Source organism: Oncorhynchus tshawytscha, linkage group LG10, assembly GCF_018296145.1.
Source record: "Oncorhynchus tshawytscha isolate Ot180627B linkage group LG10, Otsh_v2.0, whole genome shotgun sequence".
In the NCBI taxonomy this organism is placed as follows: Eukaryota; Metazoa; Chordata; class Actinopteri; order Salmoniformes; family Salmonidae; genus Oncorhynchus; species Oncorhynchus tshawytscha.
Genome location: NC_056438.1, coordinates 62,517,799 through 62,589,887, shown reverse-complemented (window position 1 = coordinate 62,589,887; position 72,089 = coordinate 62,517,799). Strand labels below are relative to the sequence as shown.

Sequence of the window (72,089 nt, the reverse complement as noted above, 5' to 3'; positions counted from 1 at the left end):
GGATTATTGTCTTGCAGGAAGATCCACTTGCAACCAAGTGTCCTGACAGGTGTCTTGGTACTTGGTAGAGTTCATGTTGCCGTTGACTTTAACAAAGTGCACAGGACCAGTGGAAGCAAAATAGCCCCATGACATTAAAGATCTACCACCATATTTTATCATAGGTATGAGGTACTTTTTATTGATGAACAGCATTGGCACTTAGATTGGAACCGATGCTATGGTTAATGGAAAATGAAAATAAAGCTCTTTGGCTGCACGCACCAGTGGTGAGTTTGGCATTGAAAAACGGAAGCATATGCAGAAAGTACCTCATACCTACGGTAAAACATGGTGGAGCATAGGAGATGATCTGGAGACCCGCAACAAATGTAGCTACAGGATGGTAAAGCCTTTGTGTAAAAGCATGGATTCACACTATTCACTCATTGATTCACACAATCAGCTATGCCACTCAATAGCGTGAATTAGTTAACATGGTGATATGGAACATAACCCTTACAGAAAAAAAACATGATTTCTCATGTGGAATATCACATGATTTCACATTTGGGATATCACATGATTGGATCACATGATTGGAACATTTAAAATATGATCACTTTTTCACATGTAATTTCATGTTATCACATTATCTTCACATAAGATCATGTGTTTACATGTGAAATTTATGTGGTTTTTCGGCAAGGCTAGGGAATGGAAGTCCTGACCCCGAACATATTATTTTTTACAAGATTATTATAATCTAAGTGACATTGCTCATTGTTTGTGTGGTTTTGAGTGACCTTCCTATGTCTCTAATTATCCTAAAGGCTGTTTTTGACCTCAGCTGGGAGATCCTAAATAACATCTTCCCAGAAGGAGAAGTTAAAAGGCTGCCATGGGAGAAGCCAGAGGTCAGACATCACACCTACAAGTGCAAACTCAGCTTTGAAGTTTGGCCAGATCTTCACAATCAGCCTCAAGCGGATAAAGATGGACCGCATTCTGGTAAGCTTTTTACAAGTGTGTAGTCATTGTCCATAATTGCCACACATACGCACACACACATGCAGGTACGCACACGTGTAAGCATGCACGGAAGCACGCACCATGCACGCACACACAGCTGGACCTAATGTATCCTGTTGGTCTCATTCAGCATCAAGAGCTGCATGGTGAACAACTCCAGATACAGAATTGGCAGCAGGGAGAGTTGGCCATCAAGATGAGGATGGCAGACAGCCTCTTTGATTATTTGTTAGAGGACACTGTCCTGAACCAAATTGAGAAGAAAGCCAACCCAACAATCGCTTAATAGTACCCAATGAAAGTCTTCATGTTGATCATGTTTTATGGTCATTGAATGACATTGGAAATGCCAATGTCTTTCAGAGTAATGTTTTTTATTTGATTTATTTAACCTGGCAAGTCAGTTAATAACACATTCTTATTTACAATGACAGCCTTCCAGGAAACAGTGGGTTAACTGCCTTGTTCAGGGGCAGAACAACAGATGTGTACCTTGTCAGCTCCGGGATTCTTTGCTGGCCCAACAGTTTTACCACTAGGCTACCTGCTGCCCATAAAGACAGTACAGTATGGTTTAGAAGATCTGTGATAATACAGTCCTCAAATCCCACAAGGTACTGATGAACCCCATTGCTTGAGTGCATAAGTTTTCATACCCCTTGCTGTTGCACATTTAAACAAGTTCAGGAGAAAATACCCGTATTTTCATTTTTAAAAATCACAGAATTCATTGAATGGGGTCCACCTGTTTGCAAAACTATAACTTCCCCGGTCTCTGTAAGGCTCCTAAATTGGATACATTTTAGACAGGCACAGATCACGGTAGGTTAGAACAGATTTCCAAAACACTTAACACCCCTTTGAGTATGGTCATCTGTGGGTTGTGTCACCCTGACGCTGTGGAGAGCTGGCTGTCGTTCCTAACTGAGCCGCATGGATGTGTTCTACTACTAGCCAAAAGACACGCGCCATTCGGCGCCAAACAGCAGACCAATGACTGTGTATGCAGCAGACGAACGATCCGAACAACAACACACAACTTTCTTCTGGCGGCTAGCTAGATAGTTGCAAAAACAGGAGGCAAGCATCTCTCATTATGAACGGTAGGGGTGTGTTTATTGATTAACTAGCGAACTTTTAACATATTGACTGAGAAATGTCAAGTAGCAAGGGAACAGATATGTAACGTTAGCTATTTCATTCAAAATGTTGCTAGGGCTAACGTTAGTGGTTAGCTTGCTAGGTTTTGTTAGCTAGCTACATGTAGCTAACGGTCATTATAGCTAAGAGCCATCTGTGGCTATCCAACCTTACTTAAGCTACTGTAACATGGGATGGGGAGTGAAATTAAAATGTTTATACATGGGATGTAGATAGCCAACTAGCTTGATTGTTTTATACAGGGGAACTTTACCTAGCTATGTTGTCCCGGTATAGACCTTGAATCCTAGCTAACGTTAGCTGATGTCCCAGGAGCATCATACCGAAGATAAATAACGTTAGCTAGCTATTTTGACAATACTCATGTTACAATTACCATTAAGTTGGTTCGCCCTCTTGGCAGGATGCATAGGGTGTTTGCTTTTCATGCCAGCAACCCAGGTTTGCTTCCCTGCCCTGCCATTCGCTACACTGGTGTCAGAAGTGGGATGGCGACTTAAGTCACTGGAATGCAGTCCTGTAACATAGGTACTGCCTTGAAGATGTTTGCTGGTACTGTCTTGACTTCTGCGCAGAAAAAAAAAATCAAACACAGAAGAAATATCTTGCTGCATTTTGTAAAGATCTAAAATGCTTCTTATTGTAATTTCTGCTCTGCTTAAGGCAAATTTTGAAATTCAGTTGCACTTCTCCATTCAGATGAGAATTTAGGAATGGACATTCTATCAGCAGACAGCGCTCGGACTGATGTGTAGCTACGTATCTCTGGTACCTTTCTCTGTACTTTTTTTCTGTAAAATGCAAGAAAGATGAACTTCAGACAAAACAGTAGGACATGTAGCTGGCTACATTCTTTTTATGATAAACATTAGAAATATGATGGCCATGCATCATTGTTTCAAGAAATATCTTGCTTTTTCATTGTAAGCTCATTTACTTGTGTGGCTACTAGCCAAATAGCGTTGCACTTCTGTTGTCATCGGATGAAAATGAAGCTAATTTCTGCCGAATGTGTTGCACTCATGTATTTTCTGTGTAGCAAAACTATAGTTGCACGCCCCTGATCACTCTATTGAAGCAAAAAACACTTTGACTTTTAATATAAAACACAGGTGAAATGCAGATTTGTATATGGTGTGCGATTTGAAAATGCAGATATCTGAACTCTAAAACAACCTCTGAGGCTAAGCATGATGTAACAATTTTAGTACAACACATAGCTAGCTACCAACATTGTCAAAATGTTTGAGACTCTTGGTCTAATAACATGTTGGACTGACAGTTGGCAGGGACCCAGGTTTGAGGTTTGATAGGCCTACACTCCTGAATGGGTGCGTTCAGTTTGATTCAACGTTTGTTATGTTGCGTGACGAGTTGTAATGAACAACGTTTCCCCAAAACGGTCTGCACCGTTCTTCAACAGCATTTGAAGTATGTTGGCTCCTGCTTGATGGGTGTGACTAGGTGTAGCCTGATGAACATGGTTGTGACCATTTAAAAATATATATATATATTCGCCTTTATTTAACCAGGTAGGCAAGTTGAGAACAAGTTCGCATTTACAACTGCGACCTGGCCAAGATAAAGCAAATCAGTGCAACACAAACAACAACACAGAGTTATACATGGAATAAACAAACATACAGTCAATAATACAATAGAAAAAGTCTATATACAGTGTGTGCAAATGAGGTAGGATAACGGAGGTAAGGCAATAAATAGGCCATAGTGGCGAAATAATTTCAATATAGAAATGAAACACTGGAGTGATAGATGTGCAGAAGATGAGTGTACAAGTAGAGATACTGGGGTGCAAAGTAGCAAAATAAATAAAAATAGATAACAGTATTGGGATGATGTAGTTGAATGGGCTAATTACAGATGGGCTACGTACAGGTGTAGTGATCTGCCATATAAAATCACAAAATTTGTGCAGCACACCATACACACAATCGCCCTCTGTGCCACCATAATCACGCCATTCTTCAACTGGTCATTCATTACAGTACCATTTCATTTGAATTAAACGTTGAACACCGTTCTGTCATACCAACTAGGCTTGGGCGGTTTTATACCGTATACCAAGCTATTTCGAAATACAGATTGTATGATTTTCAGTAAAAAATCCAATTCAACGGGGGCACCCCCTCCACTGCTTATAACTAAGTGGCTCATGGCTCAAGCTATGCATTTGGTTTGCTAATTTGCTTGCTAAGTGGCTAGATGTCAAGATCAGGCTTCTTGGTTACAGCAGAGACATTCAATCCCCTCCTGGATCAAGATCACTGTTGCCTAAATTGTTTTGTGCTTTACTACTACTACTACTACTACTTTTTTTATTTTTTTTTATTTTTTTTTTTATACTTCCGGCGCCGACAGAGATGGCCGCCTCGCTTCGCGTTCCTAGGAAACTATGCAGTTTTTTGTTTTTTTACGTGTTATTTCTTACACTAGTACCCCAGGTCATCTTAGGTTTCTTTACATACAGCCGACAAGAACTACTGAATATAAGATCAGCGTCAACTCACCATCAATACGACCAAGAATATGTTTTTCGCGACGCGGATCCTGTATTCTGCCTTACAACCAGTGTAACCGAGTGGATCACATGCAGCGACCAAAAAAAAAAACGACTCAGAAAAAGAGGGAAACGAAGCGGTCTTCTTGTCAGACTCCGGAGACGGGCACATCGTGCACCACTCCCTAGCATTCTTCTTGCCAATGTCCAGTCTCTTGACAACAACGTTGATGAAATCCGAGCAAGGGTAGCATTCCAGAGGGACATCAGAGACTGTAACGTTCTCTGCTTCACGGAAACATGGCTAACTGGAGAGACGCAATCCGAAGCGGTGCAGCCAGCGGGTTTCTCCACGCATCGCGCCGACAGAAACAAACATCTTTCTGGTAAGAAGAGGGGCGGGGGCGTATGTCTTATGGCCAACGTGACATGGTGTGATGAAAGAAACATACAGGAACTCAAATCCTTCTGTTCACCTGATTTAGAATTCCTCACAATCAAATGTAGACCGCATTATCTACCAAGAGAATTCTCTTCGATTATAATCACAGCCGTATATATCCCCCCAAGCAAGCAGACACATCGATGGCTCTGAACGAACTTTATTTAACTCTCTGCAAACTGGAAACGATTTATCCGGAGGCTGCATTCATTGTAGCTGGGGATTTTAACAAGGCTAATCTGAAAACAAGACTCCCTAAATTTTATCAGCATATCGATTGCGCAACCAGGGGTGGAAAGACCCTGGATCATTGTTACTCTAACTTCCGCGACGCATATAAGGCCCTGCCCCGCCCCCTTTCGGGAAAGCTGACCACGACTCCATTTTGTTGATCCCTGCCTACAGACAGAAACTAAAACAAGAAGCTCCCACGCTGAGGTCTGTCCAACGCTGGTCCGACCAAGCTGACTCCACACTCCAAGACTGCTTCCATCACGTGGACTGGGAGATGTTTCGTATTGCGTCAGACAACAACATTGACGAATACGCTGATACGGTGTGCGAGTTCATTAGAACGTGCGTTGAAGATGTCGTTCCCATAGCAACGATTAAAACATTTCCTAACCAGAAACCGTGGATTGATGGCAGCATTCGTGTGAAACTGAAGGCACGAACCACTGCTTTTAATCAGGGCAAGGTGTCTGGTAACATGGCTGAATACAAACAGTGCAGCTATTCCCTCCGCAAGGCTATCAAACAAGCTAAGCGCCAGTACAGAGACAAAGTAGAATCTCAATTCAACGGCTCAGACACAAGAGGTATGTGGCAGGGTCTACAGTCAATCACGGACTACAGGAAGAAACCCAGCCCAGTCACGGACCAGGATGTCTTGCTCCCAGGCAGACTAAATAACTTTTTGCCCGCTTTGAGGACAATACAGTGCCACTGACACGGCCTGCAACGGAAACATGCAGTCTCTCCTTCACTGCAGCCGAAGTGAGTAAGACATTTAAACGTGTTAACCCTCGCAAGGCTGCAGGCCCAGACGGCATCCCCAGCCGCGCCCTCAGAGCATGCGCAGACCAGCTGGCCGGTGTGTTTACGGACATATTCAATCAATCCCTATACCAGTCTGCTGTTCCCACATGCTTCAAGAGGGCCACCATTGTTCCTGTTCCCAAGAAAGCTAAGGTAACTGAGCTAAACGACTACCGCCCCGTAGCACTCACATCCGTCATCATGAAGTGCTTTGAGAGACTAGTCAAGGACCATATCACCTCCACCCTACCTGACACCCTTGACCCACTCCAATTTGCTTACCGCCCAAATAGGTCCACAGACGATGCAATCTCAACCACACTGCACACTGCCCTAACCCATCTGGACAAGAGGAATACCTATGTGAGAATGCTGTTCATCGACTACAGCTCGGCATTCAACACCATAGTACCCTCCAAGCTCGTCATCAAGCTCGAGACCCTGGGTCTCGACCCCGCCCTGTGCAACTGGGTACTGGACTTCCTGACGGGCCGCCCCCAGGTGGTGAGGGTAGGCAACAACATCTCCTCCCCGCTGATCCTCAACACTGGGGCCCCACAAGGGTGCGTTCTGAGCCCTCTCCTGTACTCCCTGTTCACCCACGACTGCGTGGCCATGCACGCCTCCAACTCAATCATCAAGTTTGCGGACGACACAACAGTGGTAGGCTTGATTACCAACAACGACGAGACGGCCTACAGGGAGGAGGTGAGGGCCCTCGGAGTGTGGTGTCAGGAAAATAACCTCACACTCAACGTCAACAAAACTAAGGAGATGATTGTGGACTTCAGGAAACAGCAGAGGGAACACCCCCATCCACATCGATGGAACAGTAGTGGAGAGGGTAGCAAGTTTTAAGTTCCTCTGCATACACATCACAGACAAACTGAATTGGTCCACTCACACAGACAGCATCGTGAGGAAGGCGCAGCAGCGCCTCTTCAACCTCAGGAGGCTGAAGAAATTCGGCTTGTCACCAAAAGCACTCACAAACTTCTACAGATGCACAATCGAGAGCATCCTGGCGGGCTGTATCACCGCCTGGTATGGCAACTGCACCGCCCTCAACCGTAAGGCTCTCCAGAGGGTAGTGAGGTCTGCACAACGCATCACCGGGGGCAAACTACCTGCCCTCCAGGACACCTACACCACCCGATGCTACAGGAAGGCCATAAAGATCATCAAGGACATCAACCACCCGAGCCACTGCCTGTTCACCCCGCTGCCATCCAGAAGGCGAGGTCAGTACAGGTGCATCAAAGCTGGGACCGAGAGACTGAAAAACAGCTTCTATCTCAAGGCCATCAGACTGTTAAACAGCCACCACTAACATTGAGTGGCTACTGCCAACACACTGTCAATGACACTGACTCTACTCCAGCCACTTTAATCATGGGAAATGATGTAAATATATCACTAGCCACTTTAAACAATGCTACCTTATATAATGTTACTTACCCTACATTGTTCATCTCATATGCATACGTTGATACTGTACTCTATATCATCGACTGCATCCTTATGTAATACATGTATCACTAGCCACTTTAACTATGCCACTTGGTTTACATACTTATCTCATATGTATATACTGTACTCGATATCATCTACTGTATCTTGCCTATGCTGCTCTGTACCATCACTCATTCATATATCCTTATGTACATATTCTTTATCCCCTTACACTGTGTATGACAGTAGTTTTTTTTTGGAATTGTTAGTTAGATTACTTGCTCGTTATTACTGCATTGTCGGGACTAGAAGCACAAGCATTTCGCTACACTCGCATTAACATCTGCTAACCATGTGTATGTGACAAATAAAATTTGATTTGATTTGATTTGATACTACTGCTACTACTACTATAGTCTAATTAAGGTTGCCGCCGACTTAAATAAATCTTGTTCGACCGAGAGTCGTCTGTTCTTTCGGCCAATCAATTGGTCTACTGTCACGCCCTGACCGTAGAGATCTTTTTATTCTCTATGTTTGGTTGGTCAGGGTGTGACTCGGGTGGGAAACTCTATGTTCTTAATTTCTATGTTTTGGCCGGGTATGGTTCTCAATCAAGGACAGCTGTCTATCGTTGTCTCTGATAGGGAATCATACTTAGGCAGCCTGTTCTGCCACCTTAGTTTTGTGGGATGTTGTTTTTGTACAGCTCTGTTTAGCCTACCGAACGTTACGTTCGTTTTCCTTTTGTTGTTTTTAGGTGTTCATTTTTAATAAAGACAAAATGTAGGTCTACCACGCTGCACCTTGGTCCGATCATTTCGACGAGCGTAACATGTACATTTTAAAACGCCCATTTTTCCATACACCCTATGTGTATAAATTAAAATCAACTATATGCACTGCGCTTGTCTGATGCTTTAAGCGCTGAAATAATTACAACACACATGACTCAAGAGGGAGCCTGATGGCCATGCTGTGTAGGAGGGAGATGTGAAAAGTGTGCAGGAGGGCATGGGAGAAAGGAATGTGTAGTATCGGTGAAAGAAGCGGTATGTGTTGGGGGGTATGGGTGCCCATGGTGATGGGGATCAGAAATGTCTGGTGCGAGAGAGGCAGGTTAAAGTTGCCAGGGTCAGAGTTGTACAGAAGGTGTTGTGTGCAGAGACAATGAATAAAGTAGAGGAAGATGGATCAAGAGTGAGAATTCGTAGGGGAATAAGTAAACCTCCACTACCATCTGTTCTTTTGGCCAAAGTGCATTGGAAAATTGGAAAAAATGGATGATCTACGAGTAAGACTATTCTAACAACGGGACTTTAAAAACTGTAATATATTATGTTTCACCGAGTCGTGGCTGAACGACTACACAGATAATATAGAGCTGACTGGGTTTACTGTGCATCGGCAGGACAGAGAAGCTACGTCCGGTAAGACAAGGGGCGGGGGTGTGTGTCTATTCGTCAATAACAGCTGATGCGCAATGTCTAATATTAAGTCTCGAGGTATTGCTCGCCTGAGGTAGAGTACCTCATGATAAGCTGTAGACCACACTATCTACCAAGATAGTTCTCATCTATATTATTCGTAGCCGTCTATTTACCCCCACAAACCAATGCTGGCACTAAGACCGCACTCAATGAGGTGTATAAGGCCATAAGCAAACAAGAAAATGCTGATCCAGAAGCGGCGCTCCTAGTGTCCGGGAAATTTAATGCAGGCAAACCTACATCCGTTTTACCTAATTTCTACCAGCATGTCACATGTGCAACCAGAAAAAAAAAACTCTTGACCACCTTTACTCCACACACAGAGACTCATACAAAGCTCTCCCTCGCCCTCCATTTGGCAAATCTGACCATAATTATATCCTCCTGATACATGCTTATAAGCAAAAACTAAAGCAGGAAGTACCAGTGACTCGCTCAATACAGAAGTGGTCAGATGACGCGGATGCTATGCTACAGAACTGTTTTGCTAGCACATGTTCTGGGATTCATCCAATGGCATTTAGTAGGATACCACCTCAGTCACCGGCTTCATCAATAAGTGCGTCAACGATGTCGTCCCCACAGTGACCGTACATAAATATTCCAACCAGAAGCTATGGATTACAGGCAACATCCGCATCGGGCTAAAGGCTAGAGCTGCCGCCTTCAAGGACACTGACACCAATGCGGATTCTTATAAGAAATTCTGCTGCGCCCTCAAGACGAACCATCAAACAGGCAAAGCGTCAATACAGGATTAAGATTGAACACTACTACACCGGCTCTGATACTCGTCAGATGTGCCAGGGCTTGAAAACTATTACTGGCTACAAAGGGAAACCCAGGTGCGAGCTCCTCATTGACGCTAGCCTACCAGACGAGCTAAATGCCTTTTATGCTTGCTTTGAGGCAAGCAACACTGAAGCATGCATGAGAGCACCAGCTGTCCCGTATGACTGTGTGATCACGCTCTCCATAGCCGATGTGAGCAAAACCTTTAAACAGGTCAACATTCACAAGGCCGCAGTCCAGACGGATTACCAGGACTTGTATTCAAAGCATGCGCGGACCAACTGGCAAGTGTCTGACTGAGTCTGTAATACCTACATGTTTCAAGTAGACCACCATAGTCCCTGTGCCCAAGGAAGCGAAGATAACCGGCCTAAATGATTACTGCCCTGTAGCACTCATGTCGGTAGCCATGAAGTGCTTTGAAAGGCTGGTCATGGCTCACATCAACACCATCATCCCGGAAACCCTAGACCCACTCCAATTCGCATACCGCCCCAACAGATGCACAGACGACACAGTCTCAATCGCACTCCACACTGCCCTTTCCCACCTGGACAAAAGGAACACCTATGTGAGAATGCTGTTCATTGACTACAGCTCAACATTCAACACCATAGTGCCCACAAAGCTCATCACTAAGCTAAGGACTAGGGACTAAACACCTCCCTCTGCAACTGGATCCTGGATTTCCCGGCGGGCCGCCCCCAGGTGGTAAGGGTAGGCAACAACACATCTGCCACGCTGATCCTCAACACAGGGGCCGCTCAGGGGTGCATGCTTAGTCCTCTCCTGTACTCCCTATTCAACCACGACTGCATAGCCAAACACGACTCCAACACCATCATTAAGTCTGCTGATGACACAACAGTGGTAGGCCTGATCACTGACAACGATGAGACAGCCTATAAGGGAGGAGGTCAGAGACCTGGCAATGTGGTGCCAGGACAACAGGACTACCCTCTTCCTCAATGTGAACAAGACAAAGGAGCTGATCGTGGACTACTGTAAAGGCGGGACCAACAGGCCCCCATTAACATCGACGGGGCTGTAGTAGAGCGGGTCTAGAGTTTCAAGTTCCTTGGTGTCCACATCACCAACGAACACACCAAGACAGTTGTGAAGAGGGCTCAACAACGCCTTTTTCTGCCTCAGGAGAAAAGATTTGGCATGGGTCCCCAGATCCTCAAAAAGTTCTATAGCTGCTCGAACGAGAGCATCCTGACCGGTTGCAAAGGGTCAGAGAAATTCCGGTAAATTTCCATGGGAAGTTAAGCCCTGGAATTTGGGGAATTTTGCTTAAATTCATCCAAAAAGTTAGCTTATAACAGTGAACCTTTTTTTGTGGGATACACATAAGGCAATTCTAGGTCTTGTGGCATATTTTGGTTAAACTATCCCCATTTAATGGAATTGTAACCCTCTGCATGCACAGTGCATTCTTCCATCACATGTGCAGTGCACTCTTCCATCACATGTACAACTGATTCTCAAGATCTTGCACACTAATGAGATGCTATTGAGCCCACACTACTACACTGTCTGAGCTAAGGACTACATGCTTTCTGGTAAGTTTTTATTACAATACTGGGTGGGGTGAATATATTGCATATTACATACATTATTTTGTATTAACTAGTAAATAGCAGCCTACAGCAAAGTGTGTTTAAATAATTTCTAACTTGCTAACAATTTCTGCTAGTTTTTTCTACCGTGCTTGAGCCTGCTAACTGAGGAGTGTTTCCATACATGTTTCATTTTAAAACATTTATCTTACAAAGGAGTTGTTTAATCTAACTGCTTAACTATTTAACTCTATATGGATTTTTTAAATTATTTTTTAAAATTATTTTCTTTGCACATTTAAAAAAATCTTTACAGGAAAATACCACTGGCACTATCTGATGTGTGGAAACATTTCACTGTAGCTAATGTAGAATGAAAAGCTGTGTACATTTACAAATACTGTGCCAAATATGTGAAGAATGCAACAAAGATGCAGCATCATCTGGCAAAGTGCATAAAGTTCCCTCAGCGCTCACAAGATGCAACCTCTGACAAAAGTCACTCTACTTCTATTAGTGGTGAAAATGATGAATCAGACACCTTATCGATAGCAACAGCTCATGGTCCTCCTGGAATCAGAAGTTTTGACTCAATGGAGGAACGTAGTCAGAGAAATGTGGATGAATGTCTTGCTTGAGCTGTGTGTGCAACTGGTTCACCTCTGATGCTCACAGGCTATGTGTATTGGAAGAGATTTCTGAATGTTCTTCGCCCAGCATACACCCCTCCAGCCAGACATGCTTTATCTACTAATTTGCTGGATGCAGAGTTTAAGAGAGTTCAAGTGAAGGTCAAGCAAATCATAGAGAAAGCAAACTGTATTGCAATCATCTCTGATGAGTGGTCAAATGTTTGTGGGCAAGGAATAATTAACTACATCATCTCCACCCCTCAACTAGTATTCTACAAAAGCACAGACCCAAGGGACAACATACGCACCGGTCTCTACATTGCAGATGAGCTGAAGGCAGTCATCAATGACCTTGGACCACAGAAGGTATTTCCACTGGTGACAGACAATGCTGCGAACATGATGGCTGCTTGGTCTAAAGTGGAGGAGTCCTACCCTCACATCACACCCATTGGCTATGCTGCTCATACATTGAATCTGCTCCTCAAGGACATTATGGCACTGAAAACAATGGATACACTCTGCAAGAGAGCCAAGGAAATTGTTAGGTATGTAAAGGGTCATCAAGTTATAGCAGCAATCTACCTCACCAAGCAAAGTGAGAAGAATAAGAGCACCACATTGAAGCAACACCCGTTGGGGTGGTGTTGCCATCATGTATGACAGTCTCTTAGAGGGGAAGGGAGTCTCTCCAAGAAATGTCCATATCACAGTCTGCCGATATGGACAGCCTCATCAAGAGGATCCTCCTGGATTATGTATGTTGGAAGAGAGTGGTAAGCAGCCTGAAACTCCTGAAACCTACAGTATAGCAGCAGCCATTGCACAGATTGAGGGAGACAATGCCATCCTGTCTGATGTTCAGACTCTGCTTGTAGATATAAGAGCAGAAATCTGTACAGCCCTGCCCACTTCACTGTTGCTCCAAGCAGAGGAAACTGCAGTTCTGAAGTACATCAAAAAGTGTGAAGACTTCTGCCTCAAGTCCATACATGCCGCAGCGTACATGTTGGACCCCGGGTATGCTGGCAAGAGCATCCTGTCTGGTGCAGAGATCAACAAGGCCTATGGTGTCATCACTACCTTGTCTCGCCACCTTGGCCTGGATGAGGGCAAGGTTCTTGGCAGTCTGGCGAAGTACACTTCCAAGCAAGGGCTTTGGGGATGCAATATGTCAGTCGTGCCAACATACAGTGCCTTGCAAAAGTATTCATCCCCCTTGGCGTTTTTCCTATTTTGTTGCATTACAACCTGTAATTTAAATAAATTGTTATTTGGATTTCAAGTAATGGACATACACAAAATAGTCCAAATTGGTGTAGTGAAAATACTTATTTAAAAAAATTCAGGGGGAAAAAAACGGAAAACTCGGTGTGTGCATATAAATTAACCCCCTTTGCTATGAAGCCCCTAAATAAGATCTGGTGCAACCAATTACCTTCAGAAGTCACATAATTAGTTAAATAAAGTCTACCTATATGCAATCTAAGTCTCATATGATCTGTCACATGATCTCAGTATATATACACCTGTTCTGAAAGACCCCAGAGTCTGCAACGCCACTAAGAAAGGGGCACCACCAAGCAATCGGCACCACGAAGACCAAGGAGCTCTCCAAACAGGTCAGGGACAAAGTTGGGAGAAGTACAGATCAGGGTTGGGTTATAAAAAAATATCTGAAACTTTGAACATCCCACGGAGCACAATTAAATCCATTATTAAAAAATGGAAAGAATATGGCACCACAACAAGCCTGCCAAGAGAAGGCCGCCCACCAAAACTCACGGACCAGGCAAGGAGGGCATTAATCAGAGAGGCAACAAAGAGACCAAAGATAACCCTGAAGGAGCTGCAAAGCTCCACAGCGGAGATTGGAGTATCTGTCTATTGGAGTATCTGTCTATTGGACCACTTTAAGCCGTATACTCCACAGAGCTGGGCTTTACGGAAGAGTGTCCAGAAAAAAAGCCATTGCTTAAAGAAATAAATTTTTAAAAAGGCATGTGGGAGACTCCCCAAACATATAGAAGAAGGTATTCTGGTCAGATGAGACTAAAATGTTGCTTTTTGGCAAACAAGGAAACCTCTATGTCTGGCGCAAACCCAACACCTCTCATCACCCCGAGAACGCCATCCCCACAGTGAAGCATGGTGGTGGCAGCATCATGCTGTTGTGATGTTTTTCCATCTGCAGGGACTGGGAAACTGGTCAGAATTGAAGAAATGATGGATGTTGCTAAATACAGGGAAATTCTTGAGGGAAACCTGTTTCAGTCTTCCAGAGATTTGAGACTGGGGCGGAGGTTCACCTTCCAGCAGGACAATGACCCTAAGCATACTGCTAAAGCAAGACTCGGGTGGTTTAAGGGGAAACATTTCGATGTCTTGGAATGGCTTAGTCAAAGCCCATACCTCAATCCAATTGAGAATCTGTGGTATGACTTAAAGATTGCTGTACACCAGCGGAACCCATCCATTGACTTTGGGAGGGTGAATAGTTATGCACGCTCAAGTTCTGTTTTTTTTTGTCTTATTTCTTATTTGTTTCACAATAAAACATGTTTTATATCTTCAAAGTGGTAGGCATGTTGTGTAAATCAAATGATACAACCCCCCCAAAACTATTTTAATCCAGGTTGTAAGGCAACAAAATAGGAAAAATGCCAAGGGGGGGGTGAATACTTTCGCAAGCCACTGTATCTCATCAGCCACCCGGTGGAAGGGACTTCGTGGATCTGAGGCTTTTTCTCTTGTTGCCTCTGTCATCCTCCAAATCCCACCAATATCAGCTGCCTCAGAGCGCAACTTGTTCTTGTTTGGGAACACACACACATCAAAGCATGCAACAGGCTGACCAATACAAGGGTTGAAAAATATGTGGCCATCAGGGCAAATTTGAGGCTTTTTGAGCCTGACAACAAACCATCCTCAACAAGGTCGGAAAGTGACAGTGAAGATGAGGCCTCAGAGTCGGATGTTCAAGAGGTGGATATTGAGGAGGTCCAGGGAGAAGACATGGAAGCCTGAGAGGAAGACAACCAAAGCTTTAGTTTCTAGACTATCATTTTACAGATGTATGTTGATAACATTTTTGGGAGATGCGATGCATTATTGGGGATCATTAAATATTCCCTTTCTTTTGTTGTTCAGTGAAATCATCCCATGTGAAGTTAACTCATTTAATTAAAGTTTAACTAAATAGTTTTTTACATTTATATGGGAAGGATTGAATAATTTGCAATATATCTACTTATGATAAGGTAAAAGGTTTATGCTTCTGTCTCCATATGATATGGTAAATATATCCAATGCAAAAAACATTTACATTTCAATTATATTAATATAATTTGCAAATATTCACGTTAATTCCCACGGAAAGGTTCCACCTCTGAATTTTCACCAAAATGTGCAACCCTAATGGCTCGCCATCTGACCGTAAGGCGCTACAGAGGGTAGTGCGTACGGCCCCTCTGCCACTAGGGGCAAGCTTCCTGCCATCCAGGACCTTTTAACTAGTCAGTGTCAGAGGAAGACACAAAAAATTGTCACCCAAGTCATAGACTGTTCTCTCTGCTTCCGCACGGCAAGAGGTACCGGAGTGCCAAGTCTAGGACTAAAAGGCTCCCTAAGAGCTTCTAACCCCAAGCCATAAGACTGCTGAACAATTAATCAAATGGCCACCCGGACTATTTACATTGACCCCCCGCCATTCGTTTTTACACTGCTGCTATGCACTGTCTATTATCTATGCATAGTCACTTTACCCATACCTACATGTACAAATGACCTCGACTAACCTGTACCCCTGCACATTGACTCGTTATCGGTACCCCCTGTATATTGCTTCGTTATTGTTATTTATTGTTACTTTTTATTATTTTTTACTTTAGTTTATCTCGTAAATATTTTCTTAACTTTCTTGAACATCATTTTTGGTTAAGAGCTTGTAAGTAAGTATTTCACGGTAAGGTCTACACCTGTTGTATTTGACGCATGTGACTAATACAATTGGATTTGATTTGATCCTATGAGGTAACAAATGAGTAGTAGAATTTTGCAAGTACATAGTAATAGGCCTACGAATTAAATGTGCTTCGGTAAGGTTGGCTTTTTAGCATTCATTTCCATGGTTCATTTCATTTTCATTTCCATCAACTGTATCACAGGACTGGAATGCAAATCACAGAAAATAGGTGTTGTGGTGGGAGCTACATAGAAGTACTTAGGTTTACGAGATTTTACTGCAGAAAAGTTACAGGGTGTGTTGAATTGTAGTGTCCCGTCCTCCAAGCGCTTTGGCCTGGTGTAGGATCAGATAGGGTCTAAATAGTGGAATGAGGTGGTGGGTTTTTAATGAGTGTAGAGTTAGTTGGCAGTCATTTATTTTTTGTGTCCTTTTTTTGTATAACAACGTGTAGCGGATTTATACCCCAGTCCAGTTGGTGGCAGTAATGCACCATTAATATTGTATTCCAACCGCCGTTATACTCCACCGAAGAAGATTGGGTGCGATATCTCTTCACACAGAACGTCTTTGACCAAGCCATCAACAACGAATGCTTTGGGGAGAAGTGATATCAGTGACCGCTAGCTGCATGTTAGCGAGATAGAGAAGAGCTAGGAAGGGTAATATCTGAAAGGGGTAGTGAACGGGGATTTGGGCTCTTTTCATATTTGGCAGTAACATATCTCTCTATATAGATCCAAAATAACGATTGTAGCTAGCTACGACGAATACGAGGGGAACACCACTCAACAGCAGTGTAGCTAGCTAGCGTTACCACCATCTCCCGCAGTTTAAGCGACCACTGTCTTCCATACGATGGGAAACACTGCTACCGCCAAGAAAGGCAACGAGCTTGAGAGCGGTGAGTTGGGATGGTCGCTGAGCATTATCTATACTGCTAACGTTAGCTAGCCAGTTAGCATGCTAACATTTGCTAATGTAATGTTGACATTTGAAGCATTTTATGGACAACAGTTTTTTGACAATCAGGAGTGTGCTCAAGCTCACTTATCCCTGATGTTGTGCACATTGTCATTAATGACACTCACTATAAACATGTGGCGATGCAGGGTATAGTAAATGGTTTGTGAATTAATCCTAGGTAGCTAGCTAGCGACAAATGAATATGTAGCAAAATCAAAGATGGTTTAGTAACTATGTGGCTAAATTGTTACAACCTGATCCAGATGCCTATCTTGCTGCTAATGTTATAGCTAACGTTAGTAAGTTAGCTAGTGTGGGACGTTTGTAGCCCGTTCTGTTGTCATTGGCAACCTTATTCGGGGCTTGGACTCACTTTGCTAGCTACTGTTAGTTAGCAACCAACTAGTTCGCTAACGTTAACTAGAGAGTGGTAATGTGTAACAACAATGTTTCTATATAGTTATTATCGGGCAACCAAAACGCAATTCTCAAGCAAGATATTCGTTAACCTAACGGTTTACGTTACTGTGCCTACCTAACGATACCGGGGGGATTAGCTGTGAAAGGGCCTAGCCTCTATCTTATCGTTATCGTATCCAGACCGAATATGATGCTAGCTAGCTCGGTAGATAGCTAGCTAGCTATCGAGTTGTGTTGAATGCAATTTTGCTGTCAGTAGCTACCTAGGTAACGTCAATGAGAGCTAGTTTTATGTCAGCGTTAGCTAACGTTAGCCATCACCAGGCCCGTGAGACATCATCAAGCCAGAGTAATGTGCAGTGCCAGCTACTAGCAGTAACGTTGGCTTTATAGACAGTCAGCTAAAGTCTGGACCATCTGACGTGTGGTGGTCTCACGATCTTATTGAGTAGTTATGAAGGCCTGCTTTGATATTACATTTGTAGGTTCCAGAGATATGTTTGAGCTAACTTGTAATCTTACTAGTTAAACTAAATAGATTATTTGTTAGCAACCGGAAGTTCACTCCAATGCTGCAAATATAAACTGTAGATATATATTTTTAAATGACATGTTAGTTTAACCACACTAAGGATAAGTAGTTTGAATAGTTGTTTTCAATTATCAGACTGTGCCTCTACCACCACATCTTGAGATGCTGCATATATACAGCTTTCCCTCTACCCCCTTGCGCACTGCTAAACAGTGACCAAATATGGTGAAGAAATGACAAATGCCCTCTTCTCATTCATAAAACCAGGCCCGTAATACAACCTCCAAGTGACTTATCTCACAAGTCTTTTTTGTTTAGAGTCTTTGTTTAATCTTAGTGATGTGAAGGTCCACTCAGACACAGATACACACAGCACAGTTTGTCATTGACTGGAAGGGCTTGTCATCAGACCTTCGTCAGAGGATAAGCGGTATTACAAGCTTTGACGCAACTAGCACTGGGGTTGTATTAATTGGCAATGGTACACTTTGACGTACGTATGCTGATAATCAATGCACAGCATGCTGTGATAAAACTTAAAATGTTTCCCCATGAAGGCCTATACAGCCATGGAGACATTGGTTTGTGTCCAGATCTACATTTGTGTGAACTGCATGCAGCAAAGTAATCTCACGCAAGTGAGTCCAGGAAATGCCACTGACTTGTGAGTTTGCATATGCTGTTCCATCCACTTCACTTTTTGTAGACTAAACTGTATGGCCGTATTTTAACATGAAACATATTTATGGTAGGTAGTATTTAAATGCATCTGGGTTGTTTAAAAACGTTTTTACTTTATGATGCTGCTAATCTGTTCATATGAGATTTATTGAAGTGTTGGAAGAGACCGGGCAGAGGCAAAGGAACCTGGCCAGCCTCTGGTATCTTCCTGTGTTTCAGGAAGCAAGCTATGTTCTTTGATCTGATCAGTGCAACCAAAAGCCTGCACTCTGTTTTCTTGCTAGTTCTGAAATGAGCCCCAGTCTCCCAAGCTTCTAGTGTTAAACCTGTCTAAGCTGATACAGTTCCCTGAGCTGCTGCTGCTACAGATTTGTGTGGCCTGTTGCTGTTCAGAGCCAGCAACCTGGTTCCTGATAATAGCCCATGTGTGTGTTGCGCTAGCCTGCTAACCTCCTCAGCACCTTTGACTCATTGTCTTGGCTCTTGGGAGATGTCAAAACACTCCCAGTTTGGCAGGGAGGGAGGGAGTGGACACAATAACTAAGTCATGCTGAATAGACTAATTCTGACACAGAATTCTGAGGCAATGTCACAGCCTTCCATGTTTATAAACATGTTAGCCTCACATTTTCAATGGAAAACCATTACATTAGCTAACCATGTTCTAGAAATATAAGTTTATTGCTGCTCATCTAACAACTATTTTGTACTACTGTACTCAGGTGTACATTCTACTATACAATACTGGACACTTGGTGTAACAGGTCTGATCGTACTTCCTAATTCTTGCGTTGTATAATAAAGAATTTCTAGACAGATCCCAGTTGATTGTTGTTTATTCCTTTGATGATAGACAAAGGACAGCACATCAGATGTGCTTAGCTTTATGTTGATGGCTGCAGATTTTAGCATGAGTGTATTAGCAGGGAGCTAATGCTACCATTACATTTTTAGGACATACTAGCTAAATCACTCGTACAGCAATAACATGCATACAAAAGCACATCACTGGAAGCCCCCAATATCTAATGGGTTCTGTACACGTGTGTGTATAAATACATCAGGAAATGTACATAGTGAACTAACTTGTACACATTGTAAATAGAATACATTATTTCACAACGTGACTTACCTCTTGCATGAATTATCAGACTGGGAAGAATTTACGTTCGCGATCTCCTATCTGCAAGCCTAGCCAATGACACTACACCTTATTGACATCTGACTTGAACCAACCAATTATAATACATAAACATTAAATACACATTTCTGCAGTTGTAAGTGTAAACATAACTAACCCTGTTACATTAGCCTAGGTTCGATTCACATTCAGTACAGTAAACCATTACCAGCTCTGGTGCCTTGTCAAAAATGTAAACATTTACATTAGCTATGTGGTCGTATATTGCCTTCTTGAATGTCATACAGTAGACCAGGGATGATACCAGTATCACGATACTCCTTAGCATCGTGGCAAGGAAACAAAACATGAAGCAGATTTACTTCTTTAGGGAAACGACCCTAATGTTGGAAACATGCATCATTGTGTTGTCATCCAGAATCACATGTATTTATTTTCCAAGCTGTAGCACACAATATTTTACATACAGCAGGTTTTTAAAGTACCAAAGAGTTTGGTCTGCTTTGTTTTTATTTTTGCCATGTAAAAAATTATTGCGACACTGGTATGGTTCAGGCCCTACAATACAGTAGTCTACTTGTCGGTCCAGGGTAATGTAGGATATTTAGGGGTTCAACATACAGAGTATGTTGAATGTATGTATGTATGTATGTATGTATGTATGTATGTATGTGTGTGTGTGTGTGTGTATAAAAAAGAACTGCACATTGATTGAAGCATTCGGTTTACTACAGATCATACGATCCTAGTCACGTAATTCTGTCATGCATGTTGTGACTTTTTCATACTCACATGAGTCTGTTTAATAACCTTTCTTATTACAGTCTTGTGTTTTTCTGTGTCAAACTAAATCACAGGATTAGAATGACAACTTACTCTCTCTTACTGTTTCTTTCCTTCGCTGTCAACTTCTGTTGTTCTTCACTGCTTTTGGTCCATGTTTGTTGATCTGATATACTTGTTGTTAGTACATAAATCTATCTCTCTGTCTCTTTCTTCCACATCATCCCATCCATGTGGGTGATTGTTCCTGCAAATCCTTGGGTGATCTATAGAGACTTTTGGTATGCCCATTCTTCCACTAGATGCCCAAAATGACAGAAGATTATATTGTAAATTAACCCTAGCTTGGCTTGTAGTAGAGGTTCACTATATGCTTCGATCTATATTCTGCCAAAACCATTACCAAAACCTCTGTTTTTGTCATCTGCATTCTGTCATTCTGGATATCTGCTGTCTGCTATGTTTTTCCATGTATGTTGGTTTGTCCTTGCTCGTCAAAAACAATGCTGTGAGTGTCATAGCCTTTCCCTCAACAGTATTAGGCCCTAATGCACAGTCAGTGCAGAAAGAAAGTGATGCTCAAGAGCTCTTCATGCTTCACGAGGGACCAGTCTCTCCTCCTGTCTTAGTGAATTCTTACACCTCCCTCTCCATTTAAAAAAACAGAAACATGACATAGGGCTCTTGGCTTCACTTCTTACTTCGACTGCCTGTCTTGGTTGGTGTGTTGTGTATCATTAGAAACAGAACTGTTTAGTTTCCCTTTACTCCGTACATGTATTTTGTGGATGTTCAATGCAGATGGGCATTTGGTTAGTTACACCTTACCTGTCTTTGTCTCCAATAAGTTTCACTTCATACTGATTCTGTCACTATTGATCCCCAGCACCTTTCTAGAATTCCCACATAAGGTTCCATTTAAGATTTCCTTTGTACTTTGTTGCCAGCTCCATGCAAGCGAAAGTCATTAAATAGGAATCAATCATTATGCGTTGACGACAATTCCTTCCTATGGGCTAAATGTGCCTGTGTTTCTACCTTTCTTCCATACAGTGAAAGAGTTTCTAGCCAAAGCCAAAGAAGACTTCTTACGGAAATGGGAATGTCCACCACAGGTGAGATGTTTCAATGCTCTGAGGCCTTGCCTGGAGCTACAAATCCAGGGTTTGGGGATTATTTCTCATTTACTTTTTCTGCTATTCCTCACATTCTCTTGGCCTTCGCAACCGTATTGGGGGAGAAGGTCCAAGGTACTTCACCAATGTGTTTTGAAAAGGAGATGAGGAGAGTGGATGTGAAGAATATCTAAGTTTAACTGAGTAAAAAAACTTGGACGACTGCTGCAGTCGATCCATTAGGTATGCCTAATCCACTTTGTATGTTTTGTGTTACCCATTCCAGAGCACGACGGGCCTAGATGACTTTGACAGGCTAAAGACCCTGGGTACAGGCTCGTTCGGGAGAGTCATGCTGGTTAAACATAAAGGAACAGAGCAGTTCTTCGCCATGAAAATACTGGACAAGCAAAAGGTGGGTGCCCAGTGGAAAATAGCTGGCCTTCTGTAACACATTGCAGGATGGGTAACTGATGTACATTTGAGTAGACTTGGCAATTTATCACCCACTCCCCCTTTTTTTTTTGAAGAAGAAGAAGAAGAAAAAAAGGGGGGAGGCAACAATGATTTTAAACACTGTAGTTGTTAGATTGTAGCATAACATAAGTACTGTATCCTTGTGTAGTGTTAGGATTGGCGGCAGTAATATCTGCCTGGCCCCTCCAATCACTAGCACAGATATGATCTGACTTGTGAGTGTCTGGATTATTATATCATTTTCATTACTGAAATGGAATGCAATTTAAAAACGGACCCCTTCCCCAACCTCTGTACTGTTTTGTTATGCCATCACTAACAGTAAATAAATAAAAAACTATTTGTTGGTCAATACAGTTGTCTGATGATCACTTCCTTATCTATTAGGTGGTGAAACTCAAGCAAATAGAACACACGCTAAACGAGAAGAGAATATTGCAGGCTGTGTCTTTTCCCTTCCTCGTCAGACTTGACTATGCCTTCAAGGTACAGTTCACAAAACCAAAAAAGTCAGTGTTTTTCAATCTGGCCTATTTATTAGGCTATTCAATTATTAACATCTAAGTATCTGTATGGATTTGTGTCCCTCCACAGGACAACTCCAATTTGTACATGGTGATGGAGTACGTTCCAGGAGGAGAGATGTTCTCACATCTAAGACGAATCGGAAGGTTCAGGTGAGTGTCTGTCTGCTGAACTTTCTGCGCCTCAACACAAAAGAATGTTGATTACAGATTGTTTATAGATTTTCCATTTGTTGATAGAACATTTGTTTTGGATAATTTTGTAACTTATACTTTGTTTATTTCAGTGCTTATGTAGTTAATTACAACTTTAATTTTCTGCCCCTATATCATCAGTTTAACGGATTCTTCTGTCTTTTCTTCCTTCACAGTGAACCGCACGCACGGTTTTACGCAGCCCAGATAGTACTGACGTTTGAGTACCTTCATTCACTTGACCTTATCTACAGAGATCTGAAGCCTGAGAACCTTCTAATCGATCACCACGGCTACATCCAGGTATATGTGAAGTGCTTGAAGTGGATCATTTTATTTTGAGCTAATATTTCACCAGAGATGCTGGTATTCGAGCAGTAGAACATTTGAGGTGCCGGTACTGTGTACCAGTGAGCACAGACCCAACTAGAGCACTGCGGGACACATCACTCCCTGTGGACTGTACTGTAGTGGTGGGTTGTGTTTTCTCTGCTATGTTGCTTTACTGACTGTACGTGTTCTTGGTGGTCAGGTGACCGACTTTGGATTCGCCAAGAGGGTAAAAGGCAGAACCTGGACGTTGTGTGGAACTCCAGAGTACCTGGCGCCCGAGATCATCCTCAGCAAGGTGGGAGTCGTGACAGACACACAGTACATGAAATTACTCAGTTTGAAGAGATGCAACAGTTTGTTGCCCTGGATTAGATATCTGAATGTGAACTACATTGTCATTCTGCTGTGTGTAGGGCTACAACAAAGCAGTGGATTGGTGGGCCCTGGGGGTCCTTATATATGAGATGGCTGCTGGATACCCTCCCTTCTTCGCTGACCAGCCCATTCAGATCTATGAGAAGATTGTGTCTGGAAAAGTAAGAACAAGTCCATTTTACAACCTGGCCAACTTATTTCACCTGAAGTTTAACACATTTTGAACACCTGTCTTGTTCTTGTTAAGTAAGCTAAACTCAGTGGGAGTTAACTGTCAAATGAAGGTTTGTCTGGCTTTTGGCTTATGTTTGTTGTGAAAGCCTCTTCCGTCTTAAATCAGTCACTTGCTTTAGAGGGCTAACGAGGAGCAAATGTACGTTTCTCAATACATTACCATTTAGACAAACCTCAACATGTGTCCCCCTGTAGGTCCGCTTCCCATCCCACTTCAGCTCTGACCTGAAGGACCTGCTGAGGAACCTGCTGCAGGTGGACCTGACCAAACGCTACGGCAACCTGAAGAACGGTGTAAACGACATCAAGGGACACAAGTGGTTCGCCACAACGGACTGGATTGCCATCTACGAGAGGAAGGTACGTTCAAGGCTATGTTGGAAGATGAGGACAAACAATGCAAAGTTGAATTGCTCTTTTTAGCAAACAACTTTTATGAAACACTATTTTATTGATGTCCAGTAGAACTTTCTTGAGCATTGTAGGGTTGGGCGATTTTTACGATTGCACGTTTGTACATCCTTTGCCCTGAATCTTTTTGCATATTCTGCTTGTGACTTCGGTCTGCTGGTTCACATTTATTATTCGGCTTGAAAAACGAACTGCCAAACAGGCAAGGATGTTCTTTGTCCAGAAACCAAATCAGCCATAGTTTTTTTCTGATTTAGCTTAATGCAGGCTTTACTATAGTTACTAAGTGAAATCCCGTCACTTTTTTTAAAACGGACAAACGGTCGGAAGGATCCTTATGGAAGAAAAAATGCTGCAAAGGGCGAATATAACTGATATGAGTTTTTATGGATAAGAGAAACAAGCCCTACAGATTTGAAACTCATTCTGCAGCCTACACTAGATAAAGTACTCGCCCTAACACTTGTTTTGAACAATGATTTAATGAGATTGTTTGTGGCTTTTGTAATAATTTGAAATAAAAATAGTCTTTATATGGTGTAATAATGTTTTCTATTTGACTCACTAGAATAACTTCATAAAGTAGTTTGCTGAAAGGAGGCGTTACCTAGGCATCTCTACAATATCAAGTACTGGCTTTGTTTCCTCTAAGGCAAACTCCCTCACTCTTCTCCTGGTTGTGCTGCTCTGTGTTTTTAGGTGGAAGCCCCGTTCATACCAAAGTGTCGAGGCGCTGGAGACACAAGCAACTTCGACGACTATGAGGAGGAGGAGATCCGCGTCTCCGTAACGGAAAAATGCGCAAAGGAGTTTTCCGAGTTTTAGCTCGTGTGAACGTGGATATATCAGGGCTAAAACACACATGAAAAATAAGGGGATCTTTGCACTCTTCTAAAGACTTGGGGTTGGAGCAGAGACCATTGTTCAACTATTACTAAGTAGTTCCTTCATTCCACGAGGCTGAATGAGGTCGCCATGATCCTTGGGTGCCGATGATAACACCTTCACTGTCACACACACTTGCATATTAAAGCAAACACGTCACCTTAAAAAAAAAAAAAAAAAAAAAAAAAAAAAACTCTTCCCACTCTGTTTTTGAACTTTGTAGCAGTTGTTGTTGTCATGGATGTTGTGCTCCCCTTTACAGCTGTGATATTTTTCGTTTTAGGAGGAAAACCAGAAACAGAGTTACTATATGAGACAGAGGCCAATTGAATATTATAAGTCCACGCAGTGTAACTTCAAACCGATTTTGCCTGTGGCAGTATCGCACATGATTGTGTGGTTTTGTAGGGCATTGCCTCTAGTTGTCAAAAGTTTATATTCTTGGTCTGTTACAAGTCTGGGATGGTTTTCAAGAAAAACATATTCTCACCTTGGACTAGGACAATGTTTTGGCCATATTTCAGAAATAGTATTTGTCCTCTGTGTATAATGTTTGTCACTCTAAGACATTTTAAACACCCTTGAGTGTTAAGAGCATGACCAAAATACAACTAATTGGGTGACCGAGGAAGAGAGGTCCCTTCCTTTCTTTACCTTTTGCCTTAGAGAGCCAATTCCAACACCCCACAAAGTGCCCATTCTCTGGCCCATTGGTATTCTGGCCCTGTAACAGGGAAGTCATTACAGAGAATGGTTAACCCAATTACAAACAGAAATTAACAAAACAGTGATTTGTTGTTTCTGTTTGTGCCAGAGAAAGTTTAGAATTTGTAATCTCTCCTTTTAATTTACCATATTTTAATCCATGGATTAAAACTGAAGGCTTTTTGGTCCCTAAAATGTAAGATCCGCTAATAAAAAAGGATCCTTTTAAAAATGTATTTGTGGAGCTCCAAATGCGATAAATGTACTCTTTAAATTGATCAGTTCAGTGTGTATAGTGTTGTGGCTTTTGCCTCAACATTGTTAGTGGAACCAGTACACACTTCATAACAATATATTGATGCTAAAACATTTTAAAAAGCTTCTCAGAAGGGATCACAAGACAATTTTTTCCCCCATGTTTTCCCCCTATTGCTGTTCTTGACCTCTCTCCTTGTTTGTTTCATTCTTATGACAGAATGTAGAGTTGCAACTTATAGGTATGCATATTGTTTAAAATGCTTGATTTCAAGGTACATGTTTTTTTTCTCACAGACATACTGGCAAAAAAACTAAAAACAAGACTGCTCCTTTGTATCACATAATCCAGTCATTGTTCAGCTCATTACATTATACGTACAGTATATGCATTGTTTCATATGTTTTTATTTATACACATTAGAGATGCTAATAAATTTTATTTTTAAAAGTGTCAAAGTTTGGAATGTTTTTTGTAATCTTGTGGTGTACATAACGGAATACTGCTCTAGGAGTGTTCATATGTGGGTCTTATTTCTGTCAAACTTTATAAATCAGGACAACATCCAAGAGGCTACATCATGACTGAAATGTTCATGTATTTTTAAATTACTACTACATTTACCAAATATTAACTATTCTAGCTGTATTGGATCATTTACACTTATGCCCACTTAGTTAAATTAATACTGTAATTTTCCAGCAATATTAGATTTGGCATAACAATAGCAATCATTTCAAAGAGTTTGGCAATAAATGAAAGTAATTCAGAGGATATTCTGTCAATCTTTTGTTTTACTGTTTACAATTCATAAATGTTTACCTTTCCTGAATAAAATGTGTGCTTGCTTCAGCTGTGGAAGCATTTGTATGGAAGTAGATGTATTACATGTAGAATTCAAGCTGAATAGAAGCTGAAGTAGTAAGAATAGTACTGTATGTATGTGGTGGGTCTGAACTTTTGTACACTGCATTCTATGAACAATGAAATATGCCTAAAACTAGGCTGGAACATGCTTTCAATGGTGCTACCCAACTCCTGACACTAGTGTAGTTAATTAGGGGGTGCCCTGACGGACTCAAACCCTAGTCCCAACACAGATTATACCTCTTGCAACGGAAACGTTTACTGTGTAAGAGTCAAACTAAAGCAAACCGCAAATTGAACGAACCCTAATTTGTCCAAAAGAAACTCATTTTCGTTGCAAAACGTTTTCCGTTTGGATTAAACGTTGTAAAACATTCTGCAACAGAATCGGCGCAATGAATACATCCTAAATCTCATCGCCAAATCGTCTTTGGTTTTGAATCCCTAAAACCACTATTATCTACTCATGGGCAATGTCGTCGTCTACACACGTGCGTAGTTGTCGTACTCCAGTTCAAACATTCAAAGATGGCAGGCCTGGAATTATTGTCCGACCAAGGATATCGTCTAGATTGAAGAAAAGCTACTGAGTACACGCTGGTATGGGTTTATTTGCCCAAGCTGACGGGTCTGCATACATAGAACAGGATACCAAAGCGCTGGCAGTTGTGTATGGCCCTCATGAAGTACGTTTATTGCTAAACTAGCAATATGGATATATATCTAGCTAACGTTAGTTAGATAACAACAAATACTATCTCCATGACCGCGCTGTCATCAACTGGCCACCTTCAGCACAGCTGAGAGGAAGAGGGGACCGCAAGACCACAGACATGAGCCTTCACCTCAAGCAGACGTGTGAGGCAGCGGTGTTGACTAATATGTACCCACGCTCTCAAATATACATTTATGTCAAGGTATCAGCTATTTCAGATCTTAATTAATTATGAAATGGGTTGTGGTGGAATCTGCACTATTCTTAAAATGGGGAATGAAAGTGGTTGTATATCCAGTCTTTGGGATTTGGAACCAATTTTAAATTTTACTCAGTTTCATGTTCTCAGGGGAGTATTCATTAGTAGTTGAGTTTTTTTCTTCTGTTGCGAAATGTTTTGCAACGGAAACTGTTTATCGTTGACGCTAGGAACCAAACAGAAGCAAACACCAAGCTGAACAAAACGGGAAGGGACCAACCTAAATGTGTCCAATAGAAACACTCACTTTTGCAACGGAATCCGACTAATGAATGGTGTAGAGTTTTCTTCATCAAGTTGAACACTTAGACATGGGGCTTGAAAAGTCAACCTGACTTGAATTGAAACACTTCACTCTCTTCCTTCTCAGATCTTGCAGTCAGACGGTGGGAACCACAGTGCGTGTGAACGCTGCCACTCGGGCACTGATCGACGCGGGTATCCCCATGCGTGACTAACGTGTGCGCCTGCACTGCAGGCTTTGTGGACGAGACGCCGTTGGCAGACCTGTGCCATGCTGAAGAGAGTTGAGGGGGCACATCATTGGCCTTGGCATTGCTGCCCCGTGGTGGGCACATCGCCCTGCTACAGATGAACGCCCGACTCCACCAGGACCACCTAGAGACACTGATGGAGGCGGCCATGACGGCCTGTAAGGGCGTCAGCAAAGTGTTGGATGAGGTGGTGCATCTCCTGCATCTTCAGGAGGTGTCTGCACTGACCGGAGAGTGATGTGGTGTAGCTTGGACTTTGTGGTAGATTGGCCTATAGTGAATGGCCAGGGGAGGTGGAGGGAGGAGTAGATAAAGGATTAATGTTGTCTTTTTTTATTGTACACTCTTGCTCTGCTTTTGTATGAAATGCCTTTATAAACAATTACATTTAAACCCATTGATGTGTTTTGAGTAATCTATAAATGGGCCGAGATGATTTGTGGACAGAGGGAGCTATAGATGTAGGTCTACATCAGAATCTGGGATTGGATAAATCAATCAGTCAGCAAAAATAAAACAGTTTGAGTGTAGCGTCACATGGGGGTGTATTCATTAGTCGAATTCTGGTGAAAACGTCTGCCAACAGGATCTGACTAATAACTACACCCCTGAATTAGTTCTGTGAATTTATTTAGGCAATTCATTTTACAAACCAACAGGGTGAGCCAGTCACAAATCCAATGAGGTAATCTCTGTTTTTATCATTTCTTGGGTAAAGCGGAAGTTGGTCCGTCGCACAATCGTCCGATAAGAACCAAGAAAAAAGACCGGTGGAAAATCTATAGCAGTAAAGTACAGGCTAGCTACACCTGTCAAATCTTGGGCCTTTCCATTGTGCCCGAAAAGTAGGCTCTGGTTAACTACACATTTTGTAAAGGTATTGTATAAATACATTGTTTAGTTTAAAATAACTGAGTTGCGGATTTTGCACGTGCAACGTTGCTGATTCTCTGCTGCTTAGTTAGGCAACTAGCTAGCTAGCTAACATTGCTAATTGATAATAATGGACCATATTCTTTAGCACTGTTTATTTTTATTACAAAGGTTAGCAGTTAGCTAGCTAGATTAACACTATAGATGCCTACAATGCGAGGGGATGACTAAAAACTACATTCATATTGAATATTATTGACTGGGGCTTTGTTTGCAAAGGTCCAGCTGAGCCAGTCTGAGAGGTGTCAAGGCAACAACAACATGGGACTGCTGTCTGATCCAAACCGAAGGCGAGCCCTGACCAAACTTCTCACCCGTCTCAATGCACCAATCTGGTGAGTCCTTCCTGACAGAATATCAATGGTCAATGGTAGAATTGAATTCGCTGGGGAAGTGGAATGGAACAGGGCGTCCTCTTGATGCACCTTATCCACTTGAACTATTTGTATTATTTTATTTGACCTTTTATTTAACTAGGCAAGTCAGTTAAGAACAAATTCTTATTTTCAATGGCGTACTAGGAACAGTGGGTTAACTGCCTTGTTCATGGGCAGAACAACAAATTTTGCCATGTCACCTTGGGGATTTGATCCAGCAACCTTCCGGTTAATAGTCCAACGCTCTAACCACTAGGCTACCTACCGCCCCAGCCTACCTCCTAACTGTGTATGATGCAAATGCTTTCAAATGATATAATGATGTCTCCCCAGTGTTATGTGCTACCTGGCGGGTGTGGCATGGTTCATGGGCTTGGCCTTTGAGCCATTCACCCTGCGCACCTACATGTCAGAGAACGCCATGGGCTCCACCATGGTGGAGGAACGCTTCCCAGCAGGTGAGAGGGCTCTGGCCACCGGTAGGGAGTTTGCTGCTCACAAGAAGAAAGTAGGGTGAGTCAAACTAATAAGCCTTCCTCCTATAGTCATCACTAGTGCCAGGAGCTTCTCTTGTTCATGTGACCAGGAAAAACTCACCCCTAGCTATCACTAACCCCTACTTTGGGATTCAGTGCTTATCCTACCTATCACAAATGCAGCTATAATAGTGATAACCACTCCCACAATATTTCTTCTGTGTTTCAATTGTTTTCTTCTCCCTTCCTCACTTCTCCCTGTAGTGGGATGCCGGTGGATTGGCTGGTGAAGACCATGCAGTCTCGAGGGCTGGAAGTGTTCACTCAGAGCTTCACCCGCAAGCTTCCCTTCCCAGATGAAAACAAAGAGAGATATGTGCGTGTGGGCTGAGACAAAGATGTCTACATATTAAACATAAGCTCCTATTTAATCTTGGTGCGCGCACACACACTCACACACACATTCCTCCTCTGTATCGCAACACAGGCTTTAATTTCTTCTATTTCTCTCACTGATCCTTCTCACGGTTTGTCTCGGTCAGATGGTGCGGGGCACTAACGTGTATGGGATCCTGCGGGCCCCCAGAGCCCCTCGTACTGAAGCCCTGGTGCTGAGTGCCCCCTGTAGTGAGGGAAACAATAACAACCAGGCAGTGGGCCTTCTGCTGGGCCTCGCCCAGTACTTCAGGAGTAAGCATACTACTATTACTAACATTCACAAACACAGACCATTTCCAAAGGTTAAATTCTGTCAATGATTGGTCTCTTCTTAGGTCAGATCCACTGGGCTAAGGACATTATATTCCTGGTGAATGAACATGACCTGATCGGCATGCAGGCCTGGCTGGAGGGATACCACCACACCAACACCACTGGTCAGTCCTCCGTACCTGCATCTCTGTAATAATGTAACCCTGTAATGCACCAGTTTTAGAGACACCATTATAGACTGTATGTGTTATCAATGTCTCTATACCAGGGCTCTTTAATCCTGTTCCTGGAGAGCTACTGTCCTGTAGGTTTTCCCTCCATTTCTAATTTAGCACACCGGATTCTAATAATTAGCTGGTTGATAAACTGAATCAGGTTTAGTTACAGCTGTCCAGGAACAGGGTTTGAGAGCCCTGTTCTATTCCAACAAACCTGCCACCACTGTGCCTCCTGTTGGTTCCCTCAGGTGGTGACTGGTCTCCACTGCAGGGAAGAGGTGGCTCTATCCAGGCAGCTCTGTCTTTGGAGCTGAGCAGTGACGTCATCACCAGTTTGGATCTGGTTCTGGAGGGGCTCAACGGCCAGCTGCCAAACCTGGACCTGGCCAATCTCTTCTACGCCTTCTGCCAGAAGATAGGGGTCCTGTGTACCATCCAGGGCAAGGTAGGGAAGAAGTCCAAATGCCTTGAGGAATTACTTGAGTAAGTAAGTTTGAATTATTATTATTTTATTTCACCTTTATTTAACCAGGTAGGCTAGTTGAGAACAAGTTCTCATTTGCAACTGCGACCTGGCCAAGATAAAGTAAAGCCGTTTGACACATACAACAACGCAGAGTTACACATGGAATAAACAAACATACAGTCAACAATACAATAGAAAGTCTATTTACAGTATGTGCAAATGAGGTAGGACAAGGGAGGTAAGGCAATAAATTGGCCATGGTGGTGAAGTAATTACAATATAGCAATTAAACACTGGAATGGTAGATGTGCAGAAGATAAATATGCGAGTAGAGATAAAGGAGCAAGATAAAGAAATAAATACAGGATGGGGATGAGGTAGTTGGATGGGCTGTTTACAGGTGGAGTGATCTGTGAGCTGCTCTGACAGCTGGTGCTTAAAGCTAGTGAGGGAGATATGAGTCTCCAGCCTCAGTATTTTTTGCAGTTCGTTCCAGTCTTTGGCAGCAGTGAACTGGAAGGAAAGGCGGCCGAAGGAAAAATTGGCTTTGGGTGTGACCAGTGAGATATACCTGCTGGAGTGCATGCTACGGGTGGGTGCTGCTATGGTGACCAGTGAGCTGAGATAAGGCGGGGCTTTACCTAGCAGAGACTTGTAGATGACCTGGAGCCAGTGGCTTTGGCGACGAGTATGAAGCGAGGGCCAGCCAACGAGAGCATACAGGTCGCAGTGGTGGGTAGTGTATATGGGGCTTTGGTGACGAAACGGATGGCACTGTGATAGACTGCATCCAATTAGTTGACTAGAGTGTTGGAGGCTATTTTGTAAATTACATCGCTGAAGTCGAGGATCGGTAGGATGGTCAGTTTTACGAGGGTATGTTTGGCAGCATGAGTGAAGGATGCTTTTTTTTTGCGAAGTAGGAAGCCGATTCTAGATTTAATTTTGGATTGGAGATGCATATTGTGAGTCTGGAAGGAGAGTTTACAGTCTAACCAGACATCTAGGTATTTGTAATTGTCCACATTTTCTAAGTCAGAACCGTCTTAAGAACCTGGACGGGCGGGCAGGTGCGGGCAGCGATCGGTTGAAGAGCATGCATTAAGTTTTACTTGCATTTAAGAGCAGTTGGAGGCCACAGAAAGGGAGTTGTATGGCATTGAAGCTTGTCTGGAGGTATACAGAATGGTGTCGTCTGCGTAGAGATGGATCAGAGAATCACCAGCAGCAAGAGCGACGTCATTGATGTATACAGAGAAAAGAGTCGACCTGAGAATTGAACCCTGTGGCACCCCCATAGAGATTTGACAGGGGTTAGAGGTCGACCGATTTTATAATTTATCAACGCTGATTATTGGAGGACCAAAAAAAGCCGATACCGATTAATTGGCCGATTTTATTTTTATTTGTTTGTAATAATGACAATTACAACAATACTGAATGAACACTTATTTTAACTTAATATAATACATCAATAAAATCAATTTAGCCTCAAATAAATAATGAAACATGTTCAATTTGGTTTAAATAATGCAAAAACAAAGTGTTGGTGAAGAAAGTAAAAGTGCAATATGTGCCATGTAAGAAAGCTAACGTTTAAGTTCCTTGCTCAGAACATGAGAACATATGAAAGCTGGTGGTTCCTTTTTAACATGACTCTTCAATATTCCCAGGTAAGAAGTTTTAGGTTGTAGTTATTATAGGACTTATAGGACTATTTCTCTCTATACCATTTGTATTTCATTAACCTTTGACTATTGGATGTTCCAGGAACACAATGACAACAGCTACCCTCGAAGCAGCGTTACCCTTGCAGAGCGAGGGGAACAACCACTCCAGGTCTCAGAGCGAGTGACGTTTGAAAAGCTATTAGCACGCACCCCGCTAACTAGCTAGCCATTTCACATTGGTTACACGAGCCTAATCTCGGGAGTTGATAGGCTTGAAGTCATAAACAGCTGCTGGCAAATGCACGAAAGTGCTGTTTGAATTAATGCTTACGAGCCAACTGCTGCTGCCCACCATCGCTCAGTCAGACTGCTCTATCAAATCATAGACTTAGTTATAACATGATAACACACAGAAATACGAGCCTTAGGTCATTAATATGGTCAAATCCGGAAACTATCATCTCAAAAAACAAGACTTTATTCTTTCAGTGAAATACGGAACCGTTCCGTATTTTATCTAACGGGTGGCATCCATAAATCTAAATATTCCTGTTACATTGCACAACCTTCAATGATATGTCATAATTACGTGAAATTCTGGCAAATTAGGCGGCCCAAACTGTTGCATATACACTGACCCTGCGTGCAATGAATGCAAGAGAAGTGACACAATTTCACCTGGTTAATATTGCCTGCTAACCTGGATTTATTTCAGCTAAATATGCAGGATTAAAAATATATACTTCTGTGTATTGATTTTAAGAAAGGCATTGATGTTTATGGTTAGGTACACATTGGAGCAACGATACGCACCGCATCGATTATATGCAATGCCAGACACGCTAGATAAACTAGTAATATCATCAACCATGTGTAGTTAACTAGTGATTACGATTGATTGATTTTTATGAGATAAGTTTAATGCTAGCTAGCAACTTTTCATGTAACAGGCAGTCTCCTCGTGGAGTGCAATGAGAGGCAGGTGGTTAGAGCGTTGGACTGAGATTGAATTCCCCGAGCTGACAAGGTAAAAATCTGCCGTTCTGCCCCTGAACGAGGCAGCAGTTCCTTTTATTTGATTTTTTATTTCACCTTTATTTAACCAGGTAGGCTAGTTGAGAACAAGTTCTCATTTGCAACTGCGAACTGGCCAAGATAAAGCATAGCAGTGTGAACAGACAACACAGAGTTACACATGGAGTAAACAATTAACAAGTCAATAACACAGTAGAAAAAAAGGTGAGTCTATATACATTGTGTGCAAAAGGCATGAGGAGGTAGGCGAATAATTACAATTTTGCAGATTAACACTGGAGTGATAAATGATCAGATGGTCATGTACAGGTAGAGATATTGGTGTGCAAAAGAGCAGAAAAGTAAATAAATAAAAACAGTATGGGGATGAGGTAGGTAAAAATGGGTGGGCTATTTACCGATAGACTATGTACAGCTGCAGCGATCGGTTAGCTGCTCAGATAGCAGATGTTTGAAGTTGGTGAGGGAGATAAAAGTCTCCAAAGGCACTTTTAAAGAACAACCAGGCATCCTCTACTGACGGGATGAGGTCAATATCCTTCCAGTATACCCGGGCCAGGTCGATTAGAAAGGCCTGCTCGCTGAAGGGGAAAACAGCAGAGGTGTATTTGGAGGGCAAGTTGGTTAGAATGAGATCTATGAGGGTGCCCATGTTTACGGATTTGGGGTTGTACCTGGTCGATTCGTTGTTAATTTGTGTGCGATTTGACGGCATCAAGCTTAGATTGTAGGATGACCGGAGTGTTAAGCATGTCCCAGTTTAGGTCACCTAGCAGCACGAGCTCTGAAGATAGATGGGGTGCAATCAGTTCACATATGGTGTCCAGGGCACAGCTGGGGGCAGAGGGTGGTCTATAGCAATCGGTGAGAGACTTGTTTCTGGAAAGGTGGATTTTTAAAAGTAGAAGCTCAAATTGTTTGGGTATAGACCTGGATAGTAAGACAGAACTCTGCAACCTATCTCTGCAGTAGATTGCAACACCGCCCCTTTGGCAGTTCTATCTTGTCGGAAAATGTTATAGTTAGGGATGGACATGTCAGGGTTTTTGGTGGTCTTCCTAAGCCAGGATTCAGACACGGCTAGGACATCCGGGTTGGCAGAGTGTGCTAGGGCAGTGAATAAAACAAACTTAGGGAGGAGGCTTCTAATGTTAACATGCATGAAACCAAGGCTTTTACAGTTACAGAAGTCAACAAATGAGAGCACCTGGGGAGTAGGGGTGGAGCTAGGCACTGCAGGGCCTGGATTAACCTCTACATCACCAGAGGTACAGAGTAGGATAAGGGTACGGCTAAAGGCTATCAGAACTGGTCGTCTAGAACGTTCGGAACAGAGTAAAAGGAGCAGGTTTCTGGGCGCGATAGAATAGATTCAAGGCATAATGTATAGACAGAGGTATGGTAGGATGTGAGTACATTGGAGGTAAACCTAGGCGTTGAGTAATGATGAAAGAGATATTGTCTCTAGAGACATCTAAACCAGGTGATGTCACTGCATATGTGGTAGGTTAAGGCATATTGAGCAGGGCTAGAGGCTCTACAGTGAAATAAGACAATAATCACTAACCAGGACAGTAATGGACAAGGCATATTGATATTAGGGAGAGGCATGCGTAGCCGGGTGATCGTAGGAGTCCAGTGAGTGGTTGGACTGGCTGGAGACACAGCGATTCAGACAGCTAGCAGAAGGGCCTTAGAGGGACGTCTCGAAGGAGGAAAGTCTCTTTTAGCCTCCGTGTGCGGTGAAGTTATTTGATGTTGTTGCAGAAAGTACATGCTGTAAATTTGTAAAGCTTTCAAAGAGGTCTAATAATAGAACACCATAGATGTTTTGTATTGTGCATTCCTCTATGCCAGGTAAGGAGAAGCCAGTAATGGCATGATGTAATAACATGTTTAATTGCCTGATTGTCATGCTGACTGTCCTCTCTCCATCCAGCTCCAGAGGAACGACTGGGACACTACATCGGGCTACAGCCACGCGGCCCAGACCATGATGTTGATGGTGCTGAAGCAGGCCAGTGGGCGACCCTGGGGGGACCACGGCCTGTTCCTCAGATACCACATAGAGGCCGCCTCCATCAGGGGCATCAACAGCTTCAGACAGTACAAGACAGACACCACCACCATCGGCAGGTCAGCTGCTGATGATGTTCAAGCTTCAATTTAGATGATCAGAAAGCCTTCAAATGCAACTCTTGTTGTTTCTATGGAGACATTTTCACAGTGAAATTGACATGGAAATAAACCTGTGTGTGTCCCTCAGGCTCCTGGAGGGGATGTACCGGAAGCTGAACAACCTCCTGGAGCGTCTGCACCAGTCCTACTTCTTCTACCTTATGCCCTCGCTCTCTCGCTTCGTCTCCATTGGTTACTACATGCCCGCCTTCGGCCTGCTGGCTGTCATTCTGCTGTTGCGCGTATCCTTCCACCTCTGGGACAATAGGGGATTCTATTTTTATTTAACTGTTTTTTTAACCAGGTAGTCCCATTGAGGTCAGACTACCTTTTCCCAAGGGAGACCTGTCCAAGAGAGCTGGAGGGTTGAGATGCACTTGTGTGGGAATTACAGTTGAAGTCGGAAGTTTACATACACTTAGGTTGGAGTCATTAAAACTAGTTTTTCAACCACTCCACAAATTTTTTGTTAACAAACTATAGTTTTGGCAAGTCTGTTAGGACATCTACTTTGTGCATGACACAAGTCATTTTTCCAATAATTGTTTACAGACAGATTATTTCACTTATAATTCACTGTATCACAATTCCAGTGGGTCAGAAGTTAACATACACTAAGTTGACTGTGCCTTTAAACAGCTTGGAAAATTCCAGAAAATGTCATTGCTTTAGAAGGTTCTGATGGTCTAGTTGACATCATTTGAGTCAGTTGGAGGTGTACCTGTGGATGTATTTCAAGGCCTTCAAACTCAGTGCTTGACATCATGGGAAAATCAAAATAAATCAATCCCAGAACAAAAGCCAGACTACGGTTTGCAACTGCACATGGGGACAAAGATCATACTTTTTGGAGAAATGTCCTCAGGTCTGATGAAACAAAAGTAGAACTGTTTGGCCGTAAATAAATAAAAGCTGAAATAAATCATTCTCTCTACTATTATTCTGACATTTCTCATTCTTAAAATAAAGTGGTGATCCTAACTGACCTAAAATGGAATTTCTACTAGGATTAAATGTCAGGAACTGTCAACTGAGTTTAAATGTATTTGGCTAAGGTGTATGTAAAAATCTGACTTCAACTGTAAATGGACAGAAAGGATATTCATTTTGGTCCATTCTCCTATATTAGTAAATTAATTAGGTTAGTCAAAAGGCCTAATGTGGGTTAATGATATGTTTGCATAGTTAAGCTGAATGTTCAACTTCATTAAAGATGGAATCCGCAGTAGGGGAAACGGTGCTGCTATCCGCCCTAATGCCATTGTTATCGATTTGTTTTTGTTTTACGAAGCTGGGGTGAGGAGTGTTGCACAATGTGGGAAAAAAAAATGGCAGTACATTCTGCTGTTCTAGCGCACGTGCAATGATGTCCATGGGGCAAACGGACGTGGCAGTTCTGTTAAGGATTTCAGCTTTAAGTCATGATGAGATTGCTCTGAATGAGGCTGTGTATATGTCGATGATGGTTTAATACACTGGTGCATATCGGTTTTGTCCTTAATGGAAGTAACAGGCCTTAGACCTGTGGGTTCAGCTAGGTGCTTCTCCACCAGGAACAGAGGATGGGGTTGCTGGGGGAGTGCAGGTCAGTTATGGAGTAGTAAACAAGCTGTGTGTGTGTGCGCACTTCTGGTATGTATTGTGTAATTATAGTATCTACATTTTTACATCTCTAGAAGTCATCAACCTATTGGTCTATGTCAGTATAATTGACTATTTCCTCCTGTATCCCTCTGTCCTCCATCAGCCCTCCAGCCCAGGGGTCCTGTCTATCCTGACTCCAGTAGTGATCAGTCACATGACAGGGGTGGCTCTGTACACCCTCCCTATCCTCTCTCAGGAGATGGCTGTGCAACACTTCCCTGTGTCTGAGACGGAAGCTGTGGTCCTCACTGCTATAGCTATCTACACCGCAGGACTGGCCCTGCCACACAACACACACAGGTACACACACATACACACCCTCTCATCTTTCTCACATATACACACACTCAAAGAAAACACAAGATGGCTGATGCAGGTTCTCCCACACTAAATATGCATACAATATGCCAGGTTTGCCCCGTGATCACACACACACCTTGACGATACTGTGGCTGCAGTAAATTATTTTATTTCACCATGTCCCCCCCTGTAACTCGTGTCGTTTACACCTTGCGCTAACGTGCGTTTCGTGATCTGATCAATATCTAATCAAGGCAGGGCTCTACAGTGCTACCATTTTACATGCATATGTGCCTAAATATTTTGCTGTGTGCAACCTGGAATTGTAATTTAGGAGCACAAGTGCGCCTAGAAAAATGGTTGCAATGATTACTTTACTGTAAAACAGCCCCTGAGTGCAGATTCATGACTGTCATCCTTGCACCATTTCGGCAAAGAAAAACGGCTTGTTACCTCAAATATTTTTAATTGTGCTCCTAATTGTCTGTGTGCTCATATGCTTCTTGTAACAAAGGTCTGTGTAAAATGTATCTTATCCATCCACATTGTGACCAGATAATCTAGTGCCTCCCTGTATACAAATGATTTTACAGATATTCTTTCAAAATAATATTAATACATTTATTATAAATCAAATTGTGATACGTGCCAATGATTTTAGAGGTTGATATGATTTTTAAATGGCTTGACCATCCATATGTTTACACTTCATTGATATCCAGACACAATGCATGCCTGACAACCGATGGAGGTGCTCAGGAAGATCTGATCACAATCAAATGTATTTTAATCGTTTACACCTGTCTGAAAATGTGGTCAAAAAATGTGTACAAGATCAGGACAAAGGGCACATGTTAGCACCAGGTATAAATGGGTATTTTATCTCTCTCTTTCTCCCCCAGGCTTCTGCAAGGAGAGGGTACAGAGGAGGGCTGGAGAGTGTTGAAGCTGGTGGCTCTCCTCTACCTGGCTGTGTTACTGGGCTGCACTGCCCTTATCAACTTCTCCCTGGGATTCATCTTGGCTCTGTCCCTGGTACCCATTGCTGCCTTCATCACACCGCATACACCCAAGTAATACTCTCAACACTCTCACCCACCCACAACTTTCTCCCGGTGTTGGGTGATTTCTTATAGAAGTAATAATTCTCAATATGTTGTTTTCTCAGTGATGTTGCAGTGTTAGTTCCATTGTCCCTGTGTGTGAGGATAGTGTGTGTAATGGTCCCCCCCTCCCTCTTCTCCACTGTCTTGAGTGCTGTATTAATGTTTCTTCTTCCAGGGCTCTGTAATAACGACTTTACCCTCTCTCCCCAGGGCTCTATCTGCAGCCATCATGGTGCTCCTGAGCCCCGGCTGCACTCTGCTCTACTGCGTCTTCGTCTTCCAGGAGCTGCAGGAGACCCCTGTCTCCCTGCAAGATGGTTGGATGCTCTTCCTGTCTGTCATCTCCCAGGGCATCCTGGACCACGCCCTCTACGGCTCATTGGTCTATCCGCTCCTGGCTCTGCTGATCTACCCCTGTTGGTTGCTGCTCTGGAACATTCTCTTCTGGAAGTAAACAACAGGTAACTGGGGGAAGACTGGTCCCAGACCTGCCTTTATATGGGAACTATCTATCCTGAGAGGTGAAACTGCTCCTAAACCTGCCTTTATGGAATGAAGGTGTTTCCCCAAGGAGTAGGCTAACTGACTTGCCTGGAAGGAATGGGGAGTTGGCAGGGGGAGTGGTTAAGTGTATTGGGTTGGGCTTGTCTGGCAACTAAAAGGTTGTATTGGGTTCAGGGCTTGTGTGCATGGGATTGGTTTATGGTACCTGAAGGAATAAATAATGCACTGTGTTTTGGTTATGTTATTGGGCCTGAGTGAATATTCTAAGGGATGAAACTGAACAAAAGAAAATGTTAAGGAAGCAGTATCCTTAAGCCAACCTCTTGGCAACTGAAGCCCTCCAGAAAATGTCCATAATCTACTATATGAACTGTTTTTAAATGTTATATATATAAATATATATATATACACACACACACACTTTATTTGAACCATGTGTACAGACACTCATTTATAAATGCTCAAATAAAAACTTAACTCAAACTTGATCAACGTATGTTTATTCAGCTAAAACCATTTTATACAGTTATGTTTGACAAAACATAATTCTGTCACTAACACAGTTCAGACAGAGAAACTTATGACAAATAGGTGAAACGCATCAACAATAAAATCACTTTAAAACCCTGTCACTCCCACAGACTTGCCTCATAGCAACCAATCCCCCTCATCCCATCAAACCAAATGGCACCAACCATTGACCAGCAAGACCTGGGCCTGTATTAACAATGTATCTCAGAGTAGGAGTACTGATCTAGGATCAGGTCCCCCATGTCTATATAATTATGATCTAAAATACATCTGATCCTAGACCAGCACACCTACTCTGAGTTTGAATACAGGCCTTGGTTTTAAACTGCACTTTCAATACTCAAAAGTATCCCAGTTGGCCAACTTCAAAATATACCATATTCTCTCATCTGAGATATCAGGTAGAGAGAAGGGAAGCACCACCTACCCCTCTGGAATAAATATAGGACTATTCCACCCCTCCCCAATGTAAAATAAATAAATAGAAAGTCTACCACAAGGCAAAGGTTGCTGACTGACATCATGTCCAGTGGAGAGTCAAAAAGCCAGCTCCCATTGACTATACAGGTAGTTCCTTTTGTGAGCCACTGCAAGTGGAGCTCCATGTGTGCGACAGCATCCATATACCTCTAGTGTTTGTCAGTAGTGGGTTTTTACCTAAGAAGCAGTAAGTTGGTGTCAGTTGTGTGTGATCAGTCATCCAGGCTATGGTAAAGGTTGCGAGGCAGTCAACTGATCAATGCACCAATCTCCCCCTGCTCCACTCTTATTCCTTTCTCCTTTAATACAGACAGGGAATAAAGACAATATTGTAGTTTAGAATGCAGGTTCTGTGTTCTGTCTACTCTATGCAATAGATACAGTACCTGTTGTATGAGGCGGTGCTCCCGAGTCAGGTCTGGCTGTACTGCAGATCTCACAGCCTGGTCGGGAAGGATTGTTGATAAAGGTGCAGGAGGGATAAACCCATTCTGTCTGCGTGTCAGACGTAAAGAGCAGTGATATTCAGTATACTAGCTATATGAAATATTAGGTTTCTATCAGGGAAAGAGAAAGTATGTCCTCAACTATCATCTTGCGTAAAACAATTAAATGGTGTTTGAAGCCAACAGCCGACCACATAAATATGAAAACATTGGGTTTGTACCTGTGTTTTACTGGCTTTGCAGGGTTGATCAGGTTTGTTGTTCTGCAGAGTCTCCAAGTTGAGGGCCTCTCTGATCTCGCTCATACCCAGCCTGTCAGCATAATTTTATTGTATAAATACCACACAAATAGCCTAATGCCGCCTACTGTGCAACTCGCTATTCTGATAGGATGCAATTTTGGAACTTTATATATACTTTCGTATTTATAATTTGTTTTATTATTGGAGGCCTATTTATTAATCTAAACCAGTTCTTTACCCCTCTAGGGCAGGGCTCTCCAACCCTCCTGTAGGTTCTCTTTTCAACCCCAGTTGTAACTAACCTGATTCAGCTTATTAACCAGCTAATTAATAATCAGGTGCGCTAGATTAGGGTTGGAAAAAATAAAATAAGCCTTACAGCCCTGATCTAGAGTCTAAAAGAGGGTTCTACTAAGCCAACATATGGAATTGTTTGAAGATGGTCATACCAAGGATCATTTAGATATTTGATTTAGAATTTTAGGACCCCTTTAGGTATGAAATATATTTTTTCATTATTTAATGAAACATTGAATTTGGCCTTACTGCTATAAGCCCATAGAAATACATATTCATAAATGGAAAAACAGTCCCAAAGAATATCTAAAGGAAGTTTGTTTTGAAGTGTCTGCCCTATATCTGAGAGATCTAAGATCAGGAAACTATCATTTTTAATAGACAAGTATTTAAATTTTTATTTATTTATTTAACCAGGTAGGCCAGCTAAGAACAAGTTCTCATTTACAACTGCGACCTGGCCAAGATAAAGCAAAGCAGTGCAACAAAAACAACAACACAGAGTTACACATGGGATAGACAAACATACAGTCGATAACACAATATAAAAATCTGTATACAGTGTGCAAATGAAGTAAGGAGGTAAGGCAATAAATACTCCAATAGGGGCGAAGTAATGTAGCAATTTACACAATGTAGCAATTTACACTGGAGTGATATGTGCAAGTACAAATACTGGTGTGCAAAAGAGCAGAAAAACAAATATGGGGATGAGGTAGGTAGTTGGTTGGATGGGCTACTTACAGATGGGCTGTGAACAGCTGCAGAGATCGGTAAGCTGCTCTGACAGCTGACGCTTAAAGTTAGTAAGGGAGCTATAAGTCTCCAACTTCAGTGATTTTTGCAATTCGTTCCAGTCATTGGCAGCAGAGAACTGGAAGGAAAGGCGGCCAAAGAGGTGTTGTCTTTGGGGGTGACCAGTGAAATATACCTGCTGGAGCACGTGCTACGGGTGGGTGTTGCTATTGCGACCAGTGAGCTGAGATAAGGCGGAGCTTTACCTAGCAAAGACTTCGATGATCTGGAGCCAGTGGGTTTGGCGACGAATATGTAGCGAGGACCAGCCAACGAGAGCATACAGGTCGCAGTGGTGGGTAATATATGGGGCTTTGGTGACAAAACAGATGGCACTGTGATAGACTGCATCCAATTGGCTGAGTAGAATGTTGGAGGCTATTTTGTAAATGACATCGCCGAAGTCAAGGAATGGTAGGATAGTCAGTTTTACGAGGGTGTTTGGCAGCATGAGTGAAGGAGGCTGTGTTGCGAAATAGGATGCCGATTCTCGATTTAACAATGGATTGGAGATGCACTAAACTACACTGAAGAAACATATAAATGCAAGATGCAACAATTTAAGATTTTACTGAGTTACAATTCATAAGGAAATCATTCTATTTAAATGATTTAATTAGGCCCAGATCTATGGATTTCACATGACTGGGAATACAGATATGCATCTGTTGGTCACAGATACTTTTTAAAAAAGGTAGGGGGCTTGGATCAGAAGACCAGTCAGTATCTGCTGTGACCATTTACCTCATGCAGCAGGACACATCTCTTTCGCATAGAGTTGATAAGGCTGTTCATTGTGGCTTGTGGAATGTTGTCCCACTCCTCTTCAATGGCTGTGCGAAGTTGCAGGATGTTGATAGGAACTAGAACACGCTGTCGTACGCATTGATCCGGAGAATCCCAAACATGCTCAATGGGTGACACGTCTGGTGAGTAGGCAGGCAGGCCATGGAAGAACTGGGACATTTTCAGTTTCAGTGTACAGATCCTTGCGACATGGGGCTGTCATTATCATACTGAAACATGAGGTGATGGTGGTGGATAAATGGCACGACAATGGGCCTCAGGATCTCGACACGGTCTCTCTGTGCATTCAAATTGCCATCGATAAAATGCAATTATGTTTGTTGTCTGTAGCTTATGACTGCCGATACCATAATCCCACCATGGGGCACTCTGTTTGCCCACACAATGCCATACACAGTGTCTGCCCTTTGCCCGGTACAGTTGAAACAGGGATTTGTCTGTGAAGAGCACACTTCTCCAGCGTACCAGTGGCCATCGAAGGGGAGCAGTCTGGTCAAGACCCTGGTTAAGGCGATGAGCACCCCTGAGATGGTTTCTGACAGGTTGTGCAAACCCACAGTTTCATCAGCTGTCCGGGTGGTTGGTCTCAGACCATCCTGCAGCTGAAGAACCCGGATGTGGAGGTCCTGGGCTAGCGTGGTTACACGTGGTCTGTGATTGTCAGGCCGGTTGGATGTACTGCTAAATTCTCTAAAACGATGTTGGAGGTGGCTTATGGTAGAAAAATGAACATTACATTATCTGGAAACAGCTCGGGTGGACATTCCTGCAGTCAGCATGCCAATTGCACTCGCTCCTTCAAAACATCTGTGGCATTGTGTTGTGATAAAACAGCACATTTTAGAGTGGCCTTTTATTGTCCCCAGAACAAGGCGCACCTGTGTAATGATCATGCTGTTTGATCAGCTTGTTGATATGCCACTCCAGTCAGGTGGATGGATTATCTTAGCAAAGGAGAACTGCTCACTAGCAGGGATTTTAACAAATTTGTGCACAAAATTGAGAAACGTTTTTTGTGCATATGGAAAATGTCTGGTTTCTTTTATTTCAGCTCATGAAACATGGGACCAACACTTTACATGTTTTATATTTTTGTTAATTGTACTTCCATATACAGTGCATTCGGAAAGTATTCAGACCCCTTGACTTTTTCCACAGCTTTATTCTGAAAGGGATTAAATAGTTTTTCCTCATCAATCTACACACAATAACCCATAATGACAAAGCAAAAACAGGTCTTTAGAAATTTTGGCACATTTCTAAAAAATAAACTGAAATATCACATTTACATAAGTATTCAGACCCCTTACTCAGTACTTTTGTTGAAGCATCTTTTACAGTGATTAAAGTCTAGAGTCTTCTTGGGTATGGCGCTACAAGCTTGGCACAAGTATTTGAGGAGTTTTTCCAATTTTTCTCTGCAGATCCTCTCAAGCTCTGTCAGGTTGGATGGGGAGCGTCGCTGCACAGCTACAGTGCCTTGCAAAAGTATTCATCCCCCTTGGCGTTTTTCCTATTTTGTTGCGTTACAACCTGTAACTTAAATGGATTTCATGTAAATCAATTGTTTAAAAAAAAAATCAAAAATGTCTAAATAATAAAAAAGTGGTGCATGTGCGTATGTATTCACCCCCTTTGCTATGATGAAGCCCCTAAATAAGATCTGGTGCAACCAATTACCTTCAGAAGTCACATAATTAGTTAAATAAAGTCCACCTGTGTGCAATCTAAGTGTCACAAGATCTGTCACATGATCTCAGTGTATATATACACACCTGTTCTGAAAGGCCCCAGACTCTGCAACGCCACTAAGCAAGGGGCACCATGAAGACCAAGGAGCTATCCAAACAGGTCAGGGACAAAGTTGTGGAGAAGTACAGATCAGGGTTGGGTTATAAAAAAATATCTGAAACTTTGAACATCCCACGGAGCACCATTAAATCCATTATTAAAAATTGAAAGAATATGGCATCACAACAAACCTGCCAAGAGGTCCGCCCACCAAAACTTACGGACCAGGCAAGGAGGGCATTAATCAGAGGCAACAAAGAGACCAAAGATAACCCTGAAGGAGCTGCAAAGCGCCACAGCGGAGATTGGAGAATCTGTCCATAGGACCACTTTAAGCCGTACACTCCACAGAGCTGGGCTTAACGGAAGAGTGGCCAGAAAAAAAGCCATTGCTTAAAGAAAAAAATAAGCAAACGTGTTTGGTGTTCGCCAAAAGGCATGTGGGAGACTCCCCAAACATATAGAAGAAGGTACTCTGGTCAGATGAGACAAATAAAGCTTTTTGGCCATCAAGGAAACCGCTATGTCTGTCGCAAACCCAGTACCTCTCATCAGCCCGAGAACACCATCCCCACAGTGAAGCATGGTGGTGGCAGCATCATGCTGTGGGGATGTTTTTCATCTGCAGGGACTGGGAAACTGGTCAGAATTGAAGGAATGAGATCTTCCAGAGATTTGAGACTGGGAAGGAGGTTCACCTTCCAGCGGGACAATGACCCTAGCATACTGCTAAAGCAACACTCTAGTGGCTTAAGGGGAAACATTTAGGATTCCAATGTCTTGTAATGGCCTAGTCAAAGCCCAGACCTCAATCCAATTGAGAATCTGTGGTATGACTTAAAGATTGCCATACACCAGCGGAACCCATCCAACTTGAAGGAGCTGGAGCTGTTTTGCCTTGAATGTGTGAAAATCCCAGTGGCTAGATGTGTAACCAGACGGAAGCCACTCAGTAAAAGGCACCACACAGCCCGCTTGGAGTTTGCCAAAAGGCACCTAAAGGACTCTAACCATGAGAAAAAGATTGAACTCTTTGGCCTGAATACCAAGTGTCACGCTTGAAAGAAACCTGGCACCATCCCTACGGTGAAGCATAGTCATGGCAGCATCATTCTTTGATAATATTTTTCAGCGGCAGGGACTGGAAGACTAGTCAGGATCGAGGGAAAGATGAACGGAGCAAAGTACAGAGAGATCCTTGATGAAAACCTGCTCCAGAGCGCTCAGACTGAAGCGAAGGTTCACCTTCCAACAGGACAACGGCCCTAAACACACAGCAAACACAACGCAAGAGTGGCTTTCGGACAAGTCTCTGAATGTCCTTGAGTGGCCTAGCCAGAGCCCGGACTTGAACTTGATCGAACATCTCTGGAGAGACCTGAAAATACAGTGGCTTGCGAAAGTATTCACCCCCCTTAGCATGTTTCATGTTTTGTTGCCTTACAACCTGGAATTAAAATAGCGTTTTGGGGGGGTTTGTATCATTTGATTAACACAACATGCCTACCACTTTGAAGATGCAAATATTATTTGTGAAACAAACAAGAAATAAGACAAAAAAACAGAACTTGAGCGTGCATAACTATTCATCCCCCAAAGTTAATACTTTGTAGAGACACCTTTTGCAGCAATTACAGCTGCACGTCTGTTGGGGTATGTCTCTATAAGCTTGGCTCCACTATAAAAGGTCTGATTGGTGGAGTGCTGCAGAGATGGTTGTCCTTCTGGAAGGTTCTCCCATCTCCACAGACAAACTCTGGAGCTCTGTCAAGAGGACCATCTCCCCGATTGCTCAGTTTGGCTGGGTGGCCAGCTCTAGGAAGATTTTTGGTCGTTCCAAACTTCTTTCATTTAAGAATGAATGGAGGCCTTTGTGTTCTTGGGAACCTTCAATGCTGCAGAAATGTTTTGGTTCCCTTACATAATCCTGTCTCGTAGCTCTACGGACAATTCCTTCAAACTCATGAGTTGGTTTTTGCTCTGACATGCACTGTCAACTGTGGGACCTTATAAAGACAGGTGTGTTTCTTTCCAAATCATGTCCAATCAACCTGAAATGGTCCAGACAGTGTGGTGAAGAAGGCGCAACAGTGCCTCTTCTACATCAGGAGGCTGAAGAAATTCTACTTGGCCCCTAAGACCCACAATTGAGAGCATCCTGTCGGGCTGTATCTTCACCTGGTACGGCAACCGCACAAGACCACCAAGACTCTTCCTACAGCTGGCCTCCCAGTCAAACTGAGCAATCGGGGGAGAAGGGCCTTGGTCAGGGAGGTGACCAAGAACCCGATGGTCACTCTGACAGAGCTCCAGAGTGCCTCTGTGAAGATGGGATAACTTTCCAGCAGCACTGCACCAATCAGGCCTTGATGGTGGAGTGGCCAGACGGAAGCCACGCCTCAGTAAATGGCACATGACTGCCTGCTTGGTGTTTGCCAAAAGGACTCTGCCAAAACTCTCAGACCATGAGAAACAAGATTCTCTGGTCTGATGAAACCAAGATTGAACTCTTTGGCCTGCATGCCAAGCATCACGTCAGGAGGAAACCTGGAACCATCTCTACGGTGAAGCAGGGTGATGGCAGCATCATGCTGTGGGGATGTTTTTCAGCGGCAGGGACTGGAAGACCAGTCAGGATTGAGTGAAAGATGAGCAGAGCAAAGTAGAGAGAGATCCTTGATGAAAATCTGCTCCAGAGCACTCAGGACCTCAGAATGGGGCGAAGGTTCACCTTCCAGTAGGACAACGACCCTAAGCACACAGCCAAGACAACGCAAGAGAGGCTTTGGGACAAGTCTCAATGTCCTTGAGTGGTCCACAATAAATGTGAAAGAAATTATAAAACCTCTTTTTGCTTTGTCATTATGGGGTATTGTGTGTTGATTGAGGAAGAACGAAACAATTTAATCAATTTTACAGTAAGGCTGTAACGTAAAAAAATGTGTAAAAAGTCTAGGTCTGAATACATTCCGAATGCACTGTAATTTTGGTCATGAAGTGTATTTTTTAAATATTTGTATAATCCAGTAGTCTATGCATAAAATGCCCTGATGCATTTAGTGCTCAAATCTGACAGCTGAAACATAAGGTGCACAATTATTGTTTTAAGAATGTAAAAACCAAAAAAAATAGGCTATAAAGTTTTGCATATGCTACACATCGAAACACAAGGAATAGTGTTTTTGTCATAGGCTGCTTTTAAGGACATTAAATGTGGCTCATTTGGCCAATATCCCTCATTTATTGATGTACGCTGGCTGCATAGGTGGACGCCTTTTTTAAATGTACTTTTATTTCACCTTTATTTAACCAGGTAGGTTAGTTGAGAACAAGGTCTCATTTACAACTGCGACCTGGCCAAGATAAAGCAAAGCAGTTAGACACATACAACAACACAGAGTTACACATGGAATAAACAAACATACAATCAATAATACAGTAGAAAAATCTGTAAACGGCAAGTGCAAATGAGGTATGATAAGAGGGGTAAGACAATAAATAGGCCATGGTGGCAAAGTAATTACAATATAGCAATTAAACACTGGAATGGTAGTAGCCTTAATAGGTTACTCACCCATTGCATATGGATGACAGGCACATTTCTCCAATGTCTGAAATGTAAATATTTCCTAACAGAAACCGCAACCAACCATATAAATATAATCCATAGATGCCAGTTCCCATTTAAATCAGGACTGGCAGCCATTGCTAGTGTACCAATGAGTTTAACAGTCAAAGTACCAGGGTAAGAGGTTCAAAAATCATTCTATGGATTATATCTATGGCCACAATGCAACAAGCTGTTCTATATTTGGTGCGTGTGGTGCCCAAATTGTGGCCTTCCCGTGTAATAAAACTTAATCCACTGCTCTCTATTGAAGCCATTTATCCTCTGTAGCTAAATTATGCTCTCTGGTGTAGTATTTTATTTATGTCTGTTCAGACAAGAGAAATATCATTTTTATAGCCTAATTTTGGCAAAATGATTTCAATTTACTTCTTGTGGCTATTAGTATGTGCACTGCTGTGTGCGTGGGTGTGTCTGTCTCTGTGGGTGTGTGCACAAACTTACCCTGGGAGTTGTGGCTGAGCCTGGAGGGCAGGGTGCTGTAGCCCCTCCAGTCCTGGGACGTAGACCCGTTGCTGGTAGGCAGAGGTGGGGTGAGGAGGGCGTCCTGCTGGAACAGCTGGCGGGTGAGGTGGGCATGGCGGGCTGAGATCAGGTAGAGGTAGGCCATGTCCCCATCCCTCTGGACTCCATACGAGGCCAGGGACCTGGGCTCTGTGCACAAACACTGCCCTATCACCCAGCGCTGCACGCGAGGGTGGAAGCCATACTCCAGAAACACCTGATAGCAATGCAGACAGAGAAGAGAGATTTGTGAACATTTACATTTGCCAATGTAGCACAAGTACTCAAGCAAACAGAAGACCACAGAAGTTTTGATCTGACCTGCTGCTTGAGTGCTGCAACGGTCATGTGTGGGAAAACTTTCACTGTGACGCAACAGGAAGAGGAAATGTCCTCCACTGCCACAGCCAAACTGCAATACAGACATAGCACCATTAACACAACGTATCTTAATTCCCCCCTAAACCTAAATCTACTGCCTGTTACTTCTTCTCACCGTATCTCTCCTTCTGCGTAACTCTTCTCAGACAGTTGGATGGTGAGCGCCACCTTCTGGTGAGCCAGAGCAGATGCATGCTGAGCAGCAGCCTGGCTGTCGCCTGCTTCGATCGCCCGGGCAAGCTCCAGGCGCAGCTCCTCTTCAGAGAGAAAACAGGTTCAATTACTAATACTATACAAAAATGCATAAATATACTGTATGTTGCCATGCAAGTATGGTCGAAAAAGAGAGAGTGGAGGAAGCATGAGTGCACTTACCAGTGAGTGGTAAGGAGGCTGTGCTGCACTGTTCTAGAGCTACTGCTGTGGTGTGCATCTGTCGGTCATCCAGAGGATGTGGGGAACTATTTGCAGCAACTACAGTGAAAGAGAAAGAACGGTCAATTGTGAGACAGCATTCTATTGTTTTAGCCACAGTATGGGGTTCTAGGAGGAGACTCTTCTAAGACACAACAAGACAGGAATGCAGCTAAACAAGCAAACTAGAATAGAGAAAGACTGCCATGCCCTCTGACCTCTGTGTGCCTCTCTTAGGGATGACATCACCACTGTGGCCCACTGCTCCGCCTCCAGATCACAGCAGAAGTTGAAGCGGATGCAGTCGTGAGGGGGCGTTGCCAAATGATTCTCGTGAAGGCGTGGAGACTTCACCTCATACTGCACAGAGCGCAAGTCAAACTCTGCAATGAACTGTGAAAAAAAGAGTTTGGACACACCTTCTCAGGTGTGGGGTTTAATTTTACTATTTTCTACATTGTAGAATAATAGTGAAAACAAACTATGAAATAACACATGGAATCATGTAGTAACCAAAAAAGTGTAAAACAAATTAAAATATATATTTTTGATTCTTCAAAGTAGCCTGGAATGCTTTTCCAACGGTCTTGGAGTTCCCACATACAGTTGAAGTCGGAAGTTTACATACGCTTAGGTTGGAGTGATTAAAACTCGTTTTTCAACCACTCCACAAATTTCTTGCTAATAAACTATAGTTTTGGCAAGTCGGTTAGGACATCTACTTTGTGCATGACACAAGTAATGTTTCCAAAAATTGTTTACGGACAGATTATTTCACTTATGTATCACAAATCTAGTGGGTCAGAAGTTCACATACACTAAGTTGACCTTTAAACAGCTTGGAAAATTCTTGAAAATTATGTCATGGCTTTAGAAGCTTCTGATAGTGTAATTTACATACTTTGAGTCAATTGAAGGTGTACCTGTGGATGTATTTCAAGGCCTACCTTCAAACTCAGTGCCTCTTTGCTTGACATCATGGGAAAATCAAAGGAAATCAGCCAAGACCTTAGAAAAAAAAAATTGTAGACCACAAGTCTTGTTCATCCTTGGGAGCAATTTCCAAATGCCTGAAAATACCACGTTCATCTGTACAAACAATAGTACACAAGTATAAACACCATGGGACCACGCAGCCGTCATACCGCTCAGGAAGGAGACACGTTCTGCCTCCTAGAGATGAGCGTATGAGCGTACTTTGGTGCGAAAAGTGCAAATCAATCCCAGAACAACAGCAAAGGATCTTGTGAAGATGCTGGAGGAAACCGGTACAAAAGTGTCTATATCCACAGTAAAATTAGTCATATATCGACATAACCTGAAAGGCCGCTCAGCAAGGAAGAAGCCACTGCTCCAAAACCGCCATAAAAAAGCCTGACTACGGTTTGCAACTGCACATGAGGACAAAGATTGTACTTTTTGGAGAAATGTTCTCTGGTCTGATGAAACAAAAATGGAACTATTTGGCCATAATGACCATCGTTATGTTTGGAGGAAAAACGGGGGAGACTTGCAAGCCGAAGAAGACCATCCCAACCATGAAGCATGGGGGTGGCAGCATCATGCTGTGGGGGTGCTTTGCTGCAGGAGGGACTGGTGCACTTCACAAAATAGATGGCATCATGAGTAAGGGAAATTATATGGATATATTGAAGCAACATCTCAAGACATCAGTCAGGAAGTTAAAGCTTGGAAGCAAATGGGTCTTCCAAATGGACAATGACCCCAAGCATACTTCCAAAGTTGTGGCAAAATGGCTTAAGGACAACAAAGTCAAGGTATTGGAGTGGCAATTACAAAGCCCTGACCTCAATCCTATATAATATTTGTGGGCAGAACTGAAAAAGCATGTGCAAGCAAGGAAGCCTACAAACCTGACTACGTTACACCAGCTCTGTCAGGAGGAATGGGTTAAAATTCACCCAACTTATTGTGGAAGGCTACCTGAAACGTTTGACCCAAGTTAAATCATTTAAAGGCAATGATACCAAATACTAATTGAGTGTATGTAAACTTCTGACCTACTGGAAATGTGATGAAATCAATAAAAGCTGAAATAAATAATTCTCTCTACTATTATTCTGACATTTCACATTCTTAAAATAAAGTGGTGATCCTAACTGACCTAAGACAGGGAATTTTTACTAGGATTAAATGTCATGAATTGTGAAAAACAGTTTAAATGTATTTCGCTAAGGTGTATGTAAACTTCAGACTTCAACTGTATGCTGAGCACTTGTTAGCTGCTTTCCCTTCACTCTGTTGAAGTCGGGTGATTGTGGAGGCCAGGTCATCTGATGCAGCACTCCATCCACTCTCCTTTTTGGTCACATAGCCTGGAGGTGTGTTGGGTCATTGTCCTGTTGGAAAACAAATGATAGTCCCACTAAGCGCAAACGTGATGGGATGGCATATCGCTGCAGAATGCTGTGGTAGCCATGCTGGTTAAGTACAGTGGGGCAAAAAAGTATTTAGTCAGCCACCAATTGTGCAAGTTCTCCCAATTAAAAAGAGGAGAGGCCTGTAATTTTCATCATAGGTACACTTCAACTATGACAGACAAAATTAGGGGAAAAAATCCAGAAAATCACATTGTAGGATTTTTTTATGAATTTATTTGCAAATTATGGTGGAAAATAAGTATTTGGTCAATAACAAAAGTTTATCTCAATACTTTGTTATATACCCTTTGTTGGCAATGACAGAGGTCAAACGTTTTCTGTAAGTCTTCACAAGGTTTTCACACACTGTTGCTGGTATTTTGGCCCATTCCTCCATGCAGATCTCCTCTAGAGCAGTGATGTTTTGGGGCTGTTGCTGGGCAACACGGACTTTCAACTCCCTCCAAAGATTTTCTATGGGGTTGAGATCTGGAGACTGGCTAGGCCACTCCAGGAGCTTGAAATGCTTCTTACGAAGCCACTCCTTCGTTGCCCGGGCGGTGCGTTTGGGATCATTGTCGTGCTAAAAGACCCAGCCACGTTTCATCTTCAATGCCCTTGCTGATGGAAGGAGGTTTTCACTCAAAATCTCACGATACATGGCCCCATTCATTCTTTCCTTTACACGGATCAGTCGTCCTGGTCCCTTTGCAGAAAAACAGCCCCAAAGCATGATGTTTCCACCCCCATGCTTCACAGTAGGTATGGTGTTCTTTGGATGCAACTCAGCATTCTTTGTCCTCCAAACACAACGAGTTGAGTTTTTACCAAAAGGTTCTGTTTTGGTTTCATCTGACCATATGACATTCTCCCAATCTTCTTCTGGATCATCCAAATGCTCTCTAGCAAACTTCAGACGGGCCTGGACATGTACTGGCTTAAGCAGGGGGACACGTCTGGCACTGCAGGATTTGAGTCTCTGGCGGCGTAGTGTGTTACTGATGGTAGACTTTGTTACTTTGGTCCCAGCTCTCTGCAGGTCATTCACTAGGTCCCCCTGTGTAGTTCTGGGATTTTTGCTCACCTTTCTTGTGATCATTTTGACCCCACGGGGTGAGATCTTGCGTGGAGCCCCAGATCGAGGGAGATTATCAGTGGTCTTGTATGTTTTCCATTTCCTAATAATTGCTCCTACCGTTGATTTCTTCAAACCAAGCTGCTTACCTATTGCAGATTCAGTCTTCCCAGCCTGGTGCAGGTCTACAATTTTGTTTCTGGTGTCCTTTGACAGCTCTTTGGTCTTGGCCATACTGGAGTTTGGAGTGTGACTGCTTGAGGTTGTGGACAGCTGTCTTTTATACTGATAACAAGTTCAAACAGGTGCCATTAATACAGGTAACGAGTGGAGGACAGAGGAGCCTCTTAAAGAAGAAGTTACAGGTCTGTGAGAGCCAGAAATCTTGCTTGTTTTGTAGGTAACCAAATACTTATTTTCCACCATAATTTGCAAATAAATTCATTAAAAATCCTACAATGTGATTTTCTGGATTTTTTTTCTAATTTTGTCTGTCACTAGTTGAAGTGTACCTATGGTGAAAATCACAGGCCTCATCTTTTTAAGTGGGAGAACTTGCACAATTGGTGGCTGACTAAATACTTTTTTGCCCCACTGTATACCTTGAATTCTAAATAAATCACTGACAGTGTCATGAGCAAAGCACCCCCACGTCATCACACCACCTCCTCCATGCATCACCGTGGGAACCACACATGAAGAGATCACCCGTTCACCTACTCTGTGTCTCACAAATACACAGCGGTTACAACCAACAATCTCAAATTTGGATTCATCAGACCAAAAGGACAGATTTCCATGGTCTAATGTCCATTTCTCATGTTTCTTGGCCCAAGCAAGTCTCTTCTTCTTCTTATTGGTGTTCTTTAGTAGTGGTTTCTTTGCAGCAATTGGACCATGAAGGCCTGATTCACGCAGACTCCTCTGAACAGTTGATGTTGAGATGTGTCCATTACTTGAAGCATTTATTTGGGCTGCAATTTCTGAGGCTGGTAACTCTAATGAACTTATCTGCAGCAGAGGTAACTCTGGGTCTTCCTTTCCTGTTCTGCTCCTCATGAGAGCCAGTTTCTTCACAGCGCTTGATGGTTTTTGCGACTGCACTTGAAGAAACGTTCAAAGTTCTTGCGGATTGACTGACCTTCATGTCTTGAAGTAATGATGGACTGCCATTTCTCTTTGCTTGTTTGAGCTGTTCTTGCCATAATATGGACTTGGTCTTTTACCAAATAGAGCAATATTTTGTATACCCCCCTATCTTGTCACAACACAACTGATTGGCTCAAACGCATTAAGAAGGAAAGGAATTCCACAAATGAACTTTTAACAAGGCGCAGCTGTTAATTGAAATGCATTGACTACCTCATAAAGCTGGTTGAGAGAATGCCAAGTGTGCAAATGGTGGGTACTTTGAAGAATCTCATATTTTTTATTTGTTTTAACACTTTTTTGGTTACTACATAATTCCATATGTGTTATTTCATAGTTTTGATGTCTTAACTATTCTATAATGTAGAAAATAATACAAATAAACAAAAACCCTGGAATGAATAGGTGTGTCCAAACTTTTGACTATAGAGAGAGGGAGGGAGAGAGAGAACATACTGTCTCCTATTTAGTACGGTACTTCCCTTGTTCAGATAGACACAAGGACAGATGATTGTAAAAATAACCCGAAATCGTTTCCCAGCAATGGAATTACTGTGTAATTTGAATAAACAAGATTCCAATTCAGTAGCTATGTCAAAAAATGTCTCTAAACTGACATTGCTCAAACCAACAGAACAATGTTGTGTGTGCAATTTATTACGTCAACGCATACAATTGTTTGCATGGCATTACATATGTCAAGATACCTAGCTAGGTAGCTAGACGTTGCAGTATGTCACTTACCACACTACGGCCGCTTCCGCTACTGTCCCTCAGTGCTAGCCGAAACTCTCCAGCTTTGCTGGGGTCCATACTAAGCTGAAGATGGAGAACCTCATCGCCAGCTCCGGGGAGGCAAAGCGGTTGAATTCCAGAATGGCAAACCGACACTCGCACCGACATCAAAACCGTGTTGCAGTCCGGGCCCACCATGTACAGACTGGAATGTGGCTGGCACAGGCGTTGGAGCCCAACCGCTCGCGCTCAGTGCCATCTCCCCACAACAACAGTTGGGAACCACAGGTGTAACGTTATTTCAACCCCAAAAGCACAATGCCCTGTCGATAGTTATGAGTCTTGATTTTAACAGTCTACCTGTTAGTAAAGAGATGGCGTTCCATGACAGCTAGTTATGTCTATCCATAGCTAAAGACGAAATTACAGGTTTTTTGTTGTTATCAAAACAGGAAGTAGCGTGGGTCGTCTTTTATTTACCTCCGATAGAAACCGGCGTTCATAAATATTATGGTCCGAGAGCGAGCCTTTGAACAAGGTGTGAATTAATGTTATGTCAGTATAATACTACACTCTCATTGTCAAATAGTCTATGATTGATCATGAGGGGAAAAACAAACAATTATACTTGAAGTGAGGAAAATAAAGTAATAACGCCTTCACTACAGATCCAACAAGGAGAGAAACAAAAATTAGATAAAACTACATAAACCTGGACTTTTCCAATAGACTATGCCTTTAGGACACGATGTCTGTTTCAGAATTCCTGATGGAACGGACCTTATAATATGTGATTATTCACAGAACTGAAATTGTCGTGTTGGTCTGCATTCACTACTGTAATAACCTTCTTGCAATCATTCCCATGGATTTAAAAAACATATTTAATAGACAATATCACTATTTGACTATTAAAATGTGTGTGTGTGAGAAGGAGATGGTGGGAATAAGGATGGATGTTTGTGATGACAGGGTGAAAGGTGGCAAGATAAATTAACAATGGTGAAATAAATGAGTGAGTGAAAATGAATAACCACCCACATAATATCACTGGGAGCTGTTTTGTTTGGTCTCTTGGCTCAGTCTCAAGGGCACTATTTAACATAGGTTTTTTTGGCATGGGAATAACACAATATCAAACATTGATTCAATACACATCCCAAAAAGCTTTCTTAAAAGTATTGCACAGGGGGCTTTCCGGTGGCGCAACTTAGGAAATGGCTGCTTAGTTTTTCGTTCTGCACATCGTTGGGTATTTCCCCCCCTAAATTCAAGTATTTACTCTGAGCATTATAATAACTTATGGAAAAGGTCGAGGAGCTACAACAACAGCCCATAAGACAGCAGAAGATATAATCGTCGATGAACCCGAGATGGCTAATGCTAGCGCAAATAAGATAGCAGCAGCAAAAGAACCCTAATTTCGTGAGGTGATAAAGGTGGAATTGCGTGTAAAGGGTTGCGCTGATCGAATCTGGTATCAGGATAAGTATGACACTGAGTCACCGATTTTATGCTATGTACTTTTTATTAGCTAAGTAATAAGTGGTAAATGGAATTTTTGTATATACGGGTCCGCTGTAACACCACGCAGGGTAGAACAGAGAACTGGCCAACACACTAAAGATATCTTCTGACAATACTCTGACAGTAGTAGTTCCTGCTTCCGAGCTGGCCTGTCAGAGCAGAGATCAAGTGTGGTTTAAACTTACTTATGACAGACCAGCTAAATCTACTGTGTCTATTATATTATGAAAGACCAGCTAGATCTACTGTCTCTATTAAATTATGACAGACCAGCTAAATCTACTGTCTCTACTATATTATGACAGACCAGCTAGATCTACTTTCTCTATTATATTATGACAGACCAGCTAGATCTACCGTCTTTATTATATTATGACAGACCAGCTAGATCTACTGTCTCTATTATATTATCAAATCAAATCAAATTAATTTATATAGCCCTTCGTACATCAGCTGATATCTCAAAGTGCTGTACAGAAACCCAGCCTAAAACCCCAAACAGCAAGCAATGCAGGTGTAGAAGCACGGTGGCTAGGAAAAACTCCCTAGAAAGTCCAAAACCTAGCCTGGTTCCTCTCTAGGTTTCTTCCTATGTGGGGTGGCCAGTCCTCTTCTGTCTGTGCTGGGTGGAGATTATAACAGAACATGGCCAAGATGTTCAAATGTTCATAAATGACCAGCATGGTCGTATAATAATAAGGAGGAACAGTTGAAACTGGAGCAGCAGCACGGTCAGATGGACTGGGGACAGCAAGGAGTCATCATGTCAGGTAGTCCTGGGGCATGGTCCTAGGGCTCAGGTCCTCCGAGAGAGAGAAAAAAAGAGAGAATTAGAGAGAGCATATGTGGGGTGGCCAGTCCTCTTCTGGCTGTGCCAGGTGGAGATTATAACAGAACATGGCCAAGATGTTCAAATGTTCATAAATGACCAGCATGTTCGAATAATAAGAAGGCAGAACAGTTGAAACTGGAGCAGCAGCACGGCCAGGTGGACTGGGGACAGCAAGGAGTCATCATGTCAGGTAATCCTGGGGCATGGTCCTAGGGCTCAGGTCCTCCGAGAGAGAGAAAGAAAGCGAGAAGGAGAGAATTAGAGAACGCACACTTAGATTCACACAGGACACCGAGTATGTCAGGAGAAGTACTCCAGATATGACAAACTGACCCTAGCCCCCCGACACATAAACTACTGCAGCATAAATACTGGAGGCTGAGACAGGAGGGGTCAGGAGACACTGTGGACCCATCCAAGGACACCCCCGGACAGGGCCAAACAGGAAGGATATAACCCCACCCACTTTGCCAAAGCACAGCCCCCACACCACTAGAGGGATATCTTCAACCACCAACTTACCATCCTGAGACAGGGCCGAGTATAGCCCACAAAGATCTCCGCCATGGCACAACCCAAGGGGGGGCGCCAACCCAGACAGGATGACCACATCAGTGAATCAACCCACTCAGGTGACGCACCCCTATATTATGACAGACCAGCTAGATCTACTTCCTCTATTAAATTATTTCAGACCAGCTAGATTTACTGTCTTTATTATATTATGACAGACCAGCTAGATCTACTGTCTCTATTATATTATGACAGACCAGCTAAATCTACTGTCTCTACTATATTATGACAGACCAGCTAGATCTACTTTCTCTATTATATTATGATAGACCAGCTAGATCCACTGTCTCTATTATATTATGACAGACCAGCTAGATCTTCTGTCTCTATTAAATTATGACAGACCAGCTAGATCTACTGTCTCTATTGTATTATGACAGACCAGCTAGACCTACTGTCTCTATTATATTATGACAGACCTGCTAGATCTACTGTCTCTATTGTATTATGACAGACCAGCTAGATCTACTGTCTCTATTATATTATGACAGACCAGCTAGACCTACCGTCTTTATTATATCATGACAGACCAGCTAGATCTACTGTCTCTATTATATTATGACAGACCAGCTAGATCTACTTCCTCTATTGTATTATGACAGACCAGCTAGATCAAATCAAATCCAATTTTATTTGTCACATACACATGGTTAGCAGATGTTAATGCGAGTGTAGCGAAATGCTTGTGCTTCTAGTTCCGACAATGCAGTAATAATCCAACAAGTAATCTAACTAACAATTCCCCCAAAAAAACTTATACACAGTGTAAGGGGATAAAGAATATGTACATAAAGATATATGAATGAGTGATGGTACAAAGCAGCATAGGCAAGATACAGTAGATGGTATTGAGTACAGTATATACATATGAGATGAGTATGTAAACAAAGTGGCATAGTTAAAGTGGCTAGTGATACATGTATTACATAAGGATGCAGTAGATGATATAGAGTACAGTATATACGTATACAGATGAGATGAATAATGTAGGGTATGTAAACATTATATTAGGTAGCATTGTTTAAAGTGGCTAGTGATATATTTTACATCATTTCCCATCAATTCCCATTATTAAAGTGGCTGGAGTTGAGTCAGTGTGTTGGCAGCAGCCACTCAATGTTAGTGGTGGCTGTTTAACAGTCTGATGGCCTTGAGATAGAAGCTGTTTTTCAGTCTCTCGGTCCCAGCTTTGATGCACCTGTACTGACCTCGCCTTCTGGATGATAGCGGGGTGAACAGGCAGTGGCTCGGGTGGTTGTTGTCCTTGATGATCTTTATGGCCTTCCTGTAACATCGGGTGGTGTAGGTGTCCTGGAGGGCAGGTAGTTTGCCCCCGGTGATGCGTTGTGCAGACCTCACTACCCTCTGGAGAGCCTTACGGTTGTGGGCGGAGCAGTTGCCGTACCAGGCGGTGATACAGCCCGCCAGGATGCTCTCGATTGTGCATCTGTAGAAGTTTGTGAGTGCTTTTGGTGACAAGCCAAATTTCTTCAGCCTCCTGAGGTTGAAGAGGTGCTGCTGCGCCTTCTTCACGATGCTGTCTGTGTGAGTGGACCAATTCAGTTTGTCTGTGATGTGTATGCCAAGGAACTTAAAACTTACTACCCTCTCTACTACTGTTCCATCGATGTGGATAGGGGGGTGTTCCCTCTGCTGTTTCCTGAAGTCCACAATCATCTCCTTAGTTTTGTTGACGTTGAGTGTGAGATTATTTTCCTGACACCACACTCCGAGGTCCCTCACCTCCTCCCTGTAGGCCGTCTCGTCGTTGTTGGTAATCAAGCCTACCACTGTTGTGTCGTCCGCAAACTTGATGATTGAGTTGGAGGCGTGCGTGGCCACGCAGTCGTGGGTGAACAGGGAGTACAGGAGAGGGCTCAGAACGCACCCTTGTGGGGCCCCAGTGTTGAGGATCAGCGGGATGGAGATGTTGTTGCCTACCCTCACCACCTCGGGGCGGCCCATCAGGAAGTCCAGTACCCAGTTGCACAGGGCGGGGTCGAGACCCAGGGTCTCGAGCTTGATGACGAGCTTGGAGGGTACTATGGTGTTGAATGCCGAGCTGTAGTCGATGAACAGCATTCTCACATAGGTATTCCTCTTGTCCAGATGGCTTAGGGCAGTGTGCAGTGTGGTTGAGATTGCATCGTCTGTGGACCTATTTGGGCGGTAAACAAATTGGAGTGGGTCTAGGGTGTCAGGTAGGGTGGAGGTGATATGGTCCTTGACTAGTCTCTCAAAGCACTTCTTGACGACGGAAGTGAGTGCAACGGGGCGGTAGTCGTTTAGCTCAGTTACCTTAGCTTTCTTGGGAACAGGAACAATGGTGGCCCTCTTGAAGCATGTGGGAACAGCAGACTGGTATAGGGATTGATTGAATATGTCCGTGAACACACCGGCCAGCTGGTCTGCGCATGCTCTGAGGGCGCGGCTGGGGATGCCGTCTGGGCCTGCAGCCTTGCGAGGGTTAACACGTTTAAATGTTTTACTCACCTCGGCTGCAGTGAAGGAGAGTCCGCATGTTTTCGTTGCAGGCCGTGTCAGTGGCACTGTATTGTCCTCAAAGCGGGCAAAAAAGTTATTTAGTCTGCCTGGGAGCAAGACATCCTGGTCCGTGACTGGGCTGGTTTTCTTCTTGTAGTCCGTGATTGACTGTAGACCCTGCCACATACCTCTTGTGTCTGAGCCGTTGAATTGAGATTCTACTTTGTCTCTATACTGACGCTTAGCTTGTTTGATAGCCTTGCGGAGGGAATAGCTGCACTGTTTGTATTCGATCATGTTACCAGTCACCTTGCCCTGATTAAAAGCAGTGGTTCGCGCTTTCAGTTTCATGCGAATGCTGCCATCAATCCACGGTTTCTGGTTAGGGAATGTTTTAATCGTTGCTATGGGAACGACATCTTCAACGCACGTTCTAATGAACTCGCACACCGAATCAGCGTATTCGTCAATGTTGTTATCTGACGCAATATGAAACATATCCCAGTCCACGTGATGGAAGCAGTCTTGGTGTGTGGAATCAGCTTGGTCGGACCAGCGTTGGACAGACCTCAGCGTGGGAGCTTCTTGTTTTAGTTTCTGTCTGTAGGCAGGGATCAGCAAAATGGAGTTGTGGTCAGCTTTTCCGAAAGGAGGGCGGGGCAGGGCCTTATATGCGTCGCGGAAGTTGGAGTAACAATGATCCAAGGTTTTTCCAGCCCTGGTTGCGCAATCGATATGCTGATACAATTTAGGGAGTCTTGTTTTCAGATTAGCCTTGTTAAAATCCCCAGCTACAATGAATGCAGCCTCAGGATGTATGGATTCCAGTTTGCAAAGAGTCAAATAAAGTTTGTTCAGAGCCATCGATGTGTCTGCTTGGGGGGGAATATATACGGCTGTGATTATAATCGAAGAGAATTCTCTTGCGGTCAACATTTGATTGTGAGGAATTCTAAATCAGGTGAACAGAAGGATTTGACTTCCTGTATGTTTCTGTGATCACACCACGTCTCATTAGCCATAAGGCATACGCCCCCGCCCCTCTTCTTACCAGAAAGATGTTTGTTTCTGTCGGCGCGATGCGTGGAGAAACCCGCTGGCTGCACCGCCTCCGATAGCGTCTCTCCAGTGAGCCATGTTTCCGTGAAGCAAAGAACGTTACAGTCTCTGATGTCCCTCTGTAATGCTACCCTTGCTCGGATTTCATCAACCTTGTTGTCAAGAGACTGGACATTGGCGAGAAGAATGCTAGGGAGTGGTGCACGATGTGCCCGTCTCCGGAGTCTGACCAGAAGACCGCCTCGTTTCCCTCTTTTTCGGAGTCGTTTTTTTGGGTCGCCGGCTGGGATCCATTCCGTTGTCCTGGTTGAAAGGCAGAACACAGGATCCGCTTCGTGAAAATCATATTCTTGGTCGTACTGATGGTGAGTTGACGCTGATCTTAAATTCAGTAGTTCTTCTCGACTGTATGTAATGAAACCTAAGATGACCTGGGGTACTAATGTAAGAAATAACACGTAAAAAAAACAAAAAACTGCATGGTTTCCTAGGAACGCGAAGCGAGGCGGCCATCTCTGTCGGCGCCGGAAGATCATGTAGATCTACTGTCTCTATTATATTATGACAGAGCAGCTAGATCTACTGTCTCTACTATATTATGACAGACCAGATATATCCACTGTCTCTATTATATTATGACAGACCAGCTAGATCTGCTGTCTCTATTATATTATGTCGTGGAAGAATCAGAATTTGTTGGTAACATATGTAAGATGTTTTATATTCATCAAATGTGTGTAAATTACTTCTCATCAAGAATGTTATTTTTGTATAATACTGTGGCAGGGTTTGCAGTATCTGTTCTATGTCAAGACTAAGTTGCATGGGCCGCAGAGAGGGGAGAGGTCAAAGTATCATCATGTGTAAACATATCTCTTGGCTCCACAATGTCTGTGTGCCAGTCAGTGTGTCTCTGTGATCTTGTCAAGATAGGATTGGTTGTATTTAGAGTTGGTTGTATCTAAATGACAATTTGATATATGCCTGTTGATATGGAGGGTTGGTTTATGGTTCTGGGGTTTGAGAAAGGAGACAAAGCTGAACGATGAATTATGCCGATGCTGTCTTATCCTGTGTGTGTCTTTGCTATAAAGGACCTCATTTGAAATGTGGAAGGGGCTCTCAGAGAATTCATGGTTAGACACCGAATTGCCTGAGAGTCACAGGATTGTGATAGAGCTCATATAATTAAAGATGGACTTTGATAACTAACTCTGACTTGTGTGTGTGGTTTGCTCCCATGATTTGGTAAATAGAGGACATTTCCACGACAATTATGACAGACCAGCTAGATCCACTGTCTCTATTATATTATGACAGACCAGCTAGATCTACTGTCTCAATTGTATTTTGACAGACCAGCTAGATCTACTGTCTCTATTATATTATGACAGACCAGCTAGATTTACTGTCTCTGTTTCTCTATTATATTATGACAGACCAGCTAGATCTACTGTCTCTGTGTCTCTATTATATTATGAAAGACCAGCTAGATCTACTTTCTCTATTATATTATGACAGACCAGCTGGATCTACTGTCTCTACTATATTATGACAGACCAGATATATCTACTGTCTCTATTATATTATGACAGACCAGCTAGATCTACTGTCTCTATTGTATTAAGACAGACCAGCTAGATCTACTGTCTCTATTATATTATGACAGACCATCTAGATCTACCGTCTCTATTATATTATGACAGAACAGTTATATCTACCATCTCTATTATATTATGACAGACCAGATATATCTACATTCTCTATTATATTATTTCAGACCAGCTAGATCTACTGTCTTTATTATATTATGACAGACCAGCTATATCTAGTGTCTCTATTATATTATGACAGACCAGCTAAATCTATTGTCTCTCTTATATTATGACAGACCAGCTAAATCTACTCTCTACTATATTATGACAGACCAGCTAGATCTACTGTCTCTACTATATTATGACAGACCAGCTATATCTACTGTCTTTTTTATATTATGACAGGCCAGCTAGATCTACTGTCTCTATTGTATTATGACAGACCAGATATAGCTACTGTCTCTATTATATTATGACAGACCAGCTAGATCTACTGTCTCTATTATATTATGACAGACCAGCTCGATCCACTGTCTCTATTATATTATGACAGACCAGCTAGATCTACTGTCTCTATTAAATTATGACAGACCAGCTAAATCTACTGACTCTTATATTATGACAGACCAACTAAATATACTGTCTCTATTATATTATGACAGACCAGCTAGATCTACTGTCTCTATTATATTATGACAGACCAGCTAGATCTACTGCCTCTACTATATTATGACAGACCAGCTAGGATCCGCCAGTTAGCCAGGATCTGCCAGAGCCTACTACCTGCCTGGGCTTCCTCTCAGTACTAGGCATCCTCTCAGTGCTGAGCTTCCCCTCAGTGCTGAGCTTCCCTTCAGTGCTGAGCTACCCCTCAGTCCCGAGCTACCCCTCAGTCCCGAGCTACCCCTCAGTCCCGAGCTACCCCTCAGTCCCGAGCTTCCACTCAGTCCCGAGCTTCCCCTCAGTCCCGAGCTTCTACCTCAGTCCCGAGCTGCCCCTCAGTCCAGTGGGGTCCTTGGTGAGGATTATTATGCCTAGGTCGGCGGCGAGGGTCGCCAATCAAAGGACGCGTTACAGGGGGACTAAGACTTGGTTGGAGTGGGGTCCACGTCCCAAGCCGGAGACGCCACCGTGGACAGACGCCCACCCGGACCCTCCCTATGGGTTTTAGTGTGCGGCCGGGAGTCCGCACCTTGGGGGGGGTTCTGTCACGCCCTGGTCTTAGTATTTTGTGTTTATATATTTATTTGGTCAGGCCAGGGTGTGACATGGGTTTATTTTGTGTTGTGTTTTTGTATTGGGGTTTTAGTAGGTATTGGGATTGTGGCTGAGTAGGGTTGTCTAGTAAGGTCTACGGCTGCCTGAGGCGGTTTTCAATCCGAGTCAGGTGATTGACTCTCCATTATATTATGACAGACCAGCTAGATCTACTCTCTCTATTATATTATGACAGACCAGCTAGATCTACTGTCTACTATATTGTGACAGACCAGATATATCTACTGTCTCTATTATATTATGACAGACCAGCTAGATCTACTTCCTCTATTAAATTATTTCAGACCAGCTTGATCCACTGTCTTTATTATATTATGACAGACCAGCTAGATCTACTGTCTCTATTCAATTATGACAGACCAGCTAAATCTACTGTCTCTATTATATTATGACAGACCAGCTAAATCTACTGTCTCTATTATATTATGACAGACCAGCTAGATCTACTGTCTCTATTAAATTATGACAGACCAGCTAAATCTACTGTCTCTACTATATTATGACAGACCGGATATATCTACTGTCTCTATTATATTATGACAGACACGCTAGATCTACTTTGTCTATTATATTATGACAGACCAGCTGGATCTACTTCCTCTATTAAATTATTTCACACCAGCTAAATCTACTGTCTCATATTATGACAGACCAGCTAAATCTACTGTCTCTATTATATTATGACAGACCAGCTAGATCTACTGTCTCTATTAAATTATGACAGACCAGCTAAATCTACTGTCTCTATTATATTATGACAGACCAGCTAAATCTACTGTCTTTTTTATATTATGACAGGCCAGCTAGATCTACTGTCTCTATTGTATTATGACAGACCAGATATAGCTACTGTCTCTATTATATTATGACAGACCAGCTAGATCTACTGTCTCTACTATATTATGACAGACCAGCTAGATCTACTGTCTCTCCTATATTATGACAGACCAGCTAAATCTACTGTCTTTTTTATATTATGACAGGCCAGCTAGATCTACTGTCTCTATTAAATTATGACAGACCAGCTAAATCTACTGTCTCTACTATATTATGACAGACCGGATATATCTACTGTCTCTATTATATTATGACAGACACGCTAGATCTACTTTGTCTATTATATTATGACAGACCAGCTGGATCTACTTCCTCTATTAAATTATTTCACACCAGCTAAATCTACTGTCTCATATTATGACAGACCAGCTAAATCTACTGTCTCTATTATATTATGACAGACCAGCTAAATCTACTGTCTCTATTATATTATGACAGACCAGCTAGATCTACTGTCTCTATTAAATTATGACAGACCAGCTAAATCTACTGTCTCTATTATATTATGACAGACCAGCTAAATCTACTGTCTCTATTATATTATGACAGACCAGCTAGATCTACTGTCTCTATTAAATTATGACAGACCAGCTAAATCTACTGTCTCTACTATATTATGACAGACCAGCTAGATCTACTGTCTCTCCTATATTATGACAGACCAGCTAAATCTACTGTCTTTTTTATATTATGACAGGCCAGCTAGATCTACTGTCTCTATTGTATTATGACAGACCAGATATAGCTACTGTCTCTATTATATTATGACAGACCAGCTAGATCTACTGTCTCTACTATATTATGACAGACCAGCTAGATCTACTGTCTCTCCTATATTATGACAGACCAGCTAAATCTACTGTCTTTTTTATATTATGACAGGCCAGCTAGATCTACTGTCTCTATTGTATTATGACAGACCAGATATAGCTACTGTCTCTATTATATTATGACAGACCAACTAGATCTACTGTCTCTATTAAATTATGACAGACCAGCTAAATCTACTGTCTCTATTATATTATGACAGACCAGCTAGATCTACTGTCTCTATTAAATTATGACAGACCAGCTAGATCTACCGTCTCTACTATATTATGACAGACCAGATATATCTAGTGTCTCTATTATATTATGACAGACCAGCTAAATCTACTGTCTCTACTATATTATGACAGACCAGATATATCTACTGTCTCTATTATATTTTGACAGACACGCTAGATCTACTTTGTCTATTATATTATGACAGACCAGCTGGATCTACTTCCCCTTTTTAAATTATTTCACACCAGCTAAATCTACTGTCTCTATTATATTATGTCAGACCAGCTAAATCTACTGTCTCTATTATATTATGACAGACCAGCTAGATCTACTTCCTTTATTAAATTATTTCAGACCAGCTATATCTAGTGTCTCTATTATATTATGTCAGACCAGCTAAATCTACTGACTCTATTATATTATGACAGACCAGCTAGATCTACTGTCTCTATTATATTATGACAGACCAGCTAGATCTACCGTCTCTACTATATTATGACAGACCAGCTAGATCTACTGTCTTTATTCTATTATGACAGACCAGCTAGATCTACTTCCTCTATTAAATTATTTCAGACCAGCAATATCTACTGTCTCTATTATATTATGACAGACCAGCTAGATCTACTGTCTCTACTATATTATGACAGACCAGCTAGTTCTACTGTCTCTACTATATTATGACAGGCCAGCTAGATCTACTGTCTCTATTGTATTATGACACACCAGATATAGCTACTGTCTCTATTATATTATGACAGACCAGCTAGATCTACTATTTCTATTGTATTATGACAGACCAGCTAGATCTACTGTCTCTACTATATTATGACAGACCAGCTAGATCTACTGTCTTTATTATATTATGACAGGCCAGCTAGATCCACTGTCTCTATTATATTATGACAGACCAGCTAGATCTACTGTCTCTATTAAATTATGACAGACCAGCTAAATCTACTGACTCTATTATATTATAACAGACCAGCTAGATCTACTGTATCTATTAAATTATGACAGACCAGCTAGATCTCCTTTCTCTATTATATTATGACAGACCAGCTCGATCCACTGTCTCTATTATATTATGACAGACCAGATATATCTACATTCTCTATTATATTATTTCAGACCAGCTAGATCTACTGTCTTTATTATATTATGACAGACCAGCTAAATCTACTGTCTTTTTTATATTATGACAGGCCAGCTAGATCTACTGTCTCTACTATATTATAACAGACCAGCTAGATCTACTGTCTCTCCTATATTATGACAGACCAGCTAAATCTACTGTCTTTTTTATATTATGACAGGCCAGCTAGATCTACTGTCTCTATTGTATTATGACAGACCAGATATAGCTACTGTCTCTATTATATTATGACAGACCAGCTACATCTACTTTCTCTATTATATTATGACAGACCAGCTAGATCTACTGTCTCTATTATATTATGACAGACCAACTAGATCTACTGTCTCTATTAAATTATGACAGACCAGCTAAATCTACTGTCTCTATTATATTATGACAGACCAGCTAGATCTACTGTCTCTATTAAATTATGACAGACCAGCTAGATCTACCGTCTCTACTATATTATGACAGACCAGATATATCTACTGTCTCTATTATATTATGACAGACCAGCTAAATCTACTGTCTCTACTATATTATGACAGACCAGATATATCTACTGTCTCTATTATATTTTGACAGACACGCTAGATCTACTTTGTCTATTATATTATGACAGACCAGCTGGATCTACTTCCCCTTTTTAAATTATTTCACACCAGCTAAATCTACTGTCTCTATTATATTATGTCAGACCAGCTAAATCTACTGTCTCTATTATATTATGACAGACCAGCTAGATCTACTTCCTTTATTAAATTATTTCAGACCAGCTAGATCTACTGTCTCTATTAAATTATGACAGACCAGCTAGATCTACTGTCTCTATTATATTATGACAGACCAGCTAGATCTACTGTCTCTATTAAATTATTTCAGACCAGCTATATCTAGTGTCTCTATTATATTATGTCAGACCAGCTAAATCTACTGACTCTATTATATTATGACAGGCCAGCTAGATCTACTGTCTCTATTGTATTATGACAGACCAGCTAGATCTACTGTCTCTATTAAATTATGACAGACCAGCTAGATCTACTGTCTCTATTAAATTATGACAGACCAGCTAAATCTACTGTCTCTATTATATTATGTCAGACCAGCGAAATCTACTGTCTCTATTATATTATGACAGACCAGCTAGATCTACTTCCTTTATTAAATTATTTCAGACCAGCTATATCTAGTGTCTCTATTATATTATGTCAGACCAGCTAAATCTACTGACTCTATTATATTATGACAGACCAGCTAGATCTACTGTCTCTATTATATTATGACAGACCAGCTAGATCTACCGTCTCTACTATATTATGACAGACCAGCTAGATCTACTGTCTTTATTCTATTATGACAGACCAGCTAGATATACTTCCTCTATTAAATTATTTCAGACCAGCAATATCTACTGTCTCTATTATATTATGACAGACCAGCTAGATCTACTGTCTCTACTATATTATGACAGACCAGCTAGTTCTACTGTCTCTACTATATTATGACAGGCCAGCTAGATCTACTGTCTCTATTGTATTATGACACACCAGATATAGCTACTGTCTCTATTATATTATGACAGACCAGCTAGATCTACTATTTCTATTGTATTATGACAGACCAGCTAGATCTACTTTCTCTATTATATTATTTCAGACCAGCTAGATCTACTGTCTCTATTAAATTATGACAGACCAGCTAGATCTACTGTCTCTATTAAATTATGACAGACCAGCTAAATCTACTGTCTCTATTATATTATGTCAGACCAGCGAAATCTACTGTCTCTATTATATTATGACAGACCAGCTAGATCTACTTCCTTTATTAAATTATTTCAGACCAGCTATATCTAGTGTCTCTATTATATTATGTCAGACCAGCTAAATCTACTGACTCTATTATATTATGACAGACCAGCTAGATCTACTGTCTCTATTATATTATGACAGACCAGCTAGATCTACCGTCTCTACTATATTATGACAGACCAGCTAGATCTACTGTCTTTATTCTATTATGACAGACCAGCTAGATATACTTCCTCTATTAAATTATTTCAGACCAGCTATATCTACTGTCTCTATTATATTATGACAGACCAGCTAGATCTACTTCCTCTATTAAATTATTTCAGACCAGCTTGATCTACTGTCTTTATTATATTATGACAGACTAGCTTGATCTTCTGTCTCTATTAAATTATGACAGACAAGCTAAATCTACTCTCTCCATTATAATTTGACAGACCAGCTAGATCTACTGTCTGTATTGTATTATGACAGACCAGCTAGATCTACTGTCTCTACTATATTATGACAGACCAGATATATCTACTGTCTCTATTATATTATGACAGACACGCTAGATCTACTTTGTCTATTATATTATGACAGACCAGCTGGATCTACTTCCCCTTTTTAAATTATTTCACACCAGCTAAATCTACTGTCTCTATTATATTATGACAGACCAGCTAAATCTACTGTCTCTATTATATTATGACAGACCAGCTAGATCTACTGTCTCTATTATATTATGACAGACCAGCTAGATCTATTATGACAGACCAGCTAAATCTACTGTCTCTATTATATTATGACAGACCAGCTAGATCTACTGTCTCTATTATATTATGACAGACCAGCTAGATCTACTGTCTCTATTATATTATGACAGACCAGATATCTACATTCTCTATTATATTATTTCAGACCAGCTAGATCTACTGTCTTTATTATATTATGACAGACCAGCTAGATCTACTTCCTTTATTAAATTATTTCAGACCAGCTATATCTAGTGTCTCTATTATATTATGACAGACCAGCTAAATCTACTTTCTCTCTTATATTATGACAGACCAGCTAAATCTACTGTCTCTACTATATTATGACAGACCAGCTAGATCTACTGTCTCTCCTATATTATGACAGACCAGCTAAATCTACTGTCTTTTTTAAATTATGACAGGCCAGCTAGATCTACTGTCTCTCCTATATTATGACAGACCAGCTAAATCTACTGTCTTTTTTATATTATGACAGGCCAGCTAGATCTACTGTCTCTATTTTATTATGACAGACCAGATATAGCTACTGTCTCTATTATATTATGACAGACCAGCTAGATCTACTGTCTCTATTATATTATGACAGACCAGCTACATCTACTTTCTCTATTATATTATGACAGACCAGCTAGATCTACTGTCTCTATTATATTATGACAGACCAGCTAGATCTACTGTCTCTATTAAATTATGACAGACCAGCTAAATCTACTGTCTCTATTATATTATGACAGACCAGCTAAATCTACAGTCTCTATTATATTATGACAGACCAGCTAGATCTACTGTCTCTATTATATTATGACAGACCAGCTAGATCTACTGTCTCTATTAAATTATGACAGACCAGCTAGATCTACTGTCTCTATTAAATTATGACAGACCAGCTAAATCTACTGTCTCTATTATATTATGACAGACCAGCGAAATCTACTGTCTCTATTATATTATGACAGACCAGCTAGATCTACCGTCTCTACTATATTATGACAGACCAGATATATCTACATTCTCTATTATATTATTTCAGACCAGCTAGATCTACTGTCTTTATTATATTATGACAGACCAGCTAGATCTACTTCCTTTATTAAATTATTTCAGACCAGCTATATCTAGTGTCTCTATTATATTATGACAGACCAGCTAAATCTACTTTCTCTCTTATATTATGACAGACCAGCTAAATCTACTGTCTCTACTATATTATGACAGACCAGCTAGATCTACTGTCTCTCCTATATTATGACAGACCAGCTAAATCTACTGTCTTTTTTATATTATGACAGGCCAGCTAGATCTACTGTCTCTATTGTATTATGACAGACCAGATATAGCTACTGTCTCTATTATATTATGACAGACCAGCTAGATCTACTGTCTCTATTATATTATGACAGACCAGCTACATCTACTTTCTCTATTATATTATGACAGACC

The 72,089-nt window shown here is 42.1% G+C and overlaps 3 protein-coding genes and 1 pseudogene across 4 annotated transcripts; 3 read left to right on the top strand and 1 right to left on the bottom strand.

Annotated features, from left to right (window-relative positions):
* The first annotated feature begins 16,607 nt into the window (after window positions 1-16,607).
* Window positions 16,608-26,548, top strand: LOC112260598 (cAMP-dependent protein kinase catalytic subunit beta). Of its 2 annotated transcripts, XM_024435840.2 has the most exons (11): window positions 16,608-16,966; window positions 20,858-20,866; window positions 21,639-21,700; window positions 21,987-22,115; window positions 22,565-22,663; window positions 22,772-22,854; window positions 23,073-23,199; window positions 23,429-23,524; window positions 23,643-23,765; window positions 24,034-24,198; window positions 24,949-26,548. In XM_024435840.2, the coding sequence occupies exons 1-11, from the start codon at window positions 16,921-16,923 to the stop codon at window positions 25,072-25,074; spliced, it is 1,065 nt and encodes a 354-aa protein (XP_024291608.1). In that variant the 5' UTR covers window positions 16,608-16,920; the 3' UTR covers window positions 25,075-26,548. The 2 variants fall into 2 exon arrangements, with proteins under 2 accessions (XP_024291608.1, XP_024272026.1); XM_024416258.2 differs by lacking the exon at window positions 20,858-20,866 and having other exon boundaries at window positions 16,609-16,966.
* A 580-nt stretch (window positions 26,549-27,128) lies between these two features.
* On the top strand, window positions 27,129-28,827 carry LOC112247491 (annotated as a pseudogene).
* Window positions 28,828-29,141: 314 nt separating this feature from the next.
* On the top strand, window positions 29,142-40,536 carry gpaa1 (glycosylphosphatidylinositol anchor attachment 1). Its single transcript, XM_024416260.2, has 13 exons — window positions 29,142-29,307; window positions 29,583-29,698; window positions 30,074-30,253; window positions 30,481-30,592; window positions 30,759-30,906; window positions 30,990-31,091; window positions 31,394-31,590; window positions 36,256-36,452; window positions 36,583-36,736; window positions 38,008-38,079; window positions 38,242-38,438; window positions 39,341-39,511; window positions 39,755-40,536. The coding sequence occupies exons 2-13, from the start codon at window positions 29,625-29,627 to the stop codon at window positions 39,996-39,998; spliced, it is 1,848 nt and encodes a 615-aa protein (XP_024272028.1). The 5' UTR covers window positions 29,142-29,307; window positions 29,583-29,624; the 3' UTR covers window positions 39,999-40,536.
* Window positions 40,533-56,187, bottom strand: LOC112247489 (ranBP-type and C3HC4-type zinc finger-containing protein 1-like). The gene is made up of 9 exons (XM_042329585.1): window positions 55,714-56,187; window positions 50,583-50,757; window positions 50,326-50,424; window positions 50,066-50,207; window positions 49,891-49,981; window positions 49,510-49,786; window positions 41,727-41,830; window positions 41,446-41,554; window positions 40,533-41,358 (listed from the first exon to the last, which is right to left on the bottom strand). The coding sequence occupies exons 1-9, from the start codon at window positions 55,900-55,902 to the stop codon at window positions 41,285-41,287; spliced, it is 1,260 nt and encodes a 419-aa protein (XP_042185519.1). The 5' UTR covers window positions 55,903-56,187; the 3' UTR covers window positions 40,533-41,284.
* Window positions 56,188-72,089: the final 15,902 nt, after the last annotated feature.

Coding starts and splice junctions, on each gene's coding strand:
- LOC112260598 (XM_024435840.2), top strand. CDS start 16,921: ATGGGAAACACTGCTACCGCCAAGAAAGGCAACGAGCTTGAGAGCG. Junction 22,664..22,771: donor GACTTGACTATGCCTTCAAG/GTACAGTTCACA, acceptor GTCCCTCCACAG/GACAACTCCAATTTGTACAT. Junction 22,855..23,072: donor AGACGAATCGGAAGGTTCAG/GTGAGTGTCTGT, acceptor CTTCCTTCACAG/TGAACCGCACGCACGGTTTT.
- gpaa1 (XM_024416260.2), top strand. CDS start 29,625: ATGGGACTGCTGTCTGATCCAAACCGAAGGCGAGCCCTGACCAAACTT. Junction 30,593..30,758: donor ATGAAAACAAAGAGAGATAT/GTGCGTGTGGGC, acceptor TGTCTCGGTCAG/ATGGTGCGGGGCACTAACGT. Junction 39,512..39,754: donor ATCACACCGCATACACCCAA/GTAATACTCTCA, acceptor CTCTCTCCCCAG/GGCTCTATCTGCAGCCATCA.
- LOC112247489 (XM_042329585.1), bottom strand. CDS start 55,902: ATGGTGGGCCCGGACTGCAACACGGTTTTGATGTCGGTGCGAGTGTCG. Junction 50,208..50,325: donor AGCCTCCTTACCACTCACTG/GTAAGTGCACTC, acceptor TTCTCTCTGAAG/AGGAGCTGCGCCTGGAGCTT. Junction 41,359..41,445: donor AGCACCGCCTCATACAACAG/GTACTGTATCTA, acceptor TCTGTATTAAAG/GAGAAAGGAATAAGAGTGGA.